The sequence below is a fragment of the Natrix helvetica genome, assembly GCF_964273705.1.
Source record: "Natrix helvetica genome assembly, chromosome: 1".
Taxonomy (NCBI): Eukaryota; Metazoa; Chordata; class Lepidosauria; order Squamata; family Natricidae; genus Natrix; species Natrix helvetica.
In genome coordinates this window covers 362,877,292-362,949,380 of record NC_138548.1, presented here as the reverse complement: position 1 = coordinate 362,949,380, position 72,089 = coordinate 362,877,292, and positions in this window count along the sequence as shown.

The window sequence follows — 72,089 nt, the reverse complement described above, 5'->3', positions numbered from 1 at the left end:
TCTTGTGACTCCTCCCCGTTGCTCCAAGGCATGGCATCGGGAGCCCCCCTCCTCTGGCTCTCAGGCGCCTCCTGGTGGCCGACCAGACTCTCCGATCCCTGCTCAGCGTCGGAACCCTGTCCAGGGTCCCCCACCTCCTCTTGAACCGACTCATAGGGACCCTCACTCTCGGAGTCTGGTGGCAGCAGCAATGGCTCCTGCTGGGCCACAACAGTTAAGCAAATAGGAATAAGAAAAAAACTCTCATACACTTCAAGCAATGAAAAGTAAATAACAGGAAAGTAACAGAAACATTCTGGATGTATCACAAAATTAACACAAAATTCACATAAAGAATAATGGTGAATGTGGTTGTGGCCAATACCCACATTCCCCACAGAAAGACATTTAGCTTTTTAAAAGGAGAAACTTCTAATTTCCAAATTTTTCTGTATAACAATAGTTTTACAACTGGACATTTTGTTTTATACACACGTACAAAGAAATGTATACAGAGAAACAAACAAACAAACAAACAAACAAAAAACACCACCAATTCCTTAACCTTGACAGTGGTTGAGGCACCAGATAGAAAGTGGGAGACCTTGAATTCAAGTCCCACTTTAGCATGGAAGTCAGCTGTGTGACCTTGGACCAATCCCCCTCTCCCAGCCCAAATCCTCTCACATGGTTGCTGTTGTTGTAGGCAAAATAGGAGGAGGAAAGTTTTCATCAGTTCTCCTTCTATCCTGTCATGTAGCATTAACAATAGCAATAGTACCTATATACAGCTTGGAAGCTTTACGGCACTTTCTGAGTGGTTTACAATTGAAGTATACAGATTACAGATCATTTATGAAAATGTTATAGAGCCCAGGACCTAATAATAATAATAATAATAATAATAATAATAATAATAATAATAATAATAATAATAATAATAATAATAATAATAATAATAACAACAACAACAACAACAACAACAACAACAACAACTCCGCCGTTGCCGGTCCCAAGCCCGGATGAGAAAGGAGGAGGGTTGGGGTCAGGTTGGCAACCTGGCCCCATAAAAAAAAAACGCCAACCCATATAACATGGTGAAAGAAACAAATAAAAATTCTATACCGCATCGGTCGTCGTGCGGGTTAACAAGGGCCACGGCGGATGTTGAGGTCCCTGGACATCCGTCGACAAGTGGGCTACAAGTGGACCAGCCAACAAAACAACAAAAATATAGTGCAGATGAAAACCGTGCCATAATGGCCTGTTATTACAACTCAGAGCCTGGGAAAAGAGGTTATTTAAAGCGAATGTATGAATTATGGAAAAAAACAACATCCAGATTCAAATGTTAGTGAACAACGACTTGCAGATCAAAGGCGATTTATTACACGGAATAAAGTGTTTAGTGAAGTTCAACTTGAGGAAATTCAAGCAAATTGCAAAACTAAGAAAACAACATCACAAGCAGAAATAACTGATACTCAAGACACACCTAAAGACATTGTAGTAGAACTCCCAGAAGAAGCTGTCGGGGAGGAAATAACAACACTATCACCAGAACCAGTTATCACTGAACCAACTGATGAACTAACTCAGAAACAAAAAGAATTGAAGGACAAGATCATGGAGCATTTTCTGCTTAATAAGGAACGGCAACGTTTACCATCATTAAAAACTGTGCCTAAGAAAATTGTGGCCCCTATCATGAAAATGGTTAATGCAGTGCTTTCAACAATTGAATCGGGATCCATCTTGGAAACGAACCAGTTAATGTACAGTGTAGCCGCAATAGTCACTAATGAACTAGGCATTAAAATCAAAGCACCTAGTTACACAACAGAAAAAGCATCAAAGCCAAAGTGGAAAATCCGATTGGAACAAAAAGTCAAAAAATTAAGGGCAGATGCTAGCAATTTGAAGAACATGCATGAGCAATGACTTAGAAACAACAAAATTATAGATCAGCTAATCAGAAGGTATAGATTGGATACAAGAAACATCAATGAAGCTGTAGAGATTGTAAAACAGCAGATAACAGCAACAGCTAGGAAAATTGAAAGATATGAGGCACGAATCATCCAATACAAACAAAATCAGCAATTTCGATCAGACCAACGGCGTTTTTATCAAAGTCTTAATGTGAATGATGACACCAAAAGTCAAAAACCAGAAAAGCAGGCCACAGTTGAATTCTGGAAAGAATTGTGGGAAAATGCAAAGGACTACAATAAGGAAGCAAAATGGATACATGACTTTGAGAAAAGCATTGGCAACAAACAAATGCAAGTATTAGAAATAACAACTGAGATGGTCAAAAATCGAGTAAAAAAAGTAAAGAATTGGACATCACCTGGAAAGGACCAATTACATGGTTTCTGGCTCAAATATCTGACCAGTTTACATGCAATATTGGCCAGGCAACTGAATGAGATTTTACAAAATGGCCAAATTGATGAATGGTTGACAACTGGAAAAACATACTTGATTCAGAAAGATGCAACTAAAGGAACAATACCTGAAAACTACAGACCAATAACATGCTTGCCAACAACCTTTAAATTACTCACAGGCATTATTGCAGATAACATTATGGATTATTTGGAAACAAACAACATCTTGCCAGTAGAGCAGAAAGGCAACAAAAGAAGGAGCAGGGGCACAAAAGATCAGCTCCTAATTGATAAAATGATATTAGAAAATTGTAAGAACAGAAAAACGAACTTGAATATGGTCTGGATTGATTACAAAAAGGCATTTGACTCATTGCCACATAGTTGGATCATAAAATGCTTAGAAACAACTGGCATTAGCAAAAATATTACATCCTTTACTGAAAAGGCGATGAAACAATGGAGAACCGAGTTGGCAGTAGGGAATGAGAACTACGGAATGGTTAATATCAAGCGAGGAATTTTCCAGGGTGATTCACTTTCACCTCTTCTCTTCATCATCACGATGATCCCACTATCAGTAATCTTAAAAAAAATGAAATTAGGCTACCAAACAGCCAAAGAAGCCGAAAAAATTTCGCATTTATTATATATGGATGATTTGAAACTCTATGGAAAGTCAGAAATAGAAATCCAATCATTGACAAACACAGTCCGAGTATTCAGCACCGATATTTCAATGAAGTTTGGCATGGAAAAATGTGCCACTGTATCCATAAAAAGGGGCAAAATCACTACGTGTGAGGGAATTGAAATGCCCAATGGCCAACTAATTAAATGCAACGAAAATGAAGCCTACAAATACTTAGGCATTCTGCAGTTGGATAACATCAAGCATGAAGAAGTAAAAACTATTGTCAGGAGAGAGTACACCAACAGAGTTAGGAAAATTTTGAAATCTAAATTGAATGGTGGAAATACAATCAAGGCCATAAACACCTGGGCAATACCAGTTATAAGATACACAGCTGGTATAGTTAACTGGACACAAGCTGATTTGGACATTTTAGATCGAAAAACCAGGAAACTAATGACAATGCACTACAGTTTACATCCACATGGTGATATTGATAGACTATACCTACCCCGGAAATCAGGTGGCAGAGGATTATTACAAGTGAAGCAAATAGTTGAAGAAGAAAAACATGCACTGGCTGATTATTTAAAAGAAAGTCAAGAACATCTATTAATCGAAGTAAAGAACAAAAATCTATTGAAGGCCCAACAGACGAAACAAGAATACAAAAAAGATGTGATAAAATTAAGAATGGAGAGTTGGCAGAACAAAGCATTGCATGGCCAATTTCTGGAAAAAATAAAAGATAAAGTGGACAGTGAAAAAACTTGGTTATGGTTAACAGCAGGTACATTAAAGAAAGAAACAGAGTCACTAATCCTGGCTGCGCAAGAACAAGCTATCCGCACAAATGCCATTAAGACCAAAATCGAAAAATCCTCTGATGATGCCAAATGTAGACTTTGCAAAGAGGCTGATGAAACTGTTGACCACATACTCAGCTGCTGTAAAAAAATCGCGCAGACTGACTATAAAATGTGGCACAATTCAGTGGCACAAATGATCCACTGGAATTTGTGCAAAAATTATAACATTAAAACAGCAACAAACTGGTGGGAACATAAGCCTGAAAAAGTCGTCGAGGGTCAGATGGTCAAGATCTTGTGGGATTTCCGCATACAAACGGATAAAATACTGGCGCATAATACACCAGACATCACACTGGTTGAGAAAAAGAAGGTTACAATCATAGACATCGCAATACCAGGTGATAGCAGGGTTGAGGAGAAGGAACATGAAAAAGTCGCGAAATACCAGGACTTAAAAATTGAAATCCAACGATTATGGCACAAACCAGCAGTGGTAATTCCAGTGGTAATCGGCACACTGGGTGCTATTCCAAAAGCACTGGAATTACATTTAAAACAGTTAAAACTTGACAAAATCACCATCAGTCAAATGCAAAAAGCTGCACTGCTTGGATCTGCACGTATATTACGAAAATACGTTACGACGTCCTAGGCCCCTGGGTGGGGCCCGACTAGTAATCAATGCCAAATCCGGCGAATCAACTGGCCGCAGTGATACAATTGTATAGTAGTAGTAGTAATAATAATAATAATAATTTAATTTGTTAGCCGCTCCCTCTCCACAAGGGACTCGGGGCGGCGTACAATAAAAAACATATATAAATGCATATAAACATACACATACACACATACACATACATATACATACACGGAGGAGGTAACAATTAAATACATCACGATAGTAATAATAAAATTAACCATTAAAAATACCCCATAGTAAGATTACAAATTTAAAAAAGGACAGTCAGGAGGAATAGGATAAACTACGGTTGAGCCAGGCCAGATAATTGAAAAAAGTGGGTCTTGAGCTTTACACGGAAGGAGCGGAGATCGGAAGTAGTCCTGATGTCAAGGGGGAGGTCATTCCAAAGGGCTGGGCCCATCACAGAAAAGGCCCTACTCCTGGGTGTCGCCCCCCGACACTGTTTAGCGGACGGCACCCGGAGAAGTCCCTCTCTGAGTAAACGGATTGGTCGTAGGGATGTATGGGGCAGGATGCGATCCCGCAGGTAACTAGGTCCTGTGCCATACAGCGCTTTGAAGATCGTAATCAAAACCTTGAAACGCACCCGATAGACCACAGGAAGCCAGTGCAGCTCGCGCAGGAGAGGTGTTACATGGGAGTACCTAGTACTCCCCATAATCACCCGCGCGGCCGCATTCTGGACCAACTGCAGCCTCCGAGTGCATCTCAAGGGAAGCCCCATGTAGAGAGCATTGCAGTAGTCTAGGCGAGACGTCACCAGCGCAATTGGCACACCAGGCGGACCTGGTGGAACGCCCCCCTTGCCACGGCTGTTACATGGTCATCCATGGACAGCCGGGCATCCAGGAGGACGCCCAAATTGCGCGCCCGCTCCATGGGGGCCAGTTGCTCCCCCGATGGCCAGAGATGGAAGCAACTGGTTGAACTGGGGGGCCGGCAGCCACAGCCACTCCGTCTTGGAGGGGTTGAGTTTGAGTCGGTTGTCACCCATCCAGACCCGTACGGCTTCCAAGCACCAGGACATCATTTCGACGGCCTCGTTGGGGTGGTTCGGGGTGGAGATGTACAGCTGAGTGTCATCACTCAAGACAGAACCTTGAGATATCCCAGTGCATGCTTCCCTCCATTTAGATGTGGTTCCATTTGTGGAGTTGCTCAGCCAACTTCAAATCCATTTGTGGCTCTGTCTGTCCCACATTGTCCAAGCTTAACAAGAAGTAGGATGCGGCCTACTTTGTCAAATGCCTTACTGAAACTATATCTAAATAAACTCTATCTACAGCATTTCTCTTATCCACTAACTTAGTCACTTCATTACTTTATTTATTTTTAAGACCATGTTATCATATTGTGTTTGCCCCACCCCCTTGGTCTAATATGATCAAGGTCTTGATTATGGTTAAAAAGCAGGGAAAATAGTATTAATAGTACCCATATTGCATAAGAAACAGACGTGTATGTGTGTGTAAAACGTTATATAGGAGATACCAAGGTTTGGTGGCACCAAACTCCATAACTCTGTCAGACTTTCCCCAGCAGTCTCTGGAGACAAGGGAACAGGTTGAAGGACAGCAGAAGTCAATCTCCTAGAGGTTCAACATTTTTTCTCCAGCATCACCTTTCTAATAGCTCCTGAAAGGAAGGCCCACAATCACGACAAAACTGTGATCCTAGGGGTATAACTGATTTTTTCACTAATATGTTTTTCTCCAACTACCCTTCTGCATATGTTGCCCCAGATAAAGTTGTTTCTCCCTGTAATTATCACCATCTTAGTCTTTGAGACTTTTTCTGCTTCTTCTCCAGCAACTGTCTTTGATGTAAGCATCATCTTAAAGCTACATTAAAAAGATCTTGTATCAGAAAAGGGTAAATGCCATAGATCACTCTCTGGGTGCTGCATGTTTTGGAACAGGCAGTGATTATGCTCTTTAATGTATCTTTATCTTCTTTCCTTTTGAGGCTCACTTTATCTCTGTCTGAATCAAGAAATCTGCTTGCATTTCTATGTTGTGAAAGGGTTTTGCATTTAAAAAAAAATATTTGTTCTTGTTTAGAAATGGGACGGGGATAGATTCAGCCCTATGAATGATGGACTTTCTGCTTGCTAATATCACAGTCTCTGGCAAGGTTAGAATGAAATGCCCACTGAATTTGGAGCAGTAGAATGAAAAAAAAAAAAAAGACTATGGCGCTATTACAGGGCAGGAGACCATCTCATTAGTATAGTCACCTCTGCAACCACAATATTACATACAACATACCCTTTTAACATGGCTCCTTATAGTAATTCTGACTTGTAAATCATTCAGTTGCATTGCCATTAGTGCTTCTCCTTCTTTTCTTCTTTTTCACCTACTCCTATATTGCAAGACTTGTCTAATTTGTTGAATCATAATTTTTTCTATGGCTTTTCTCCTTTGCCTTATTTTGTGGAAGAGACTCAAATACCAAAATGGGCAAAAAGAAAAATCTCCCCCCAAAATACAGATTATTTTCCTCTCCCCTGCCAGCCTATTTCCATATATTTATGACTGATCAATGATACTCAATTCCTTTTTTTTTTTTAAGGAATAGAGGATGTTTTGTTTTTAGGATACCTTTTCTGGCTCGCTCATGAAACATTCTGTTCCTTTTATGATAGTTTAACTTTAGGGACTGGAATATTTTTTTGCATATAGTTTTTATTTTATTTTATAGTAATAAACATACATAATTTGTGGACACAGCATTCACTGGGTCAAATCTTTTTTGGACAACATTAACAATAATAATACAAACAGTATGTGAAAATTCTTATCTTCCAACTTTGACAATATTTATCTAATTTCATATTTCTTTTACATTTCACCATTTATTCATTTAAACATAAATAACATTTCTTTGCACCCTATATTTCTTATCCTTTCAATATTATGAAAATCACTCATTATTCCACCATAGCTTCAATGTTCTAAATGTTAGGATTACAAATAACACTAATTATTAACAATATTCAATACATCATGGGAGTACAATATATTTTAACACACTATTAATGTTAATAATATAATTACATTACCTAATCTTAGATTACCATCTGCTAATCTGCATTTATTGGGATTATAGTACTTTCCCATTTTAATAATATATTTTCTCGTTATCCATCATCTCTTAATCTTTCTAGAATTCCATCATTCATTGATTTTTATGGTCAACCTTTTATCTCTCTCTCTTAAGATCTTATATCTTTTTTTAAAAAAAAATGTATCTACTAGTCTTTCCCTCCTGAATATCTTTCATATCTTTTTGTTGTGTTATTTGAACACCCATCACTAAGACTTTCTTTTGTTGTTTTTTTTAGCGAGTTTTTTCTCTTTTCTCTCTGTATTGCTATACATTGGGGGACTTCTTTTGGAAGAGTCTTCCCACAGCCAGCCCACAACCATAGAGCATAGTCCCAGAGTGGCCGCTGTTGGAAGACTTGGTAGCGGATCTTCGAAGTTTGGAAGCTGGTTATGTTCAGAGCATGGCAGCAGCAGCAGGACGGCGGCAGTGCCGTCCTGGCCCAATCCTGCAGGGAGAGTTGGTGAGGCAGGGAGGCATGTGAGCTGGTGAGGCAGGGAGGCACGTGAGCTGGAGGGAGAACAAGTGCTCGCGCAACATCTCATTTCAGCCGGGCAGAGGGCCACGCAGCTTAGCACCTTTGGGATATTACTGGGTTGGTGAGTGGTGCTCTGCCCGGCTGGAAAGGGGTGTTGCTGGGTGGCTGCTCATGAGCGTGGTCACAGCGCAACACAGTCATTTGGCCCTGAGGCTGTGCCCAGCTCTTTGGGCACCCGCTCGCAAGAGAGCAGCCATCCGGCAACCCCAAACCAATAACCCACCTCCCGGATAATAAGGCCCAAGCAACATTTGGGTCAAAAGAAAATAAGACCCTGTCTTATTTTGGGGGAAACATGGTATTAGATTAACTTTATTTAAATACACTGCTGCTTTAGGTTTGCAATACTACTCTTTCACCAGTAGATGGCTCTCTTATTCTCAAATCCAATATTAAGCAGTCTGTTTAAAATAGTTAATTGCCAGTAAGTCCGAGATCTTTAAAAATGCAAATAAACAGATAACAAATAATTTCTCCCTGAAGTCACTTTCAAAATATTTGAGTTTTCCCCCAAATCTTTCTGTACTTTATAGGTTTTTTTGGGCTTTTTCCGCCTCTTCCAGTTTTTCCACTCTTTTCTCTGTGTGATTGGTAAGCAGCTAATTTAAGCTTAGGAGTGTTCTTTTCATATTCATTTTGTTACTGCAAGCCATTAGAGTAAAAGTTGGTAATTATCTCACCCAGTTTCAATGCTCTGTCCATACACCGCTCCTGCACAATCTTGGTTCCTTGTTGTCCCAGCTTTGTGACTGTCAGAAATGGCAGACATGCTTGCTGCCATTCGGGTGAGCTTGCTCTGGACCAAACAAGGAATTTGCAGATTCCTTGTGCAGCACAGCAAAATTTAGTAACCGGGAATTGCCATTTTGGGTCCTGTAAGTCCTATCCAGAAAGCACGGCGACAGAGAGAAACAGCATTCATCCTGGCCGCTTCTCTCCTCCTTCTTTGCCTCAAATATGCACACAGAGCAAACACGCAAACATCTCATGGTGCTGGAGGGACTAGCCCATGTGCCGTCTCCTCGCAGAAGGTCCTGCCACCATGAGATATGTGCATGTTTGCTCTGTGTACGTATGCCTGAGAAGGAGGAGAAGAGTTGGCCAAACTTTTCTGCCTCCCTTCGCAGCAGAGCTGCTCCGAAGGCAGCTCCTGCAGCCTATCCCTTTAAGGTACTTGGATGCTGCCCACCGTCCAGCCCTGTGCAAAAGCAGCCGTCGTGCTGGTGAGTAGCCAAGTAGGTTTTTTTGCTTTCCCCCCTCTCCATCCTAATCCTGTGCAGCACAGACACTCCAATGGAGGTAGAAAATGTGGCATTTCCATTGGCCCTTCTCTCTTTTTTCCCCTAGCAAGCATTCAACAGACAGGCTCGGCAAGCAGTTGTGATCTTTAGATGGGTTTTTCTTTTTATTTTGTCAAAGGAAGGTACATAAGAAATCACCCTGTCTCTGCAGCATTAGTCATGTGACTGAGTGGACGTGGCCAACTCGATGTCACTCACAGCAAGGTGCCGCCCCACCTTGCCATGAGTGATGTCGAGTTGGCCATGCCCAATCAGTCAGATGACCCCACCAAGCCATGCCCACCAAGCCACGCCCAAAGGACCGGTAGTAAAAAAAATTGAATCCCACCACTGCATGTGTCCACTTTTGAAAGGCTGCCTAAATAAAATGTGAACTAACCTGGGTGATGAGGAAAAGGATTTCTACCAACAGTTTTGTATGTACACACACACGCGCACACACATATATAAGTTCATGTATTTATTGTTTGATATTATTTTGGATTTTTATTTACTTAGTCTTACATTCTTGATATTTTATTAACTTTGGCTTTAAATAACATTAACAACCAAATGCAAAAGAAACATAGAAATCAATAATAACTACAATCAATAATGAAATGCTAGGAGCCTAAGAAACCCATTCACTATCAATTCCCTACTTTTATGTTTAGATGTTCCTTAGTGTTTAGATCCGGTCTGAGGAGGATAATGTAGCACTTGGGAAAGAAGATGCAGCCCAGCAGTCCAGCACCAGAGGCCAAGATGGAGAAGACCTGAACAGCCACCATGTATTTTCCTTTGGTGCTCAGGTAGGTGGGCAGGAAGGAGACCCAAACGCTGCAGAAGACCAGCATGCTGAAGGTGATCAGCTTGGCTTCATTGAAGGTTCCAGGCAGGTTCCTGGCTAGGAAAGCTACAGTGAAGCAAATGGCAGCTAAGAAACTCATATAGCCAAGGACAATATAAAACATGGTGACTGAGCCTTCATTGCACTGAAGGATGATCTCTCCTGGCTGGGAGTGCAGGTCAGAATTGGGAAATGGGGGAAAAATTCCCAACCACATGGCACAGATGAAAATTTGGACACCAGAACAAGAAAGGATGATGGAGTTGGCTAAGCTCTTCCCCAACCATTTCCTCAGACTGTTGCCCGGTTTTGTGGCCAGAAAGGCCAGCACCACTGTGATTGTTTTAGCCAACACAGATGATACAGCTACTGAGAAGACAATGCTGAACACTGTTTGTCGGAGAAGACAGGTGGCTTTCCTTGGTCGTCCAATGAAGAAAATGGAGGACAAGAAGCAGAGTATGAGGGAGACCAGCAGGATGAAGGAGAGGTCCCTGTTGTTGGCTTTAACAATGGGAGTTTCTAGGTATTTAATGAATGTGATTAAAATAAGGCCTGTGGTTAGGAACAAGAGTAGAGCAAAGGAAACCAGGATGATACCTAGATGTTCCTCAAAGGACAAGAAGCTTATTCTTTTAGGGATACATTGGACTTTGTCTTCATTTGGATATTGATCATCAGGGCATTTGGTGCATTTTTCAGTATCTGAGAAAACAGAAAACAATATTTCATTTATATCTTTTTTTTTTTACATTTCAAGAAATATCTTCCTTGTATGACAGATGACATTGAAAGGCAGCAAAGCCATAGCAAATGGTTAAATATATAACATTTGGCTGGTTGCCCATCTTAAACCATTGTAGAGCAGATAAAAGTCCAACTAAATACCCCAATATATATATATAACAACACAAACAACAACAAAATAAAAGCCCCAAAAGAATTACCTGGCATATTATCAGGCATCTGTACTTATATGGGTAAAAGAATGGATAAATCTAAGGCATAGAAGATTACTACTACTGGAGGGATATAATCTCCAATTAGGGTGGCATACTTTTTTATGGTATGGAAGGAGTACAGTACCCAGATATTGTCAAAGACACTATGTGAGTATTACTTTATTTTTAGTATAGGAAAAAAATCAAAACACACAATTATATCAAAATACCAGTCTGACTCTCTTCAATGGAAGCATTGATACATCCAAATGTGGTTAATTTGGGGGGAAAATTGTAACCTATAAAGACATTTTAAATGAGAATGGAGAACTTAAAACTAGATAGGAATTACAAAACCAAGGGGTAGATTTAGCTTGGTGGCCACATCTGCAAATACAATTGAGATACGAGAAAGATGCGAAAAGGTGGGGTTTTTATAAAGAACCAACAATATTTGATTATTCGGGACAAATGGTAAGGAAAATATATTATAAGTAAAAGAAACAATGACAGTATTGGCAAAAAAAATTGGCTAAACTCTCTCCCATCATTGAACATACAAATAGCTATCTCTCCTGATGTGGCTCTAGGATTTAAAAAAAAGATTGACTAATTGAATGATTGATTGATGTATCTTTTTGCCTGCAATGTAAAGTGTCTTTGAGTAACCAAAATCAATTGATTCAAAAACATTCCTCAAGTTACAAAGAATTCAGATGTTCATAAGAGACAGATGTAAGGATACTTCCAAATTGGCAAATAGAAATGACATTTCCTCTGGTAGAAGTAACCCATCCCAATCCACAATGACCATCTACCATATTTTTGGGAGTATAGGATGCACCTTTTTCCCTCAAAAAACAGGTTGAAAATCTAGGTGCATCTTATACACTGAAAACAGCCCCAAAACCCTGCCCTTCACCAAAATTGCCATGCAGAGCCTTGTAGAAGGCTTTCAGAGGGCTCCTGGGGACTCGGGAAGGCTGTTTTTTTACTCAATCCCCCCCCCCAGCCCCAGGAGTACTCCATAAGCCTCCTAAAGGCTATGCATGCAATTTTTATACACAAAAAGCAGGCCCGATTTTGCAAAAAATAGGCTGTATTTTGCTCATTTTTGCCCCACCCCCCAGGAGCACTCTGCAAGCTCCCTAAAAGCTATTAGTGCCTCTTTTTTGGAAAACATGGGCCTGTTTTTGTGAAAAAAGGGCCATTTTTGGCAGGTTTGCAGAGAAAAAAAATTTTTTTTTTTAATTGTCTCTTAAAAACCTTGGTGTGTCTTATATTCTGGTGCGTCTTATACTACAAAAATATGGTATCTCATATGCCTGATCCTTCAACACCTTTCTTAAATTCCTCTCATTTTGGAAGAAATTGGGTGCGTTGAAAATTAACAAGAACATAGTCAAGTTTGTGTGTGTGTGTGTGTGTGTGTGTGTGTGTGTGTGTGTGTCTGTCTGTCTGTCTGTCTGTCTGTCTGTCTGTCTGTCGCTCTCTCTCTCACTCTCTCATGTGTTTTAACCTACACATTGATCAAAATGCTTTGGTTGAATCCAGCAGCTTTCTCAATGGTACCGACCTTTCTGAGTGGAGATAGTCCCCTCTGGACAAGCAATGCAGTTGTAGCAGCAAATTGGCTCTCCTTCTTGAGCCTGCTTGACAAATCCAGGATGACAATTTTCTGCACATTTGGACTGAGGCAGAGACTAAGTAGAGAAAACAAAAACAAGGAATGCAAAAAGAACATGTTAGCAATAAGCATCTCTGGAAAATGGTGGGCAACAAGAACATTAGCTAAGTATTCTTTGGGTTTTGCTTAGGTAAATATGAAATCTCTAACAACTTCCAAACAGTTGAATGGATGGTTGAAATCCATACACCTACTGACAAAGACTATATGGTTCCTCATTTTTGCTTCTGGGATATCTCATTGCATTTCTACTAAATACAATTTTGAGGGATGGAATTGAGAACAGATTTAAGCATTAAATGACAGCCAGTGGATTCCTCCTCATAGCTGCATTAACATGCATTCCTCCACACTATATAGTATGATGATATATTCTTATTCAATTTTGGAATAAAAAGTATTCTAAAAGTTTTACCAATCTTTATTCTTTTAGCTTTATTAAAATAGAATAAAATTGTGATGAAGAAAGAAATATCTGGCTAGTAGGTCTGGAAAGGTTTCTTCTGGAGTGCATCAAATATTGCAAAGCTGCTTCCATCTGAAAGTAGTCCAAAACTATCTCTCAGTTAAGATATAAAGGAAAAGTGTCTTACAAATTTGGGCTGACAACCTTAAAGGAAACATTCTTTGTTTATTTGTTCAATTTCCACGGCTGCCATACTGGCAAAACACAATTAAAATTGGCTCCATGGTTTCTAGAATTAAAGGGAAGATGGAGGCGAGTTCGTAAAAATGTGAACTTCCCAAAGAGTAAGTCAGGCATCTTTTGCTGTAGAACATGAGAACACAAGAACATGAGACAAGTTTCTTTCTGTTGAAAAACTGCAGGTAAGAGACCCTAACTGTCATGAAAAGACAGACTCAGATTTGTTATTAGATAGGACCCTCCTTTTTTTCCCCCAGAAAGACTTACGGTAGCTAACAATAAAGATAAACGTGAAGTTTTAGGATTAATTGCACTCACACTTATATACCACTTCATAGTGTTTTACAGATGTCTCTAAGTTGTTTACAAAGTCAGTGTATTGCCTGCAACAATCTGAGCCCTTATTTTACCAACCTCAGAAGGATGGAAGGCTGAGTCAACCATGAGCTATTCAGATTTAAACTTCTGGACTGAGCAGTGAGTTATCCTGCAATACTGCATTCAAACTACTGCACCACCATGGTTCATTAAATGCCTTCTAACAACCCAAAGGACAAATCTAAGTAGTATACCATTTCAAACAGGTGGCTGTCCAATCTTTCCTTAAAATTTTTCAGTAATGAAGCACCTACAAATTCTGAAGGCAAGCTGTTCTATTGGTTAATTGTCCTCACTGTTTGAACGTTTCTCCTTAATTCCAGATTGTTTCTCACCTTGATTAGGTTCCATCCATTGTTTCTTGTCTTGCCTTCTGGTGCTTTGGAAAAAAGTTGACCCCCCTGTTCTTGGTGGCAGCCCCTCAAATATTTGACGACTATTATCATATCTCCCCTCGTCTTTCTCTTAATTAGACTAGCCATGCCCAGTTCCTGTAATTGTTCTTCATATGTTTTAGTCTCCAGTCCCCTAATCATTCTGGTTGCTTTTCTCTGCACTCTTTCTAGAGTTTCAACATCTTTTTTATAGTGTGGTGACCAAACCTTGATGCAGTTTTGCCCAGTCCCTCGGGCCTGGGAAGTGTTACCAGCAAAGGAGAGAGGGTGCAGGACTACCAAACAAGGGGGGAGGAGAGGGTAGGCAGCAGAGTAAAGGAGCAACAGAGCTCTGGCGATGAGCAATTACCTCCCCCCTTAGAATGGAGAGGAGGCAGGGTCAGCAAAGAGTGACCCCCACAACTTGGGAGGAAGGTGCCAAATGGGACCATAATCCTTCCTTCTCTGCCAGCTCTAATAGAATGGGTTAATGCAATAACCACATCCTATGCCCTGAAGACATTTAACGATTAAAAAGAGCACATTGAATTGGCCCCAGAAGCAAACTGGTAGGCAATGCACTCTTACGCCTGGTGCAATGTGATGCCCTGGAAACATCCACGATTGCTCACCCCACTGCATTATGCACCAATGGAAGCTTCCTAGAATTTTTTCCAGGACATCCCCAAGTAGAACACATTATAGTAGTCAAATATGGAGGGAACCAGGGCATGAGCGACCGTAAATAGGGCCCTAGTTCTTATTTTCTCTAGACTTGCCAACCCAATTCCTACAACTGTTCTTCATATCTTTTTGTCTCCAGGCCTTCAAACATCTTAGTTGTACGGATGTTGCCATACACTGCTGGCACATATTTGTGTGATCATCCACCGCCCCAAGTCCCTTTTGGGAGAGGGGGCGGTCTAGAAATACGAAATAAAGTAAAGTAAAGTAAAGTAAATGTTCTTCACTGCATTTTTTCCCAAAGTTCCAACAACTTTTTTGTAATGTGGTAACCAAAACTGGATGCAGTATTCCAGGTGTGGCCTTACTAAGATTTTATAGAGCTGTACTAATATTTCACATAATTTTGATTGTATTGTAGGCCTCTGTTTATGCAACCAAGGGTTGTGTTAGCTTTTACGGATGTTGCCATGCACTGCTGGCACATATTTATTTGATCATCCACAAGGACTCTAGTGAGGTCCCTCTCACAGTTACTTTTTTTGAGCCAGGTTTTCCCTAGTTTGTACTTGTACCTTTGATTTTTCCTGCCCAGGTGTAAAACTTTGCTTTTCTCCACATTAAATTTCATGTTGTTGGCTAGGGCCCATTGTTCAAATCTGTCAAGAAATTGAGCTTGGATCCTGAGCTTGCTTTTGGGGCATTGGCTATTCCTGCTAACTCTCATTATGATTGCATGTGAACTGAAAGTCTTGGATGTCCTTCCTAGGAACAGAAGACCTATTGCATTATCCCAGTCAGGTGAAAAAGAGATATAGATAAATCTGGCCAAATATTGGCGGCTTACAAACATCACAGAATGTTGACATGTCCTTCTAAGGGACAATGTGCTCAACTAGAACAAGCCAAATCCTCATTCTACAGCTCATTTGATCCCATTGGACCAAGAGAATCTCCATTTAGTCTTGATTCAATTTCATTGGATTCGGTCAAATCTTGAACCTAGGCGGCCATTAACATAATTGTTTTCTTTGCTATTTATGGAGAAAATACAAGGAAACAATAATCAACAAAATCCTCAGCACCTGAGGGCTTCTCTCACCAGTTTTATGGAGATACTAAATAGCAGAGAGGACCATGATATGTGTCCTAAAGAATAATAATTCAGCACCTATTTTGGTCATAGCCAAATCAGCTTAAAATGTGTTCCATATTACAACATCTGAAGGATACATTGATCCATAGTATTGAAACCTCCCAAGCAGTCAAAGAAATCTGAGTTTTACTCTTCACATTCAGATCTAAGTGAAGATCATGAACATTGGTGATTAGGTTTAACCCACTTGAAATGGGTCCTAAGGTTCTAGAAAACAGAGGAAAACAATATTTCCCCCACCTTGTTGAGCAACTTTAGTCTTGACAGATGATCTTGGTTGATAATAAGTCTCTGTCTTTCAAAACTCCCCAATCTCCCTTGGGTGTAATTGTTGTTTGGGAGAACTACCAAGTTCTCGATGTTCACATCTGCTACCAGATCTCCATTTTGGTCCAAGTACATTTTCATCTCTGAAAGATTGCAAAACTCATTCTTCTGCAGAAATGGATGAAGCTAGAATGGAAAAATCCAAGAAACTGAAAAGCAGAAAACTTGATTTCTATCTCATGTTTTTCTTCACATTTAAGTATTTCTAATAGTTATCTAATCAGCAAATATTCTTTGTTGGGAGAACAAGTTTTACTACTCTTTTCAAAAGTGAAAAGGATTGGTTGGGCAAAATATAATTGACCAAATTTAGCAATTATACAGAACACTCTAGAGCAAGTCATGAAGAAAGTAAACAAATAAAAATATTATTCTTACATTCTTTGTAAACAGCAGGGTGATTATCAGAAAACATGGATTTGTCAAGAAGTAAGTTTCCAGGCTAATCATCTCCCATGCAACCCAGATGGGAAACACAACCACATGTGTTACTTCTATTTTATTGTAAGTCTACTATACATTAACAGAATATTGCAAGTCAGAAAGTACAAATCTCCCACCAACTGTTTTTACAGTCTGAAAACCTAGGGAGGATCCTTTCTGAATTCCTTTCTTTGTCCATTATGCAACTGCAGGTTCCCACATCTGATTCTTTCTAGGCAGCATCTGTTCCCCTAATACCTAGTCATTCCCACACATCAGTACATTTCCTTAATAAATGGTTGGAATGCCGGTGATATAACTTGATTTCAGATTTCAACAAAGTACTTCAGAATGTAAAGATCATTGTGGTCATGACCTAGTTAAGTAAGAGTTGGGTGTGATATGATTAAGTAGATCAACACAATCTTACAGGTTGTACTCAAAGGATTTTCAATCCTTCTCATAAAACTGAGGAGTTGTGAGTAATAATTAGTCCTTGCTCATTATACATACCTACATACATATACAGTAAGGCAGAATTTTAATGATTTAATGATAATCATAAAATCAATTTGATGATAATATTGTTAATGATTTATTGGAAGAAGGATGAGGGAACCAAACTTGATAATAATATTTGAGAGAATGATCCTAGTATAGTGGTTGACTGCAAACCAAATGTTATTCTAAATTGTGATGCTCACTGAAAGAAGGCAAATGCATTCATAAGAATCCCAGAAAGTGAACATTCTGATTTGGAGAGATATCAGGTCTCATTGTCTATGTAGATTCTCAGTCATCCAGGCCATGGTTGCTTTTCCTTGAAGATGGTTTCGCTTCTCATCCAAGTAGCTTCTTCAGTTCTTGAATAGCTTAAGATCTATACAGGGTTATTTCAGTATGTCATAAATGCAAAAATTAACTCAAGTTACAAAAGAGGAAATTCTGTCTGCATGCCAGGAAAAACATCCTAAAACGAAGAGCAGTTTGACAGCAGTGCCAGTGAACCAGAGAAGTGAAGTCTCCCCTTCACTGATTATCTTCATTCAAAGACCAAGCAGTCATCAGTCAGAAAAGCAGGGGTTAAATTCAGCAGGGTCTGACAGGTTCTGGAGAACCAGTAGCAAACATTTCGAGTAGTTCAGAAAACTGGCAAATATAACTTCTGGCTGGCCCCAGAGTGGGGTGGGAATGGAGATTTTGCAATATCCTTCCCCTGCCAAGCCCATCAAGTCACACCCACAGAACTGGTAGTAAAAAAAAAGAATTTCACCACTGCAGAAAAGCTTTAGCTGGGATTCCAGCAGAGAGGAGGGGTTGTCTAGATGGTCTCGGAGTCTCCTTCATATTTATAATGGTAAGATTAATAATAATAATAATAATAATAATAATAATAATAATAATAATAATAATAATAATAATAATAATAATAATAATAATAATAATAATAACAATAATAATTATTATTATTATTATTATTATTATTATTATTATTATTATTATTATTATTATTATTATTATTATTATTATTATTATTATTATTATTATTATTTCTTAGCCGCACCCTCTCCCGAAGGACTCGGGGGGGCGTACAATTAAAACATAAAAATACAAATATGGACAAACATACATATAATATAGACATATACAAAGACGTATACAAAGACGTATACAAAGAGGAGGTGGACAAATGGATGGAAACAATTAAAATCACAATATTAAAATCCCCTAAATAAATTAAATAAAATTACAAAAATAAAAACCCGTCAGGAGCGATATGTTCAGACTATAGTTAAGCTACTTGAAATTGCACAATGATAATCACAAACACATATGTATGTATACAAATTCATTTAAAATGCATACATTCTTTTATAATTAGTGGTGTTCAAAATCAAAATATGGTTGTCATAGCTCTTACCCTTCAGGAAATTATGACCTGAGTAATAGGATTGGTCAAACCTAGTAGAGGTTAAAAGGGTTCTTTTACTTCTCTTTAGATTACTTCTCCAAGGAAACTAAATTTAATGTATATCCTTGTCAGGGACCCATACCTGCCATGACTGCACAATTGGAGCCCACAAACTCTCTACATCTTTCTTATTTCTCCTTCTGGAGGAATATGCAGCCCTCAAGGCAAGGGCCAGAGTCTTAATGACACTGTCAGCACGGTGGTCAATTCTTATACTTCTTCTTTTCTCTTGGATTTCCAGTGGTACTTTCTGGGTACATCTTCTCCGACCTTTCACAGAAAATACATGTCTTGAAAAAGAGCAGTGAAAAGACTGATCTTCAAACTGGGGTTCCACAAAGATATATTCTTGAAAGGTTTTAGCATACGCTCTTTTCTGAATATAGAAGTTCCAAATACTATGGACATGTTTGTAAAATTTGTGATATTTCATTGGCAATTTCCCAAAGAGTGTGATGATCCAGATTTTCCCTTCAATGGGTTCTGGCAAGCCTTCAAGTATGAAATGGACCTGGCTAATTCCATCCAACATGGTACTATAGTCTGTAAAGAAAACAAAGACATTGACTTGCCTCCACTTAGAGATGGCATGCCTGAAGGGTTCTGTAGGTCTAGACATTGAGAATCTTTGTGATATAACAAATTCCATTCCTGACAAGCAAAGGGGTAAAAGTCCTCATGAAATGTTCCCCAGTCTCTGTGTCTGAAGCAAAGACTCCAACCAAGGTCCATTTGAAATGGAAGAGCAGTTGGACAATTGCTGGGTATTGGATTTCATTTTGGGGGGCCATCCGGTAAAAAAAGGGGAATTTACTTTTATCACTCAGAGCCTCTGTAACAAATCTACAAGTCACCTGAAAAAGCAATGAAGAATACCATGATATATTTTGGGTTAAATAAAGTCTAAAACATTAGATTTTAATGTGTCCAACCTGAATCTCATTAAGATGTTAGAATATTTTATTATTGAAAGCCCTTTGGCCATATATGGACCTAACAAGACCATATAGGAAAATAGAACAAAAGAATATAAATTTAGTAAATAGAATAATAAAGAATGCAAATCACATTTCTGTATCAGGGACACAAATAATTGCAATCAGACCCACATTTTCAGATCTCAACTTAATTGTTTCGTTCCAATAAAGAAGAGTTGCTGTATCAGTGAGATGGGTAGCATTTAATGAATAAATAAATTGACAGAGAAACAAATATTACATGCATTTTTTGAATTCTGACATAACAGGAAATGCATATGATTTCAATACAACAATTCAAATAGATTGTTGATCCAGTGCACAGTCCAAGATAGTATTCTGTCTTTTTCATAGAGAATTGGCATTCAAATAATAAATGTTATGCTGTATATCTTCTATCTCTGGAGTTCCACAAATAAAAGTCTGTGTCATGGTTCCAAATAACACCCCCAACAAATAAAAACTCCAAGGCTAGTGATTCCTCAAAGTTCCATTTTATTAGTGTTGTCAATTGTTACATCTGGGAAAACCCAAAACAAAAATCCGAATCTGAGAGTATCAGGTTTTCCCCATCCAAATGAAAGTCAAAGATCCATCCCCTGCACCCACAAGTCCATCACATGGCCAAATCATTTCACTGTCCCAACTGGAGATAACCCCCAGTCACTCCCATCCAGGTGCAGGCCAAATGCCCTTGACTCCAAGAGAAATGAATGTCGTTATGGCTAGCACTCCACCAACTCCTTGCAATCCCCTCTCCTGTTTTCCAGGGCACTAAATGTGGCAGCACTGAAACTCCAAAGAAAAGATGGCTTCCAGGACTGACAGTTTGTTCATTATTAGGAATCTGGTTAAATCTTTCATATTTAACAATCATATCCACTTTCAAGTCTTGCTCACGCAAATGCCACTCTAAGATGTTTAAGTTTTCTGCATTTAAATAGAAATGGAAACCAGATATACTGGAGTAGTGTGGGCACATAACTAATTGCCAGACGGCAAAGGAATATGCAGATAATACAACATTGCTTGCAGAAAGCAAGGAGGGTCTGCAGGGCTAATTCTGATAGTCAAAGATGAAAGTGAAAAATCTGAACTACACTTTAACATAAAGAAAAGAAAGATAATGATAACTGCAGAGAACACATATGATAGATAGATAGATGGATGGATGGATGGATGGATGGATGGATGGATGGATGGATGGATGGATGGTAGATAGAATAGAATAACAGAGTTGGAAGGGACCTTGGAAGTCTTCTAGTCCAACCCCCTGCTTAGACAGAAAATCCTATTCCATTTCAGACAAGTGGTTGTCCAATCTCTTCTTAAAAGCTTCCACTGTTGGAGTATTTACAGCATATGGAGGCAAGTTGTTCCACTGATTAATTGTTCTAACTGTCAGAAATTTCTCCTTATGGTGAGAAGGTCCTGATGATTTCAACTCATCTAGGGTAGGCAGGTGCTCACTTATCATTTTCTTCCCTATTTTAACTTGTGTTCCTATTCTGTTTTTTGTGGTGCTGTTTTTGATAGGTTGGACTGTTTTTTCCCTTTGTGTAAGGACAGATTTAAAAAATGATGATAGGTAATAGATAGATAGATAGATAGATAGATAGATAGATAGATAGATAGATAGATAGATAGATAGATAGATAGATAATAGATATGATGATAGGAGATAGAGAAATACTGTATATATATATATATAGAGAGAGAGAGAGATGGAATGCATTATTTAAGTGTGTAAACAACCTGCCAATAGAGACTCCACCACTCAGCATATTTCTGAATAGTTCAGCTGATAAGATATCTTTTCCAGGGGCTTAATTTGTCTTTATACATTTTATGATGAATCTGGGCAGATTAAATAGTTAATGAATTGGCTAATATGCTTGCAATCTTTGAATAATTAATTAATCAATGCTGGTGGTCACTATGAATAATAATAATAATAATAAGTTTGAATTTATTAGCCGCTCCCTTTCCAAGTAGGACTCGGGGCGGCGTACAATGGGGCATATAAAACACAGAAAATATATAAAACACATAGGCGTACATACAGAACATACATACAGATACACAAACACGGACTCGGAGGAGGTAAACAATTTACATCGTATAGACAGTTAAAAGACCCGCATTAAAATACCCCAATTGTAAAAACCCGATATAAAATTAAGATTTAACGTTTAAAATACAATTTAAAAACAGTTAGGAGGAATAAGAATAATTACGATTGAGCCAGGCCAGATAATTGAAAGAGGTGGGTCTTCAGCTGTACACGGAAGGAGCGGAGATCGGAAGTAATCCTGATGTCACGGGGGAGGTCATTCCACAGGGCTGGGCCCACCACAGAGAAGGCTCTGCTCCTGGGTGTCGCCCCCCGGCACTGTTTGGCGGACGGCACCCGGAGAAGTCCCTCTCTGTGTGAGCGAATTGGTCGTAGGGATGTGTGGGGCAGGATGCGATCCTGCATATAACTAGGCCCTGTGCCATGAAGCGCTTTAAAGATCATAATCAAAACCTTGAAACGCACTCGGTAGACCACAGGAAGCCCACACATAGGCTTCCATAAGGCATTTGTGTTTTATCAGCTGCAGGTAAAATGGCCATGATGAGAAGCTGCCCTTGAATTCCAGACAAACATATGGTTGGATCTGTCATCCAGCCACCCTACTCATTTCACCAGGTAGAGAAACACACACACACTAACCTGTGCAACTTTGTAGGTGCCTAATAATGTTGACATCTGTGTGGAGATTTCCCTGTAAGCCCCATCAATAATAGCCAGAAGATTGTCTTTCTTTCCACAGTTGTAGTTGGGAACATTGGCTTTTCCAGTAGAGAGAATGTCCAGCACAGCATCAGAAGTGCGTAGAGTGTTCAAATAGTTGTCATGGACGTTGTATCCCAGTGTGAGATTTTGCAGGATCTGGGTATTCTTGTTGGCCACTTGAATGGGGAGAATGAAGGGTAGTATTCCTGGCATATTAGTATGTCTAATCCTGTACAGATATTTTCATGTTATTATCAACAGCAATAACAAAGTATATTTTTGAATTTATTTATCTTTGTCTCAATAAGCCTGTTGAGTCTTAAGCAAATACTGATCCAAAACCAGAGACAAATAAGAGTCACCCATCATTTTATTTTGGTTGGTATTGAGAAGGTGGGATGGATATAATTATCTACTGAAGTTAATAATCACAAATATATCATTGTTTGCACTAGTGCTTATACTCACTTGTCCAATAACCAGGATTCAAAACAATTCAATCATTAAAGCAGAACCACCATAAAAGCCAGAGCATGGATCAATAAGTTAGTCAGCAAATAAATTCTAAAAAGAAATCATCCTTTAAGGAGATGGCAGAGACAACTACAATCCTTAAATAAAATAAACAGCAGTGTTTAAGTAATGAACTCAGGACTGGAAGAGAAGGAGAGGATCCTCTGGACTCCTGTGTCTCTCATGTACTTTCAGGTTTTCATCTGCCCCATCCCTGCATTTGAGTTTAATACAAGACAAAGCAAGAGAGGATAAATCTAAAGATTCCAAAAACTTACAACTATCCTAAAATTCAGGAACCAGAGGAATAAGAAGAAAAGAAGAAGAGTGTTGGAAATGCAGATGGAGGGAATGCAGCTCCATCACACTGAATGACTTACCAGGAAGAAATATAACGAGCCCCATTGAATTGTAACAGATCAAGTGAAGGTTTTGTTGCAGTTTCAATCACACTAATAATATGGTCTCCAGGCCCATAATAGTTCCATGGATTTCCTCTTTCCTGCTGCTTCAAAGTTGGGGGGCATTTGGTTCTTAGCCTCCCAGAATATCTCTGGATTAGCAGAAACATCAGAAGCATAAGCAGGAGGCCCATTTCTTCTTGGGATGAATCAGCCACTTCCCTGTTTCTAAACAACAAGAAGAGTTGGGGAAAATATCAAAGCATTCTCAAAAGGTGGCAGTGTCAGTGATACCCACTGAGCTTCACCTGGAAAGGGGAGAGAGGTACATTCAAGAGCACAACCTATGTCTTTCCTAAATTTTGTGCAAAATATTCAGCATGAGGTCCCTTTATCCCTTTCTGATGCAAGATCCCATGTTGCTTCTGGCTGATGTTTACATCAAAGGCAATCACTGGAGAAGGTGCAGAAGTGGTCTCAAAGACAAGGATAATGATAATCACAGTGAGAAGCTATTTTTCCTCTTGGGATCCTGAAATCCTTTCAGAAGTCCATGTGTAGAGGGGCAGCTGGAGAATAGCATTAGTGAAAAGTTATAACTTCACACCTGTTCTGTAATTGTTCTGGTTTTTGCTATTGGAACGTGTTAAGAAATTAATGTTGAAAATTGAGAGTTCAACCCCAACATGAAAGACGACTGATGTCCTTCTGGATAGTATCTTCTCTTCTATGCTTTTGAAGAGAGGCCATTGGGCAAGGTCACCCCACATTTTTTCATGTTTTGTACTATTATATACTCATTATATACATTCCACTTTGTCTGTCTGAAACCTTGGTCATTGCTTGAAAAAAGGTCACTTGGCTGAGATGTTACATCAGACATGTCCATGTGACTTTCCCTCCTGAGAATCCCATCACTCTTTGTGGATCATGGAGGAGCTGATTGAAAGAAGATGTGTGGAGCATTGTTAGTGCTCAACAAAGGACAAACACAGGCCATCCCAAGTTACAGCTGTTATTAAGGCCTACCTTGTAGTGGTATAGAAGGCAATGCATCAGTACTTCTCCACCCTTTTTGTGTACTCACATTTTTGTGTACCCAAAGGCCTTGTTTCAGTTTACACAATCCCTCTTGGATAGAGAGGTTCAGAAATTTTCTTGCAGGGGTGTTTTGTCAGCATCTGTCAGACAAAGTCATTTAGATTTACTCATGCCTTGAGACCAATCATGTTTCAAGTCTAGAGAAGATGCTACTGGGTGGTAGGAAGGAGTCTTTCTCTGCTCTCTGGGAACAGTTTCAACCTGCTTAGCTTCAGGAAATGGACAGGATTCATAGGACCATGAGTTCTTTGGATCCATCCCATTCCTGGATTGTTAAAGTGGCTTGAAGTGTGTTTGTGTGAGTGGGACCTTGTGGTGGTTAATGTTCCTTGAGTGAAAGGATTGTTCTTTTTCCTCTTAAACATATTTGGTTTCACCCCCCTCATCAAGGAAAACTTTGTGGACCTCACCATACTGATCAATTTTCATTCAGATCTAAACTCCCTTTTTGGAGAAGTTGGTTGGAAAACTAATTGTGCACCATTTCAGAAGAACCTTGGAAGAAGATTGTTTGGATCCCTTTTTGTCAGGATTCAGGCACAGGTATGGGGTAGAAATGACATTGATCAATATTTTTCACTTATAAGTCAACTCTCCTCCATGCACATATGTATATGTCTCTGTTCTTTTTGTATATATGTTTGTCTTATGTGTATTTTTATTCGTTTTGATTGTACGCCGCCCCGAGTCCTTCGGGAGAGGGTTGCGGCTAATCAAATAAAATTATTATTATTATTATTATTATTATTATTATTATTATTATTATTATTATTATTATTATTATTATTATTATTATTATTATTATTATTAATGATCTCTGATGAGAGGGCGATGGACATTGTGTATCAATCCTTGCCCTGCTTCATCTTCTGTAGCCTTCAGTACCATTGACCTTCTCGATCAACTCAGAGGATTGTAAGAGGGTTGCACAGAATATTTCTAGTTTGTCACCTTTCTCTGGGGTTGATACCAGGGAGTGGTAATTCGGAAGAATAGGTCCTGTCTTTGACAACCACTATTTTGTGTACTTCCTCTTCTCCTATTCAACATCTACATGAAGCCACTGAATGATCTCATCCCTCCCATTGGGATTACATATTTTCAGTACATTACTGATGCTCAATTTTGTTTTTTCTGCCCTTGGCAAATATAGTGATGCTGTGTTTTTCTTTTTCCAGTGCTTGTAAGCTATCAGAATGTACATAAGGAACAACAGACTTTAGTGGATTGAGTGGCTTTGGGCTTTGGTGCTAGATGGGATTGCTTTGCCTCTGACAGGCCTGGTGAGCAATCTGGAGGATTAATGAGCAGGTAGCAGTTATGGCTAAAAGGTTCATATTGTGTGTGAGTTGAACCAGTTCCTAGGGGAACGGGATGTATTTACGGTCGCTCATGCCCTGGTTCCCTCCATATTTGACTACTATAATGTGTTCTACTTGGGGATGTCCTGGAAAAAATTCTAGGAAGCTTCCATTGGTGCATAATGCAGTGGGGTGAGCAATCGTGGATGTTTCCAGAGCATCACATTACACCAGATGTAAGAATGCATTGCCTCTGTGTTCAGGGATCAGGGGGGAAGTAATTGCTCATCGCCAGAGCTCTATTGATCCTTTACTCTGCTGCTGGCCCTCTCCTCCCCCCTCACTTGATAGTCCTGCACCCTCTCTCCTTTGCTGGTAACACTTCCCAGGCCTGAGGGACTCAGGACTACCTCTGGTCATCTCTTCATCAGCCCTAGCTCTGTCTCATCCTCCTCTTTGGACCCAGGCTACAACAGGGCCATAACACGGGCAAAACTGCATCCAGGTTTGGTCACCACACTATAAAAAAGATGTTGAAAATCTAGAAAGAGTGCAGAGAAAAGCAACCAGAATGATTAGGGGACTGGAGACTAAATCATATGAAGAACGACTACAGGAACTGGGCATGGCTAGTCTAATGAAGAGAAAGACCAGGGGAGACATGATAATAGTCTTCAAATATTTGAGGGGCTGCCACCAAGAACAGGGGGGTCAAGCTATTTACCAAAATACCTGAAGGCTAGACAGGAAATAATGGATGGAAACTGACTAAGGAGAGATTCAACCTAGAAATAAAAAGGAACTTTCTGACAGTGAGAGCTGTTTCAGACAAATGGCTATCCAACATCTTCTTAAAGACTTCCAGTGTTGGGGCATTCACAACTTCTGGAGGCAAGCTGTTCCACTGATTAATTGTTCTAACTGTCAGGAAGTTTCTCCTCAGTTCTAAGTTGCTTCTTTCCTTGATTAGTTTCCACTAATCCTAATCTATTTGAATTGTTGTATTGAAATCATATGCATTTCCTGTTATGTCAGAATTCAAAAAATGCATGTAATATTTGTTTCTCTGTCAATTTATTTATTCATTAAATGCTACCCATCTCACTGATGCAGCAACTCTTCTTTATTGGAACAAAACATTTAAGTTGAGATCTGAAAATGTGGGTCTGATTGCAATTAATTGTATCCCTGATACAGAAATATGATTTGTATTCTTTATTATTCTATTTACTAAATTTATATTCTTTTGTTCTATTTTCATATATGGTCTTTTTTTTTAAAACAACGTTTTATTGGTTTTTTAAAAAATTTTACAAGGAAAAAGATAGTGGATAAGTACAAATTTTGACGGTTGCAATGTGTGGTAGGTGTCCCCTCCCTCCATACTCAAAGTATACATTTGCAAAAAGTTTCATTACTAAAAAGTTACATATAGTCAGCATATAAATTCAATTAGTAAATTCGGTCAGTTTATATCAAGCAAGTTTTCTTATTCATTTTTGTGATCTGGTTTTTCTCGGTGTCGCCCCATCTCCCCCCGCTGGCAGGGCTCCGGCCCCTCCTGTGTCCTGTGTGTCTGGTGTAAGGTCATCTGGTTTTTCTAGGAGTGCTTTATTTTTGTCCATAAAGGCCTGTGCCTCTGTGGGTGTATTAATTCTAACTCTTGTGTCCTCCCAGAATACTAGCATACCTTCAGGCATCTGCCATCTGAACCACACCCCCTTCTGGTATAGTTTCTTCACTAACTGCGAGTAACTTTTTCTTTTTTCCCTTACTTTCTTGGGGATCTGTTTCGGAATGGTTATATGTCTGTCCTGGTATTTCAATTCTTGCCCCCTTTGTGCACTCAGAATCTCATCTCTTGTACTTTTTCTAAGAAATTTGATGTGTACTTCCCTGGGTACATTATGTGTTCTAGCATAGGCTGAGTTCACTCCATAGACCAGGTCTATTTCCCACCCCATCTGTTGTTTCTTTCTGTGGATATATTCAGCCAAAATACTTGTCATAATGTCCCTTATATCTTCATCATCTGCTTCCACCACATTTTGAAATCTAAGATAAAAGGACATTCTCTCAAATTCTATTTTCATCTGCTGGGTATCAAGTTCTTTGTTCCCTTTCTGCATCCCCTCCATCCCCTCCCTCATCTCAGCCGTCCCACCCTCCAAAAGATCCAGTCTCTGTGAGTTTTTATTAATTTGGACTTGATTCTCTTTAATTTCTTCCTTCATCTCTTTTAGTTGTTTTTTTATTTCCTCTTGTCCCTGTAGAATTTGTTGAAACATTTGTTCAAATTCAGTCTCTGTAGATTTAGGTTGCATCAAGGCTGTTAACATTGATTGTGTACTAGGACTGGACGTTGCAGATGTCGGGGCAGAGGCAGCAAAGCAAGGTTTTCCAGGAAGTGGTTTTTTAGGAGACATTGTTTGTGGAATGAGAAGATCAGTCAGTACAGAGAATAATCAGTCAGAAAGGTGAAGCAGCCAGGAGAGTCCAAGAGGCAGAGGGTCCAAGCAGAAGAGGATTATTCTAATCACCCTGGCAGTAGAGTAAAGTTTTTCACTCCAGGGAATTCAAAAGGTAGGAATCCACAAGAGATTTGTCTGAGTAGCACGGAGACAAAGACCGGAAGCCTGAAGTTTTAAAAGAGGAGTCAGGTTTCAGAACTCATAAAGACAGCGGAAGTGTGCCATCTTGCCCTGCCAGCTTCGGATTTGGAGGCATCACAAAGTTTTCAAAGTTCCCAAAAAGCTTTCTAGATCATCCTTCCATTATAGCTTTAAGTTCAAAAGTTTGCCATTACTAGGAGTGTGGCATCCTTGGTTGGCTCTCCCCCCCTCCTCCTTCCCTTGGGGCTGAGAGCGAAATTATTTCAAGCCGCCTGTCCGAGGGGGGGGAAATCCCCCTCCCTCTAATCGCGCTTCTCCAGCCAGCCGAAAGTAGAGTTTAAACTGCTGGCAATTTTTCTAAATTGATGGAGGGGATGAGAGGGAGTTGTCACCTCACCACACCGCAGCCGCTTCCTTCAGATCATCTTTTTCTTCCATCAGCCTCGCAGCGAAGACGCCGGAGCATCCCCCATCATGCTCCCCGGTGCCTAGAGCGAGGCAGGGGTCCCCACCCCCCGGGCGCCGCCGATCCAGGGGAACCCCGCGATGCCGCTCCTCTGGCAGGAGCCTCTACGGGGCGTCCTGTGCCCCCCTAGGAGTGGGGAGCCCACCAGGAAAGCGCGGGGCGAGCAAAGCTTGGCCGTCGCCGTCAGCTGCCAGAACCGGAAGTCCTATTTTCATATATTGTCTTGTTAGGTCCATATATGGCCAAAGGGCTTTCAATAATAAAATATTCTAACATCTTAATGAGATCCAGGTTGGACACATTAAAATCTAATGTTTTAGACTTTATTTAACCTAAAATATATCATGGTATTCTTCATTGCTTTTTCAGGTGACTTGTAGATTTGTTACAGAGGCTCTGAGTGATAAAAGTAAATTCCCCTTTTTTTACCGGATGGCCCCCAAAGATCAAATCCAATACCCAGCAATTGTCCAACTGCTCTTCCATTTCAAATGGACCTTGGTTGGAGTCTTTGCTTCAGACACAGAGACTGGGGAACATTTCATGAGGACTTTTACCCCTTTGCTTGTCAGGAATGGAATTTGTGTTGTTATATCACAAAGATTCTCAATGTCTAGACCTACAGAACCCTTCAGGGATGCCATCTCTAAGTGGAGGCAAGTCAATGTCTGTTTTCTTTACAGACTATAGTACCATGTTGGATGGAATTAGCCAGGTCCATTTCATACTTGAAGGCTTGCCAGAACCCATTGAAGGGAAAATCTGGATCATCACACTCTTTGGGAAATTGCCAATGAAATATCACAAATTTTACAAACATGTCCATAGTATTTGGAACTTCTATATTCAGAAAAGAGCGTATGCTAAAACCTTTCAAGAATATATCTTTGTGGAACCCCAGTTTGAAGATCAGTCTTTTCACTGCTCTTTTTCAAGACATGTATTTTCTGTGAAAGGTCGGAGAAGATGTACCCAGAAAGTACCACTGGAAATCCAAGAGAAAAGAAGAAGTATAAGAATTGACCACCATGCTGACAGTGTCATTAAGACTCTGGCCCTTGCCTTGAGGGCTGCATATTCCTCCAGAAGGAGAAATAAGAAAGATGTAGAGAGTTTGTGGGCTCCAATTGTGCAGTCATGGCAGGTATGGGTCCCTGACAAGGATATACATTAAATTTAGTTTCCTTGGAGAAGTAATCTAAAGAGAAGTAAAAGAACCCTTTTAACCTCTACTAGGTTTGACCAATCCTATTACTCAGGTCATAATTTCCTGAAGGGTAAAAGCTATGACAACCATATTTTGATATTGAACACCATAAAAGAATGTATGCATTTTAAATGAATTTTATACATACATATGGGTTTGTGATTATCATTGTGCAATTTTACCATTATAAATATGAAGGAGACTCCGAGACCATCTAGACAACCCCTCCTCTCTGCTGGAATCCCAGCTAAAGCTTTTCTGCAGTGGTGAAATTCTTTTTTTTTACTACCAGTTCTGTGGGTGTGACTTGATGGGCTTGGCAGGGGAAGGATATTGCAAAATCTCCATTCCCACTCCACTCTGGGGCCAGCCAGAAGTTATATTTGCCGGTTTTCCGAACTACTCGAAATGTTTGCTACTGGTTCTCCAGAACCTGTCAGACCCTGCTGAATTTAACCCCTGCTTTTCTGACTGATGACTGCTTGGTCTTTGAATGAAGATAATCAGTGAAGGGGAGACTTCACTTCTCTGGTTCACTGGCACTGCTGTCAAACTGCTCTTCCTTTTAGGATGTTTTTCCTGGCATGCAGACAGAATTTCCTCTTTTGTAACTTGAGTTAATTTTTGCATTTATGACATACTGAAATAACCCTGTATAGATCTTAAGCTATTCAAGAACTGAAGAAGCTACTTGGATGAGAAGCGAAACCATCTTCAAGGAAAAGCAACCATGGCCTGGATGACTGAGAATCTACATAGACAATGAGACCTGATATCTCTCCAAATCAGAATGTTCACTTTCTGGGATTCTTATGAATGCATTTGCCTTCTTTCAGTGAGCATCACAATTTAGAATAACATTTGGTTTGCAGTCAACCACTATACTAGGATCATTCTCTCAAATATTATTATCAAGTCTGGTTCCCTCATCCTTCTTCCAATAAATCATTAACAATATTATCATCAAATTGATTATATGATTATCATTAAATCATTAAAATTCTGCCTTACTGTATATGTATGTAGGCATGTATAATGAGCAAGGACTAATTATTATTCACAACTCCCCAGTTTTATGAGAAGGATTGAAAATCCTTTGAGTACAACCTATAAGATTGTGTTGATCTACTTAATCATACCACACCCAACTCTCACTTAACTAGGTCATAACCACAATGATCTTTACATTCTGAAGTACTTTGTTGAAATCTGAAATCAAGTTATATCACCGGCATTCCAACCATTTATTAAGGAAATGTACTGATGTGTGGGAATGACTAGGTATTAGGGGAACAGATGCTGCCTAGAAAGAATCAGATGTGGGAATCTGCAGTTGCATAATGGACAAAGAAAGGAATTCAGAAAGGATCCTCCCTAGGTTTTCAGACTGTAAAAACAGTTGGTGGGAGATTTGTACTTTCAGACTTGCAATATTCTGTTAATGTATAGTAGACTTACAATAAAAAAGAAGTAACACATGTGGTTGTGTTTCCCATCTGGGTTACATGGGAGATGATTAGCCTGGAAACTTACTTCTTGACAAATCCATGTTTTCTGATAATCACCCTGCTGTTTACAAATAATGTAAGAATAATCTTTTTATTGGTTTACTTTCTTCATGACTTGCTCTAGAGCAGTAATGGCGAACCTATGGCACGTGTGCCACAGGTGGCACACGGAGCCATTTGTCAGGGCACGCGAGGCGCTGCCCTGTCATTTGGCCACCGTGCATGCGCGCGCTGGCCAGCAAAGTTCACCTTTTTAAAAGCCATTTTTCGCCGTCACCAGGCTCCAGAGGCTTTATAGGAGCCTGGGGATGGCGAAAAAAGAATGTAAAAATGGGGGGTCGCGTGTTGTGCGCACATACGCACTGAGGGGGTCGCGCATTGCATTATGGGTGCAGCACGCCCGCACATGACCCCCCTGCGCTCCCCCCACTTGTGGCAAACGAGCCAAAAAAGGTTCGCCATCACTGCTCTAGAGTGTTCTGTATAATTGCTAAATTTGGTCAATTATATTTTGCCCAACCAATCCTTTTCACTTTTGAAAAGAGTAGTAAAACTTGTTCTCCCAACAAAGAATATTTGCTGATTAGATAACTATTAGAAATACTTAAATGTGAAGAAAAACATGAGATAGAAATCAAGTTTTCTGCTTTTCAGTTTCTTGGATTTTTCCATTCTAGCTTCATCCATTTCTGCAGAAGAATGAGTTTTGCAATCTTTCAGAGATGAAAATGTACTTGGACCAAAATGGAGATCTGGTAGCAGATGTGAACATCGAGAACTTGGTAGTTCTCCCAAACAACAATTACACCCAAGGGAGATTGGGGAGTTTTGAAAGACAGAGACTTATTATCAACCAAGATCATCTGTCAAGACTAAAGTTGCTCAACAAGGTGGGGGAAATATTGTTTTCCTCTGTTTTCTAGAACCTTAGGACCCATTTCAAGTGGGCTAAACCTAATCACCAATGTTCATGATCTTCACTTAGATCTGAATGTGAAGAGTAAAACTCAGATTTCTTTGACTGCTTGGGAGGTTTCAATACTATGGATCAATGTATCCTTCAGATGTTGTAATATGGAACACATTTTAAGCTGATTTGGCTATGACCAAAATAGGTGCTGAATTATTATTCTTTAGGACACATATCATGGTCCTCTCTGCTATTTAGCATCTCCATAAAACTGGTGAGAGAAGCCCTCAGGTGCTGAGGATTTTGTTGATTATTGTTTCCTTGTATTTTCTCCATAAATAGCAAAGAAAACAATTATGTTAATGGCCGCCTAGGTTCAAGATTTGACCGAATCCAATGAAATTGAATCAAGACTAAATGGAGATTCTCTTGGTCCAATGGGATCAAATGAGCTGTAGAATGAGGATTTGGCTTGTTCTAGTTGAGCACATTGTCCCTTAGAAGGACATGTCAACATTCTGTGATGTTTGTAAGCCGCCAATATTTGGCCAGATTTATCTATATCTCTTTTTCACCTGACTGGGATAATGCAATAGGTCTTCTGTTCCTAGGAAGGACATCCAAGACTTTCAGTTCACATGCAATCATAATGAGAGTTAGCAGGAATAGCCAATGCCCCAAAAGCAAGCTCAGGATCCAAGCTCAATTTCTTGACAGATTTGAACAATGGGCCCTAGCCAACAACATGAAATTTAATGTGGAGAAAAGCAAAGTTTTACACCTGGGCAGGAAAAATCAAAGGTACAAGTCCAAACTAGGGAAAACCTGGCTCAAAAAAAGTAACTGTGAGAGGGACCTCACTAGAGTCCTTGTGGATGATCACATAAAAATGAGCCAGCAGTGTATGGCAACATCCGTAAAAGCTAACACAACCCTTGGTTGCATAAACAGAGGCCTACAATACAATCAAAATGATGTGAAATATTAGTACAGCTCTATAAAATCTTAGTAAGACCACACCTGGAATACTGCATCCAGTTTTGGTTACCACATTACAAAAAAGTTGTTGGAACTTTGGGAAAAAATGCAGTGAAGAACAACTAAGATGTTTGAAGGCCTGGAGACAAAAAGATATGAAGAACAGTTGTAGGAATTGGGTTGGCAAGTCTAGAGAAAATAAGAACTAGGGCCCTATTTACGGTCGCTCATGCCCTGGTTCCCTCCATATTTGACTACTATAATGTGTTCTACTTGGGGATGTCCTGGAAAAAATTCTAGGAAGCTTCCATTGGTGCATAAGGCAGTGGGGTGAGCAATCGTGGATGTTTCCAGGGCATCACATTGCACCAGGCATAAGAGTGCATTGCCTACCAGTTTGCTTCTGGGGCTAATTCAATGTGCTCTTTTTAATCGTTAAATGTCTTCAGGGCATAGGATGTGGTTATTGCATTAACCCATTCTATTAGAGCTGGCAGAGAAGGAAGGATTATGGTCCCATTTGGCACCTTCCTCCCAAGTTGTGGTGGTCACTCTTTGCTGACCCTGCCTCCTCTCCATTCTAAGGGGGGAGGTAATTGCTCATCGCCAGAGCTCTGTTGCTCCTTTACTCTGCTGCCTACCCTCTCCTCCCCCCTTGTTTGGTAGTCCTGCACCCTCTCTCCTTTGCTGGTAACACTTCCCAGGCCCGAGGGACTCAGGACTACCTCTGGTCATCTCTTCATCAGCCCTAGCTCTGTCTCATCCTCCTCTTTGGACCCAGGCTCCAACAGGACCATAACATGGGCAAAACTGCATCAAGGTTTGGTCACCACACTATAAAAAAGATGTTGAAACTCTAGAAAGAGTGCAGAGAAAAGCAACCAGAATGGTTAGGGGACTGGAGACTAAAACATATAAAGAACGATTACAGGAACTGGGCATGGCTAGTCTAATGAAGAGAAGGACCAGGGGAGATATGATAATAGTCGTCAAATATTTGAGGGGCTGCCACCAAGAACAAGGGGGTCAACTTTTTTCCAAAGCACCAGAAGGCAAGACAAGAAACAATGGATGGAACCTAATCAAGGTGAGAAACAATCTGGAATTAAGGAGAAACGTTGTAACAGTGAGGACAATTAACCAATAGAACAGCTTGCCTTCAGAATTTGTAGGTGCTTCATTACTGAAAAATTTTAAGGAAAGATTGGACAGCCACCTGTTTGAAATGGTATAGGGTCTCCTCCTTGAGCAAGAAGTTGACTAGAAGACATGCAAGGTCCTTTCCAGCTCAATTCTTATTATTGTTATAGTTCTGATGTGAGCTGTTGCTCTGACACAGAAATATGGAGCACTGAAACAAAACTTTGATCCAAAGAATTCCTGATATCAGAAGTAACGAGGAACAATTTCAAAGGAAATGCTACTTAGATTTGTCCTTTGGGTTGTTAGAAGGCATTTAATGAACCATGGTGGTGCAGTAGTTTGAATGCAGTATTGCAGGATAACTCACTGCTCAGTCCAGGAGTTTAAATCTGAATGGCTCATGGTTGACTCAGCCTTCCATCCTTCTGAGGTTGGTAAAATAAGGGCTCAGATTGTTGCAGGCAATATACTGACTTTGTAAAGAACTTAGAGACGTCTGTAAAACACTATGAAGTGGTATATAAGTGTGAGTGCAATTAATCCTAAAACTTCATGTTTATCTTTATTGTTAGCTACCGTAAGTCTTTCTGGGGGAAAAAAAGGAGGGTCCTATCTAATAACAAATCTGAGCCTGTCTTTTCATGACAGTTAGGGTCTCTTACCTGCAGTTTTTCAACAGAAAGAAACTTGTCTCATGTTCTTGTGTTCTCATGTTCTACAGCAAAAGATGCCTGACTTACTCTTTGGGAAGTTCACATTTTCACGAACTCGCCTCCATCTTCCCTTTAATTCTAGAAACCATGGAGCCAATTTTAATTGTGTTTTGCCAGTATGGCAGTCGTGTAAATTGAACAAATAAACAAAGAATGTTTCCTTTAAGGTTGTCAGCCCAAATTTGTAAGACACTTTGTTAGTGGTACTAGTGCGATTAAGCACTAGCAATGAACCCCAGGTCGAGGTTATAACAGAGCAACCCTGTAAAGTATACGCAGCGTGCGATATATAAAGCAACCACACTGAATAATGGATAGTAAAGTAACAAAAATAAACTTTACTTTCTGAAGAATATAGCAAAATCCATAAACACAGCCAAAAAGTCATACACAGAGGAAAAAAAACAGTCCAATACTACCAAGATAACTTGGATACAAGTAGCAAATAACTTACACACAGTAAGTAGTAGCAACAGTATTAACAGTTAGACAGCAGTTATCATACATCAATCAAGAGAGAGAGAGAGAGACAACATCAGCTGCAATTTATATGCTGTAATCTACTAATTAGCAGATCTCCTCTCTTAAAGATACATAACATGCCTTGTGCAATATATTGTCTACCCAACTTGTTGGTTACACCCTAACATTCTCCCCTTTGGGTAGATCAATATATCCACTCACAATGTAAGATGATAACCTTCACATGCTGAGGTATGTTTCACTGAACTTTGTGCCTTAGTGAAGTTGTCTGCTAAATTGTCTTCAGTTGAACAATATTCCAACTTTATCAGGCCATCCTTAATGCTTTGTCGAACATTAAGATACCTCAAATCAGTATACTTCGATCTCATCTTAATAGCTAAACTAGTCGCCATTTTTATTGCTGCCTGATTATCTTCATAAACAGTAAAAGGTTCATTGATACTTAATCCCATATCTATAAGCAACTGCTTATAATATATCAGCTCAGTACATGTCAACGACAAACATGAAAACTCAGCTTCCATTGTGGATAAGCTTATGTGTTTCTGTCGTATCGACCTCAATCCAATCAGTACACCACCTAGCATAAAGGCTATGCCGGAAGTTGACTTCCTATTATCTATAGCAGCTGCAAAATTCGCATCAGCATAAACAGTCAAAACTAAATCCCTATTCGGTTCTAAATACAATGCATAGTGGATAGTTTTCTTCAAATAACGCAGCACACGCTTTGCTGCTTGCCAATGCCTCTCTGAAGGACTATCATTGAATCTAGCCAGTTGGTTCACACTAAATGATATATCTGGTCTAGACCAATTACTTAGGTACATTAGGCTACCTATCAAAGATTGATAGATTCCCTTATCAAAACCAGTACCCTCAGTTACCTCAGGTTTAAACTCCAATGCCATTGGTGTCTTTGCAGTCTTACATAGCTCCATGCTATATTTCTTAAGCAAATGATTAATTTTACCAGCCTGTGACAGCTTAAAACCTTTACTGGTTCTAACCACGTCTAAGCCCAGATAATGCTTAATTTCACCCAAATTCCGGATTTTAAATTTACTCTCTAATTGTGAAACAATGTCAATAGCTTCCTGTTCAGACCTAGTAATAATAGCTATATCGTCCGTGAACAAAAGCAACAACGAGATCAAACCATTTTTCACCCGTCTAAACAAACAAGGATCAGCCAAACCTGGAATAAATCCCATAGCTTTTAATTCATTTACTATGCATCTGTTCCACTCAAAACCGGACTGTTTTAAACCATAAAGGCTTTTTTTAAGTCTCCAACAACCAGTCTGGCCATTAGAATCCACACCTGGTGGCATCTTCATATAAATGGTATGCTGCAATGGAGCATGCAGATACGCTGTTTCAACATCAATATGGGTAACATTACACTGATACTTAGCAGCCCACACCAATGATGCCCTCAACGTAGAGGCTTTCAAGCTTGGAGCAAAAACCTCATCGTAATCCCTCTCAGTTTGGGAAAACCCTTGAGCAACTAAACGAGCCTTATAAATAGCATTGCCAGCAGCATCGTTTTTAATTTTAAACACCCATCTACAGCCAATTGCACTCTCCCCTGAAGGGAGCCTAGGTTCTTCATAAACTTTCAATTCCTGTAAGGATTTCAACTCCTTCTCCATAGCTGTCTTCCACAATTTCTTTTCCTTTTCAGGATACAGCCTTAACTCTGCAAAACTAGAAGGTTCTATGCTAACTTGCAATACTACACTGGCTTGGTATCTGTCGGGTGGATGCCTGTCCCTAGTAGACCTCCTAGGCAATACAGGACTTGCAGGATCATCCTGTTCCACCTCACGAGTAGACTCTACATCTACATCTTCCTCCCTTTTCAGAGTAATAGATGGACCATCCTGATTCTCTAACTGCTCATTTGGTGTATCATGATTAACCAAACGATCAACATCTATATCATCACAAACCTTGTGAAACTCTTGTTCTAGCTTCTCCCAACCAACATGTTCTGAAAATTTAGCACTAGCACTGTGCATAATTCTCCGAGTTCCAGGTTCCCAGAACCTAAACGATCTATGATTGGAATTGTACCCAACAAAAACCATCTTCCTAGCTCTGCTTTGATCCTTCCGTCTAGTCTGTGAGGGAATATGCACCTAAGCAGGGACACCAAATGTGTGTAAATAACTCAAATCAGGCTTCCTACCATGCCAAAGAGTATAAGGAATCTTACCAGTAGTTGAGTTAACTACTATGTTCAGAATATGGTTTGCACACATTATAGCCTCACCCCAAAGCTTTTCTGACAAACCAGAATCAACTAGCATAGTTCTGGTCATTGCCTGCAATGATTGACCACGTCTTTCAATAAATGAATTATGTTCTGGCCTGTAGGGGGCAGAACGCCTATGTTCTATACCAGCATTCTCCAACATTGATGTAAACCTATGATTAGTGAATTCAGACCCATTATCAGTGACTAGGCAAAGTACTTTTTTATCCATCTTACGTTCAACAAACTTTAACCATTTAGTAAAATGTTGGAAAGTTTCTGCCTTTGATTTCATTACATAACAGAAACCATACCTAGAATAATGGTCCATAATGCTGAGTATATAGCAGGCACCTCCTAAGCTAGGTTTCTTAGGGCCAATTAGGTCTGCAAACACTACATCCAGTGGTTTAGATGTCTTGAATCCTTGAAACCGGTTTGCAGGAGTAACCTTACTTTTAGCCTGGTTACAGGCATTACAGTTAAGATATTTTGAACAAGGTTTCAAATTGATTCCATTAGATAGAATAACAGTTTGACGTACCATTTTATAATTTACATGGCCTAAACGTCTATGAAGTAGATGTATACAGTTATCATGGGGCTGTTTATTCTTATAATCAGGTTCAGAACTCGCAATATTTAAAGAGTTCTCATGTAGAATAAATAAATTATTCTCCAAATTGGCAATAACACTATTACCTTCCTTTTCAATAATGCATCTATCATTCTTAAATGTTACTGTAAACCCACATTTCACAAGGTCTTTTACAGATAATAGGTTAAATTTCATTTTAGGTACATATAACATTTCCAATTTTTCATTAATACATGGACAATAAGCTGTACCTTCACCTGAAGCCTTGATTTTCCAACCATTTGCTAAGGAAATATGCTGTTTGCTAGCCTTCATAGTAACAAACCTTTCTTTAACCTTAGTTATAGAATGGGATGCGCCACTGTCAACCACCCAGAAACTATGGTTTACAGCCTTATCAACCTTAGCTACAGTTACAGTAACATTGTTGCTTTTTCTTTTACTATTAGCAACACTCCTTTTCTTGCTATTTTTACAGTTCTTAGCAATATGCCCCTTACCACCACAAGAATAACATTTCTTAACAAAATTTACAGTTGAAAACTGTGTTTCTTCTTGTGATTGATTGTCTCTGAACTGAACTCTATCCTCTCTTCGTCTGGACTCTTCAAGCAATCTCCCGGTAACCTCAGATAATGTCAGTTCATCACGTGAAAGAACTTCCAATGAGGAAACAAAAGAGTCATAGCTTTCATCAAGCGATGATAGAATAATATACACCTGTTGAAGCTCAGAAAAAATTAACTCTTTTTCTTGCAAATCCTGCAAAGTTTTCTTCATGAAGTCTAAATGAGCCAACATATCACCACCTTTTTGCAAACGGGCTCTAAACAGTTTCCGTGTGAGATGAATATGAGCACCCACACTGTCCCGAACATAAATTCTCCGCAATGTGTTCCAACACCTAGCAGCAGACTCTTCGCCACGAATATGGACCAGTTGCTGGTCATTCAGTGTTAGTCCAATAATGCAGAGAGCTCTCTCATTGTCCCTGTTAAACTGCGCAATCTTCTTCGCATCCTCATCATCAGCAGGATCCCAACCTGTAACATCCGGTGGGTTCTGAACCACAGACCACAGTCCTTCTCTACGCAGAAGTAGGGAACACTTCAAGGACCAGGAAACATAGTTGGTTCCATCAAACCGGGTAATCATGGAGAGTGCAGCAGACTGTTCATGTGCCATATTCACAAAAATAAACTATCCAAAAAGTGGTGCATAAAAATAAAAAAAAATATGGTTAAGGCAGGGCAACTGGGCCCATAACCAATGTTAGTGGTACTAGTGCGATTAAGCACTAGCAATGAACCCCAGGTCGAGGTTATAACAGAGCAACCCTGTAAAGTATACGCAGCGTGCGATATATAAAGCAACCACACTGAATAATGGATAGTAAAGTAACAAAAATAAACTTTACTTTCTGAAGAATATAGCAAAATCCATAAACACAGCCAAAAAGTCATACACAGAGAAAAAAAAACAGTCCAATACTACCAAGATAACTTGGATACAAGTAGCAAATAACTTACACACAGTAAGTAGTAGCAACAGTATTAACAGTTAGACAGCAGTTATCATACATCAATCAAGAGAGAGAGAGAGAGAGACAACATCAGCTGCAATTTATATGCTGTAATCTACTAATTAGCAGATCTCTTCTCTTAAAGATACATAACATGCCTTGTGCAATATATTGTCTACCCAACTTGTTGGTTACACCCTAACACACTTTTCCTTTATATCTTAACTGGGAGATAGTTTTGGACTACTTTCAGATGGAAGCAGCTTTGCAATATTTGATGCACTCCAGAAGAAACCTTTCCAGACCTACTAGCCAGATATTTCTTTCTTCATCACAATTTTATTCTATTTTAATAAAGCTAAAAGAATAAAGATTGGTAAAACTTTTAGAATACTTTTTATTCCAAAATTGAATAAGAATATATCATCATACTATATAGTGTGGAGGAATGCATGTTAATGCAGCTATGAGGAGGAATCCACTGGCTGTCATTTAATGCTTAAATCTGTTCTCAATTCCATCCCTCAAAATTGTATTTAGTAGAAATGCAATGAGATATCCCAGAAGCAAAAATGAGGAACCATATAGTCTCTGTCAGTAGGTGTATGGATTTCAACCATCCATTCAACTGTTTGGAAGTTGTTAGAGATTTCATATTTACCTAAGCAAAACCCAAAGAATACTTAGCTAATGTTCTTGTTGCCCACCATTTTCCAGAGATGCTTATTGCTAACATGTTCTTTTTGCATTCCTTGTTTTTGTTTTCTCTACTTAGTCTCTGCCTCAGTCCAAATGTGCAGAAAATTGTCATCCTGGATTTGTCAAGCAGGCTCAAGAAGGAGAGCCAATTTGCTGCTACAACTGCATTGCTTGTCCAGAGGGGACTATCTCCACTCAGAAAGGTCCGTACCATTGAGAAAGCTGCTGGATTCAACCAAAGCATTTTGATCAATGTGTAGGTTAAAACACATGAGAGAGTGAGAGAGAGAGCGACAGACAGACAGACAGACAGACAGACAGACACACACACACACACACACACATAAACTTGACTATGTTCTTGTTAATTTTCAACGCACCCAATTTCTTCCAAAATGAGAGGAATTTAAGAAAGGTGTTGAAGGATCAGGCATATGAGATACCATATTTGTGGAGTATAAGACGCACCAGAGTATAAGACACACCAAGGTTTTTAAGAGACAATTAAAAAAATAATAATAATTTTTTTCTCTGCAAACCTGCCAAAAATGGCCCTTTTTTCACAAAAACAGGCCCATTTTTTCCAAAAAAGAGGCACTAATAGCTTTTAGGGAGCTTGCAGAGTGCTCCTGGGGGGTGGGGCAAAAATGAGCAAAAAACAGCCTATTTTTTGCAAAATCGGGCCTGCTTTTTGTGTATAAAAATTGCATGCATAGCCTTTAGGAGGCTTATGGAGTACTCCTGGGGCTGGGGGGGGGATTGAGTAAAAAACAGCCTTCCCGAGTCCCCAGGAGCCCTCTGAAAGCCTTCTACAAGGCTCTGCATGGCAATTTTGGTGAAGGGCAGGGTTTTGGGGCTGTTTTCAGTGTATAAGATGCACCTAGATTTTCAACCTCTTTTTTGAGGGAAAAAGGTGCATCTTATACTCCCAAAAATATGGTAGATGGTCATTGTGGATTGGGATGGGTTACTTCTGCCAGAGGAAATGTCATTTCTATTTGCCAATTTGGAAGTATCCTTACATCTGTCTCTTATGAACATCTGAATTCTTTGTAACTTGAGGAATGTTTTTGAATCAATTGATTTTGGTTACTCAAAGACACTTTACATTGCAGGCAAAAAGATACATCAATCAATCATTCAATTAGTCAATCTTTTTTTAAAATCCTAGAGCCACATCAGGAGAAATAGCTATTTGTATGTTCAATGATGGGAGAGAGTTTAGCCAAATTTTTTTGCCAATACTGTCATTGTTTCTTTTACATATAATATATTTCCTTACCATTTGTCCCTAATAACCAAATATTGTTGGTTCCTTATAAAAACCCCACCTTTTCGCATCTTTCTCGTATCTCAATTGTATTTGCAGATGTGGCCACCAAGCTAAGTCTACCCCTTGGTTTTGTAATTCCTATCTAGTTTTAAGTTCTCCATTCTCATTTAAAATGTCTTTATAGGTTACAATTTCCCCCCCAAATTAACCACATTTGGATGTATCAATGCTTCCATTGAAGAGAGTCAGACTGGTATTTTTATATAATTGTGTGTTTTGATTTTTTTCCTATACTAAAAATAAAGTAATACTCACATAGTGTCTTTGACAATATCTGGGTACTGTACTCCTTCCATACCATAAAAAAGTATGCCACCCTAATTGGAGATTATATCCCTCCAGTAGTAGTAATCTTCTATGCCTTAGATTTATCCATTCTTTTACCCATATAAGTACAGATGCCTGATAATATGCCAGGTAATTCTTTTGGGGCTTTTATTTTGTTGTTGTTTGTGTTGTTATATATATATTGGGGTATTTAGTTGGACTTTTATCTGCTCTACATTGGTTTAAGATGGGCAACCAGCCAAATGTTATATATTTAACCATTTGCTATGGCTTTGCTGCCTTTCAATGTCATCTGTCATACAAGGAAGATATTTCTTGAAATGTAAAAAAAAAAGATATAAATGAAATATTGTTTTCTGTTTTCTCAGATACTGAAAAATGCACCAAATGCCCTGATGATCAATATCCAAATGAAGACAAAGTCCAATGTATCCCTAAAAGAATAAGCTTCTTGTCCTTTGAGGAACATCTAGGTATCATCCTGGTTTCCTTTGCTCTACTCTTGTTCCTAACCACAGGCCTTATTTTAATCACATTCATTAAATACCTAGAAACTCCCATTGTTAAAGCCAACAACAGGGACCTCTCCTTCATCCTGCTGGTCTCCCTCATACTCTGCTTCTTGTCCTCCATTTTCTTCATGGGACGACCAAGGAAAGCCACCTGTCTTCTCCGACAAGCAGTGTTCAGCATTGTCTTCTCAGTAGCTGTATCATCTGTGTTGGCTAAAACAATCACAGTGGTGCTGGCCTTTCTGGCCACAAAACCGGGCAACAGTCTGAGGAAATGGTTGGGGAAGAGCTTAGCCAACTCCATCATCCTTTCTTGTTCTGGTGTCCAAATTTTCATCTGTGCCATGTGGTTGGGAATTTTTCCCCCATTTCCCAATTCTGACCTGCACTCCCAGCCAGGAGAGATCATCCTTCAGTGCAATGAAGGCTCAGTCACCATGTTTTATATTGTCCTTGGCTATATGAGTTTCTTAGCTGCCATTTGCTTCACTGTAGCTTTCCTAGCCAGGAACCTGCCTGGAACCTTCAATGAAGCCAAGCTGATCACCTTCAGCATGCTGGTCTTCTGCAGCGTTTGGGTCTCCTTCCTGCCCACCTACCTGAGCACCAAAGGAAAATACATGGTGGCTGTTCAGGTCTTCTCCATCTTGGCCTCTGGTGCTGGACTGCTGGGCTGCATCTTCTTTCCCAAGTGCTACATTATCCTCCTCAGACCGGATCTAAACACTAAGGAACATCTAAACATAAAAGTAGGGAATTGATAGTGAATGGGTTTCTTAGGCTCCTAGCATTTCATTATTGATTGTAGTTATTATTGATTTCTATGTTTCTTTTGCATTTGGTTGTTAATGTTATTTAAAGCCAAAGTTAATAAAATATCAAGAATGTAAGACTAAGCAAATAAAAATCCAAAATAATATCAAACAATAAATACATGAACTTATATATGTGTGCGCGCGCGTGTGTGTACATACAAAACTGTTGGTAGAAATCCTTTTCCTCATCACCCAGGTTAGTTCATATTTTATTTAGGCAGCCTTTCAAGAGTGGACACATGCAGTGGTGGGATTCAATTTTTTTTGGTGGGGTCATCTGACTGATTGGGCATGGCCAACTCGACATCACTCATGGCAAGGTGGGGTGGCACCTTGCTGTGAGTGACATCGAGTTGGCCATGTCCACTCAGTCACATGACTAATGCTGCAGAGACAGGGTGATTTCTTATGTACCTTCCTCTGACAAAATAAAAAGAAAAACCCATCTAAAGATCACAACTGCTTGCCGAGCCTGTCTGTTGAATGCTGGCTAGGGGAAAAAAGAGAGAAGGGCCAATGGAAATGCCACATTTTCTACCTCCATTGGAGTGTCTGTGCTGCACAGGATTAGGATGGAGAGGGGGGAAAGCAAAAAAACCTACTTGGCTACTCACCAGCACGATGGCTGCTTTTGCACAGGGCTGGACGGTGGGCAGCATCCAAGTACCTTAAAGGGATAGGCTGCAGGAGCTGCCTTCGGAGCAGCTCTGCTGCGAAGGGAGGCAGAAAAGTTTGGCCAACTCTTCTCCTCCTTCTCAGGCATACGTACACAGAGCAAACATGCACATATCTCATGGTGGCAGGACCTTCTGCGAGGAGACGGCACATGGGCTAGTCCCTCCAGCACCATGAGATGTTTGCGTGTTTGCTCTGTGTGCATATTTGAGGCAAAGAAGGAGGAGAGAAGCGGCCAGGATGAATGCTGTTTCTCTCTGTCGCCGTGCTTTCTGGATAGGACTTACAGGACCCAAAATGGCAATTCCCGGTTACTAAATTTTGCTGTGCTGCACAAGGAATCTGCAAATTCCTTGTTTGGTCCAGAGCAAGCTCACCCGAATGGCAGCAAGCATGACTGCCATTTCTGACAGTCACAAAGCTGGGACAACAAGGAACCAAGATTGTGCAGGAGCGGTGTATGGACAGAGCATTGAAACTGGGTGAGATAATTACCAACTTTTACTCTAATGGCTTGCAGTAACAAAATGAATATGAAAAGAACACTCCTAAGCTTAAATTAGCTGCTTACCAATCACACAGAGAAAAGAGTGGAAAAACTGGAAGAGGCGGAAAAAGCCCAAAAAAACCTATAAAGTACAGAAAGATTTGGGGGAAAACTCAAATATTTTGAAAGTGACTTCAGGGAGAAATTATTTGTTATCTGTTTATTTGCATTTTTAAAGATCTCGGACTTACTGGCAATTAACTATTTTAAACAGACTGCTTAATATTGGATTTGAGAATAAGAGAGCCATCTACTGGTGAAAGAGAAGTATTGCAAACGTAAAGCAGCAGTGTATTTAAATAAAGTTAATCTAATACCGTGTTTCCCCCAAAATATGATAAGGTCTTATTTTCTTTTGACCCAAATTTTGCTTGGGCCTTATTATCCGGGGGGTGGGTTATTGGTTTGGGGTTGCCGGATGGCTGCTCTCTTGCGAGTGGGTGCCCGAAGAGCCGGGCACAGCCTCAGGGGCAAACGACTGTGTGGCGCTGTGCACACGCTCATGAGCAGCCACCCAGCAACACCCCTTTCCAGCCGGGCAGAGCACCACTCACCAACCCAGTAATATCCCAAAGGTGCTAAGCCGCGTGGCCCTCTGCCCGGCTGAAACGAGATGTTGCGCGAGCACTTGTTCTCCCTCCAGCTCACGTGCCTCCCTGCCTCACCAGCTCACATGCCTCCCTGCCTCACCAACTCTCCCTGCAGGGTTGGGCCAGGGCGGCACTGCCGCCGTCCTGCTGCCGCTGCCATGCTCTTAACATAACCAGCTTCCAAACTTCGAAGATCCGCTACCAAGTCTTCCAACAGCGGCCACTCTGGGACTATGCTCTATGGTTGTGGGCTGGCTGTGGGAAGACTCTTCCAACAGCCATCACACAACCATAAAGCATAGTCCCAGAGCAGCAGCTGCTGGAAGACTTGGCAGCGGATCTCCGGAGTTTGGAAGCCAGTTATGCTTGGAGTATGGCGGCGGCGGCGAGGCAGCGGTGGCAACTGCGTGGTGGTGGCAGTGGGGCGGCAGCGGCAGCGGGGCAATGGTGGAAGCGGGGTGGTGGCGGAAGCAGGGTGGCGGCAGAAGCGAGGCAGCCGCAGTGGTGCCCTGGCCCAGCCCTGGAGGGAGAGTTGGACATGGTGAGGCAGGGAGGCATGTGAGCTGGAGGCAGAACAAGTGCTCGTGCAACCTCTCTTTTTAGCCAGGCTTAGCGTCTTTGGGATATTACTGAGTCAGTGAGTGGCGCTCTGCCCGGCTGGAAAGGGGCATTGCTGGGCAGCTGCTTGTGAGAGCAGCTGCCCGTCAACCCCCTGCTCCAGCTGGCCACAGCGCCCCCAAACAAGCTAGCGTTATCCCAAAGGTGTCAAGCAATGTGAGCACCTTTGCCCCCTCCCCCCGGCTCTTGCTGCTTTGCACCTTCGCAATATCGCTAGGTTGGTGAGTGGTGCTCTGCCTGACTGGAGGGGGGGTTGTCCAGGGGGCTTATTATTGGGGGAGGGCATATATTTTTGCCCACAGGAAAAATATGGCATGGTCTTATTATCAGGACATGTTGTAATTTTGGGGAAACACGGTGTATACAAAGATTAAACATAGAATAGAAACAACATCTGGAGAATGGCCTGACCTTAACTGTGAGAAGATGAATGGGAAAATCTGATAACAGTTAATGATCTTTCTTTTTTCTTTTAAAGAGTTATAAACGAAATTAATTTGCAAACAGCGAACTTTACTAAAATTGACTATTGGACTAAGGATTGGAAAGATCGGAAGAATTTAGTGGATTAATGTTGACTAATTTGGATTTGGACAATTTAAAAGAAGGAAAGGGGCAGAAGAAAAGAGAGAAGAAGGAAAATAAGATTTTAAAATTTGGATAATTAAGAGATACATATTTGGAGAATGATAAGATGAAAATTTTTAAACACTGAAATATTGGCACAGTAGAAATATACTTTTTATAATTGGTATTAAATTACTATAAAATGGATCCACAAAAGACATTAGAAATATTGTTGATGTTAAAAATTTTGCGTGAATTTATAAGAGAGAGTCAAAAGACAAAGAGATTGTCAAAAGATACAGAAGTGAATGTAGATTGGGGGGGGGGAAACATAATATGCAAGAAATAGATGAGAAATTAGAAAAAGCAGGGGAAGAGGAAAATAGAAATAAGAAGCAAGAAGTCCCCCAATGTATAGCAATACAGAGAGAAAAGAGAAAAAACTCGCTAAAAAAACAACAAAAGAAAGTCTTAGTGATGGGTGTTCAAATAACACAACAAAAAGATATAAAAGATACTCAGGAGGGAAAGACTAGTAGATACATTTTTTTTAAAAAAAAAGATATAAGATCTTAAGAGAGAGAGATAAAAGGTTGACCATAAAAATCAATGAATGATGGAATTCTAGAAAGATTAAGAGATGATGGATAACGAGAAAATATATTATTAAAATGGGAAAGTACTATAATCCCAATAAATGCAGATTAGCAGATGGTAATCTAAGATTAGGTAATGTAATTATATTATTAACATTAATAGTGTGTTAAAATATATTGTACTCCCATGATGGATTGAATATTGTTAATAATTAGTGTTATTTGTAATCCTAACATTTAGAACATTGAAGCTATGGTGGAATAATGAGTGATTTTCATAATATTGAAAGGATAAGAAATATAGGGTGCAAAGAAATGTTATTTATGTTTAAATGAATAAATGGGGAAATGTAAAAGAAATATGAAATTAGATAAATATTGTCAAAGTTGGAAGATAAGAATTTTCACATACTGTTTGTATTATTATTGTTAATGTTGTCCAAAAAAGATTTGACCCAGTGAATGCTGTGTCCACAAATTATGTATGTTTATTACTATAAAATAAAATAAAAACTATATGCAAAAAAATATTCCAGTCCCTAAAGTTAAACTATCATAAAAGGAACAGAATGTTTCATGAGCGAGCCAGAAAAGGTATCCTAAAAACAAAACATCCTCTATTCCTTAAAAAAAAAAGGAATTGAGTATCATTGATCAGTCATAAATATATGGAAATAGGCTGGCAGGGGAGAGGAAAATAATCTGTACTTTGGGGGGAGATTTTTCTTTTTGCCCATTTTTGGATTTGAGTCTCTTCCACAAAATAAGGCAAAGGAGAAAAGCCATAGAAAAAATTATGATTCAACAAATTAGACAAGTCTTGCAATATAGGAGTAGGTGAAAAAGAAGAAAAGAAGGAGAAGCACTAATGGCAATGCAACTGAATGATTTACAAGTCAGAATTACTATAAGGAGCCATGTTAAAAGGGTATGTTGTATGTAATATTGTGGTTGCAGAGGTGACTATACTAATGAGATGGTCTCCTGCCCTGTAATAGCGCCATAGTCTTTTTTTTTTTTCATTCTACTGCTCCAAATTCAGTGGGCATTTCATTCTAACCTTGCCAGAGACTGTGATATTAGCAAGCAGAAAGTCCATCATTCATAGGGCTGAATCTATCCCCGTCCCATTTCTAAACAAGAACAAATATTTTTTTAAAAATGCAGATTTTTTGATTCAGACAGAGATAAAGTGAGCCTCAAATGGAAAGAATATAAAGATACATTAAAGAGCATAATCACTGCCTGTTCCAAAACATGCGGCACCCAGAGAGTGATCTATGGCATTTACCCTTTTCTGATACAAGATCTTTTTAATGTAGCTTTAAGATGATGCTTACATCAAAGACAGTTGCTGGAGAAGAAGCAGAAAAAGTCTCAAAGACTAAGATGGTGATAATTACAGGGAGAAACAACTTTATCTGTGGCAACATGTGCAGAAGGGTAGTTGGAGAAAAACATATTAGTGAAAAAATCAGTTATACCCCTAGGATCACAGTTTTGTCGTGATTGTGGGCCTTCCTTTCAGGAGCTATTAGGAAGGTGATGTTGGAGAAAAAATGTTGAACCTCTAGGAGATTGACTTCTGCTGTCCTTCAACCTGTTCCCTTGTCTCCAGAGACTGCTGGGGAAAGTCTGACAGAGTTATGGAGTTTGGTGCCACCAAACCTTGGTATCTCCTATATAACGTTTTACACACACACACATGTCTGTTTCTTATGCAATATGGGTACTATTAATACTATTTTCCCTGCTTTTTAACCATAATCAAGACCTTGATCATATTAGACCAAGGGGGTGGGGCAAACACAATATGATAACATGGTGTTAAAAATGTCAGGGGAAAAAAACGCCTGATATCTGAGATCAATGGACCGTGGCTGATTCCCTTCCGCATATCTTTTGAGATATTGAGAAAAATAAAAGTCTTTAAAAGTATTCTAATTAATAAACAAACTTTAATAATAAAATAAAAAAGTGAATGAAACAGAAGTAACTAATGGTTACATTTTGATAATGAAAGCTCCGTCTGCCAAGTTGGCAGCCGAACAAAGAAGAAAGGAATTTTGGAATGTGTAACGCATGCGCAATAAATCACTTTCAGATAAGAACTTTTTGTTTTATGACCTGCGCAATAAAGCTTTCTTAGTTTAACTCTTGAATGTCAGTTCATGCCTAGCAAACTTTTTAACATCGTGACACCCCTTCTTTTGCTAGTCTGGGCTGACGTCATCAAATCATCAATTAAGGCACATCTTCTTTCGCAGATACTCGTGTTGATTTGCGGTGAGTGGTTTGTTAAGCATGTCTGCGATCTGATCATGTGTAGAAACATATTGCAATTTTACAAAACCTTGCTTAACTAATTGCTTTGTGTTTTGATAACGAATGTCAATGTGTCTGGACCTAGAACCTGTGAAATGTGACTCAGAAATATAAACAACAGATACATTATCTTCCATCACGGTGATTGGTCAAATCGGACGTGTCCAGATATCTGTGATCAAAGCATCAAACCACGTTAGAGAATTACAAGCATCTGAAACACAAGCATATTCAGCTTCAGTAGATGAACATGAAACAAAACTCTGTTTTCTCACTTGCCAGTAAACAGGACAACCATTTAGGAACATTATGTAACCAGAAGTGCTTTTGCGTGACTTCTTGTCGCTCGCCCAGTCGGAATCAGAAAAACAAATCAGCTTTGGTTGATCAGTGTGTGTTGGTTCTAGCAATAACTTCATGTGCTTAGTGTGTTTTAGGTATTTCAACAACTTCTTAATGCATGACCAATGAAATTGTGTTGCCTTACCTACGTGTCGTGATAAAAGATTAACACTAAGTGCGATGTCAGGTCTGGTCCAACTACTAATGTATAATAGTGAACCAATGACTGAACGATAAAGTGTTTGATCCTCGAACTCAGGACTTGGTTCATGTGTTAAGTTGTGAAAATCTGTTTGCATGGGTGTCTTTGTTGTGCTAGCATCTTTCATGTTGCAATGATGTAGAATGTGGTCAATTTTCTCCTCTTGTGAAAGACTAAACCCCTTCTGTGTTTTTTCAATTTGAACACCTAAATAAGTGCTAATGTGTCCTAAAGATTTCAGTGTGAAGTATCTCTGCAAACTTTTAGCAAAAATCTCACTCATTTTCTTATTTGGACCAATATAAACAATATCATCAACATAAACAAGAATTATCTCATATGCATTGTTAGATCTTTTTGTGAACACGCATTCATCAGTTTCGGACTTAATAAAGCCCATTGAATTTAGTTTGTCAGTAAGACATAAATACCACATTAAACCTGACTGTTTCAGACCATAAAGACTTTTGTTCAGGAACCAGGTATCCCCTTCTTGCTTTCGGAATCCTGGAGGGCTTCTCACGTAGATCTCTTCATCTAGGTCTGCATGTAGATAAGCTGTGTCCACATCAAATTGGAAAACTTCTAAACCAAGAATAGTTGCAGTGGTTAAAGCAATTTTTACACTTTCAGTTCTGACTGTTGGTGAGTAAGTGTTTGTGTAGTCCTCAGGATAACGTTGAGCGAAACCCTGAGCTACAAGTCTGGCTTTGTACAAAGACTCACCATTCGATTTCTTCTTGATTCTGTAGACCCATCGGGTGCCAATGACTTTCTTGTTTGCTGGAGGTTTTGCAGGTGTGAATACATTAAGTTTCTTTAAACTGTCCATTTCATCCTGCATTGCATCATACCATTTGTCTTGTTCTGAATCAGGAAGCTGTTTGATTTGTGTGAATGTCTCTGGAGGAAGAGTAACGTTGCAGATCAAAGGTAATGGTGATTTTGTCAGTTGCCATGAATAACGTTGTGGAGGGATTCCTTTTGTGGCCCTCTTGGAGCGTCTAGGAGCAACAGACCAGTCTTCTTCTTCTTCATCATCATCCTCGTCCTCACGTTCGTCGCTAGCATCAGCATCCGCGGCTTGCGAAGACGGAAGATCAGTTTGTGAAGAACTGGTAGAAGGAATATCTGCCTGCGAATTGCCATCAGGCTGCGTGGCATCTGGAACACCATCTCTAGGAAAATAAACTTCAGGATCATTGGAATGAATCCTGGACCAGTCAATGTCTTCCTCAAAATTAGCAGATTGTGAAATGACAATCACATGTTTAGTATCAATGAATTTGTACCATTTTGAATTATCATCAATACCCATAAATCTTAGTCTCTTTGCTACTATACCTCCCTTTCTTCTTTGACTTAAGGAAGTGTTCACCATAGCATATGAACCAAAAATATGGAGGTTCTTGAGATCGGGCTTGTAGCCATACAGCATGTAGAAAGGGGTTTGATTGATTACACTGCTCCAAGTACGGTTGACAATGTAATTTGCATATTTGATTGCTTCACCCCAGTATGCGTTACTGAGATTGGCATCTTCTAGAAGACAACGCATCATGGTTTGTAGAACCCCTTGTCTTCTTTCTACGACTCCGTTATGAGCCGGTGTATATGGAGCAGATGTCTGATGAAGAATTCCATTCTTACGCATCCAGTCCTGGAAACGCTGAGACATGAATTCTGCACCACGGTCACTCTGGATTCTGGCGATGCGAACTTGGTATTGTGTAGAAACAAACGCTGCAAAGTCTTTAAAGATCTGAAAGGTCTCAGATTTCTCTCTCATAGGATATACAAATCCATATCTAGAATGATTATCTACAATTGTTAAAAAATACTTTCTGCCACCAAGTGTTGGTGGGAAAGGACCCACTATGTCAGTGTGTACCAAATCAAAAATGCGTGTTGACAGGCGTGTAGCGTGTTTGGGAATTGCAGCCGCCTTGGATTTAGCCTTTTTGCAAACGGCACAATCCAAAAACACCTTACACCCCTTTAGATCCAAACCTTTTGCGAACTCCGGCATCTTTCTAAGAACACGGAAACTGGCATGCCCCAATCTTCTGTGCCACTTGTGAATACACCTGGAATGTAAAGGTTTACCAGTTAGTGAATTCTCAACATTAACAGTTTCATGAGGATCCTCAGGCTTGCTTTGAGCAACCTGTTTCTGTTTTCTCTGTTTGTTGTCTTTAGGAGCCCTTGGCACAGTAACGTTTTCTCTCTCTGGGACAACTCTCTCTGGGTCTGCGTTGTGCCTTTTTGGAGTTTGCATACTTGCCTGTGCTTGCCCTTTAGGCTTTGGCTTTAAGTAATAAACACCACCAATCAGCATGGTTTCAGCAACAATATCTCCATCTTTAACTAAGTAACTTGCTTTTTCGAGGTGGTGAACCTGGAACTTTAACTCTCTAGACAAGTGACTTTGACTAAGCAAATTACTGGTTGCTGAAGGTATGTAATAAACATCAGGGATGTGTGTATCGAGCTCTTCAATGTAAACAGTTCCTTTTCCCATAACCTTCCAAGTGTGGTTGGTGAAGGAATACAGTTCTCGATACTCGGGCTCTGGTTCGCCCATCTCTGTGAAAAGTTCCCTTCTGTGGGTAACGTGCACAGCTGCTCCACTATCTAAAGTCCACAAAAGACGTCTGTCGAACTTTGGATCAGGTTGTGGAACGTTGGTTATGGCCAGTGTCACAAGTGGAGCTTGTGAATCACGCCTTGGACCACGACGGCCTTGTCTTCCGCCTCTACCTCTGCCTCTGGAATCTGTTCCTCTGGGCTGGTACGTGGCGGGAGCTGGAACTCGTTGGGGTCAATCCCGGGTGTCATGTCCCACACGGTTGCAGGTGTAGCATTTTGGCATCCTTGGAGCGTAGCCTCTTCCTCGGAAGGGACGTCTGGCTGGAGCCTTCGATGCTGGAGGCCGTTGCAGATGTGGTGTAGCTAACCTGATAGCTTCGTCTTCCACTAAAAGTCTGCAAACGTGGTTAACTGTGCGTTGAGCAATAGGCACGTAGTTAATCTTTGCAACAGCATCTTTCCATTCATAATTCAATGAGTTAATGATGATGCTAATCATTTGGATATCATCGATTACATGGCCATTTTGTCTCAATTCACTTCTCATTCTTTTCAGTTTGGTCAAATGTCCACCAATTCGTTCACCAGGTTTCAACTTCGAACCATGGAACTCAGACATGAGCAAACATGAAGATTCAATTGAAACGGGCCTGTAGCAATCTTCCAAAATAGCCCAAATTTCTTGGGCAGTTGCATCAGGTGGAAAGATACCCTGGATCTCAATTTCCATTGACATGAGCAAAGTCGTGATTGCTCTGTTTTCGAGGTCTCTCATTGCAGGTGTCCATGGTTGAGGAGGAGGATTAAAAACCATGGAATGTGTGCCTTCTCTTCGAAGCAAGAGCGCAATTTCGCTGACCCAGGCTTTATAATTCTCTCCTGACTCCTTTAATTTGGACTCACCAGTCAAGGGGGTGACTGTGAATACCTGCTGAGGAATGTGCATTGGAACAATTTGTTGATCTGGTTGCAAAGCTGGTTGTTGAACCAGGGGATGCTGGGGTTGCATCATTGGCCTTTGCATGGCAACATCAAATTGGCTTCCTCGAATTCGCCTTTGGCTTTGCCTTTTTCCATCTAGGGAGGATTCCACACTGCCAGGGGGTGTTGAAGACTTAACCTTTGGGGGCAAAGTTTTGGCTTCTAAAGGGCTCATAGCCAGATCTCTAAAAATCTGGTCCAACTGCTTCATCTTTTGCTCTAATGATTTTTCTCCGCCAGCAGATGGCAGTGCAGCCTCACTTTTTGGCTGCAGTCGTCTATACGTATGCGGAAGTTCAGTTGACTCAAAGGGACCACGTGACCTCGGTGACGTGTACATGTCTCTTTGTTCTAATTGACCAATGAACTCTGTGGGGTGTGTCTTAGGCTGTTGTTTTGAAGACAAGATGGCGTCCTCAAACATTTTGGGAGTGGGGGAGCTCCTCCTACTTCGCTTTATTTCGTTAAAGCACTCTCTCACGTCCCTAGCATATTTTTCAAAACGTTCTATTTGATCAAGATAGCTTTGCATTTCTTGCTCATCATCTGGGGAGATTTCATAGACTTTGCTTTCTGCGTGGGAGGATTTTTTCTCTGCCGGCAGTTGCCATTCATCAATTGTTTGATAATCTGCGAGGGTCTGGGAATGGAGTGGCTCTGGCAGAGTGGGAAGTTTTGGCTTGGCCCCCAAAAATTCATAATCTCCTGGAGATATTTTAGAAGGAGGAACCACTGACCTCGTTTCGTGGATGTCGCGTCCTGTAGCTCCTTCCCCCACATCTGGCTCGGCACTTTGTTGCTCCTGGAATATGTTTGAAGGTTCTTGCTTCTCTGTGTCCGAGGGAGCCTCCTTGTCAGAGGAAGCTGATCCATCTGTGCTCGCCCCATCTTTCTTTTTCTTTTTTTTCTTTTTCTCCGACATTGCTCATTAGGCTTAGTCGGTTATCTTAAGATAGCGTGAAGAGAAAATACAGCCATAAATTGTAGCCATCTCAGCTTGTATCATCGAACCAACCTCTGCATACCAAGTTGTCAGGGGGAAAAAACGCCTGATATCTGAGATCAATGGACCGTGGCTGATTCCCTTCCGCATATCTTTTGAGATATTGAGAAAAATAAAAGTCTTTAAAAGTATTCTAATTAATAAACAAACTTTAATAATAAAATAAAAAAGTAAATGAAACAGAAATAACTAATGGTTACATTTTGATAATGAATGCTCCGTCTGCCAAGTTGGCAGCCGAACAAAGAAGAAAGGAATTTTGGAATGTGTAACGCATGCGCAATAAATCACTTTCAGATAAGAACTTTTTGTTTTATGACCTGCGCAATAAAGCTTTCTTAGTTTAACTCTTGAATGTCAGTTCATGCCTAGCAAACTTTTTAACATCGTGACAAAAAATAAATAAAGTAATGAAGTGACTAAGTTAGTGGATAAGAGAAATGCTGTAGATAGAGTTTATTTAGATATAGTTTCAGTAAGGCATTTGACAAAGTAGGCCGCATCCTACTTCTTGTTAAGCTTGGACAATATGGGACAGACAGAGCCACAGATGGATTTGAAGTTGGCTGAGCAACTCCACAAATGGAACCACATCTAAATGGAGGGAAGCATGCACTGGGATATCTCAAGGTTCTGTCTTGAGTGATGACACTCAGCTGTACATCTCCACCCCGAACAACCCAAACGAGGCCGTCGAAATGATGTCCTGGTGCTTGGAAGCCGTACGGGTCTGGATGGGTGACAACCGACTCAAACTCAACCCCTCCAAGACGGAGTGGCTGTGGCTGCCGGCCTCCCGGTTCAACCAGTTGCTTCCATCTCTGGCCATCGGGGGAGCAACTGGCCCCCATGGAGCGGGCACGCAATTTGGGCATCCTCCTGGATGCCCGGCTGTCCATGGATGACCATGTAACAGCCGTGGCAAGGGGGGTGTTCCACCAGGTCCGCCTAGTGCGCCAATTGCGCCCCTTATTGAACCGGGATGCCTTACGCACAGTCACCCATGCGCTGGTGACGTCTCGCCTAGACTACTGCAATGCTCTCTACATGGGGCTTCCCTTGAGATGCACTCGGAGGCTGCAGTTGGTCCAGAATGCGGCCGTGCGGGTGATTATGGGGAGTACTAGGTACTCCCATGTAACACCTCTCCTGCGCGAGCTGCACTGGCTTCCTGTGGTCTATCGGGTGCGTTTCAAGGTTTTGATTACGATCTTCAAAGCGCTCCATGGCACAGGACCTAGTTACCCGCGGGATCGCATCCTGCCCCATACATCCCTACGACCAATCCGTTCACTCAGAGAGGGACTTCTCCGGGTGCCGTCCGCTAAACAGTGTCGGGGGGCGACACCCAGGAGTAGGGCCTTCTCTGTGATGGGCCCAGCCCTTTGGAATGACCTCCCCCTTGACATCAGGACTACTTCCGATCTCCGCTCCTTCCGTGTAAAGCTCAAGACCCACCTTTTTCAATTATCTGGCCTGGGTCAACCGTAGTTTATCCTATTCCTCCTGACTGTCCTTTTTTAAATTTGTAATCTTACTATGGGGTATTTTTAATGGTTAATTTTATTATTACTATCGTGATGTATTTAATTGTTACCTCCTCCGTGTATGTATATGTATGTGTATGTGTGTATGTGTATGTTTATATGCATTTATATATGTTTTTTATTGTACGCCGCCCCGAGTCCCTTGTGGAGAGGGAGCGGCTAACAAATTAAATTATTATTATTATTATTATTATTATTATTATTATTATTATTATTATTATTATTATTATTATTATTATTATTATTATTATTATTATTATTATTATTATTATTATTATTATTATTATTATTATTATTATTATTATTATTACTATTATTATTAGGTCCCGGGCTCTATAACATTTTCATAAATGATCTGTAATCTGTATACTTAAATTGTAAACCACTCAGAAAGTGCCGTAAAGCTTCCAAGCTGTATATAGGTACTATGGCTATTGTTAATGCTACATGACAGGATAGAAGGAGAACTGATGAAAACTTTCCTCCTCCTATTTTGCCTACAACAACAGCAACCATGTGAGAGGATTTGGGCTGGGAGAGGGGGATTGGTCCAAGGTCACACAGCTGACTTCCATGCTAAAGTGGGACTTGAATTCAAGGTCTCCCACTTTCTATCTGGTGCCTCAACCACTGTCAAGGTTAAGGAATTGGTGGTGTTTTTTGTTTGTTTGTTTGTTTGTTTGTTTGTTTGTTTGTCTGTATACATTTCTTTGTACGTGTGTATAAAACAAAATGTCCAGTTGTAAAACTGTTATACAGAAAAATTTGGAAATTAGAAGTTTCTCATTTTAAAAAGCTAATGTCTTTCTGCGGGGAATGTGGGTATTGGCCACAACTACATTCACCATTATTCTTTATGTGAATTTTGTGTTAATTTTGTGATACATCCGGAATGTTTCTGTTACTTTCCTGTTATTTACTTTTCATTGCTTGAAGTGTATGAGAGTTTTTTCTTATTCCTATTTGCTTAACTGTTGTGGCCCAGCAGGAGCCGTTGCTGCTGCCACCAGACTCCGAGACTGAGTGTCCATATGAGTCAGCTCAAGAGGAGGTGGGGGACCCTGGACAGGGTTCCGACACTGAGCAGGGATCGGAGAGTCAGGTCGGCCACCAGGTGGCGCCTGAGGCATGGAGCAGCAGTGAGAGCCAGAGGAGGGGGGCTCCCGATGCCATGCCTTGGAGCAGCGGGGAGGAGTCACGAGACAGTGAGTCAGAACTGACCATGGAGTTCCTGGACGCTCGTTATCACCGCGCCCATAGACGCAAGGAGCGTGGGCGTAATTATCGGTGATAAGAGCTCTCAGCTGCTGATCAGGAGGCTTCTCTCCAGGTTATAAAAGGGTTGACTGTGCATACGCCCTTTGCAGCAGTCAACAGAAGACTTATGCCAGAAGTTCTAGTCTGGAATTCTAGCAAGCTGGATAGCTGCTTTCGTGTTTTGTTTTTGTGAGTCTTGTCTGGGTGATTTCCTGCCAAGGAACCTTCTGTTTGTTTGTGCAATAAATCTCGTTACCTTGTACTGTTCCGGAGCATGTTCTGTGTGGGCAGAGGAGGAAGGGGGGGTCAGAACACTTACCTATTACCTATTACCATTACCTATTTAAAATCCCCCTCCTTCATATTGAACGCTTCGCTGGGTGAGGGCCTTTTACCAACCGCCTTAAAAGAGGCGGTGGTGAGGCCCCTGCTCAAGAAGCCTTCTCTGGACCCAATGGAGCTAGCAAATTACCGTCCTGTCTCCAACCTTCCTTTCTTAGCGAAGGTTGTTGAGAGTATGGTGGCTCAGCAGTTTCCGCGCCACCTGGATGAAGCTGATTATCTAGACCCGCGCCAGTCCGGCTTCCGACCCGGTCACAGCACGGAGACAGCCTTGGTCGCGTTGGTGGATGATCTCTGGAGGGCAAAGGATGGGGGTTGTTCCTCCATCCTTGTCCTATTAGACCTCTCGGCGGCCTTCGATACCATCGACCATGGTATCCTATTGCGCCGTCTGGAGGGGTTGGGGGTCGGGGGCACCGTATTACGATGGTTCCGCTCCTACCTCTCTGGCCGGATGCAATGTGTGTTGGCAGGAGAGGAGAGGTCGACCGCGAGGCCCCTTATCTGTGGGGTCCCACAGGGGTCGATCCTCTCGCCTCTCCTGTTCAACATATATATGAAGCCGCTGGGCGAGATCATCCGTGGTTTTGGGGTGGGATACCATCTGTACGCTGATGACACTCAGCTGTACATTTCCACCCCAAACCACCCCAACGAGGCTGTTGAAGTGATGTCCCGGTGTCTGGAAGCCGTACGGGTCTGGATGGATGACAACAGGCTCAGGCTCAACCCCTCCAAGACAGAGTGGCTGTGGCTTCCGGCTTTCCGGTTCAACCAGCATATGCCATCGCTGGCCATCGGGGATGATCAATTAGCCCCGGTGGAAAGGTCACGCAATTTGGGCGTCCTCCTTGATGCCCGGCTGTCTATGGAAGATCATGTAGCAGCCGTGGCGAGGGGGGCGTTCCACCAGGTTCGCCTGGTGCGCCAATTGCGGCCCCTTTTGGACTGGGAGGCCTTGCGCACAGTCACTCACGCGCTGGTGACGTCTCGCCTGGACTACTGTAATGCTCTCTACATGGGGCTCCCCTTGAGGTGCACCCGGAGACTGCAGTTGGTCCAGAATGCAGCCGCGCGGGTAATTATGGGGAGATCGAGGTTCTCTCATATAACACCTATCCTGCGCGAGCTGCACTGGCTTCCTGTGGCCTACCGGGTGCGCTTCAAGGTGCTGGTTACCACCTTCAAAGCGCTCCATGGCACAGGGCCTAGTTACCTGCGGGATCGCGTCCTGCCCCATACATCCCTGCGACCCGTCCACTCACACAGAGAGGGACTACTCCGGGTGCCGTCCTCCAGAGAGTGCCAGAGGGCAGCGCCCAGGAGTAGGGCCTTCTCTGTAGTGGGCCCCACCCTTTGGAATGACCTCCCCCCAGACATCAGGACAACAACCGACCTTCGCTCCTTCCGAAGCTGAAAACCTACCTGTTTCGACTAGCTGACCTGGCATAATACTACAACCTCTCCAGCCCAGGGCATTTTTAATTGGTAATTTTAGTTTTTAAGGGTTAATTTCACTGGGGTTTTAACTTTTTTAGGTATTGTAACTTATTTATTTATTCTTACCTCCTCTGTACGCTATATAATACTTTTGTACGTCGCCCCGAGTCCCTGTGGGTAGAGGGGGCGACTAATAAGTTCAAGTAATAAATAAATAAATAAATATTCTGTAAGATTTGCTATTCCTGTGTCCATCTCTTGTCTGTTTGATTCATTAATTGAAGATCACAAGGAGGAGGAGATGGGAAAAGGGAGATGCAATGCAATGCTTCCACAGAAAACCACTGGGAGATGACTCCACACACACCTTTTCCAGGTTTTCTACAATGCTTTCATACACACATCATATTCCATCTTTTTCCTTTGAACCAAGATTTCTCTGAATATCTCTACATGAGCAGAGTGCATAACCTTGCAAGAGTGAGAGTGTCAGTTTTCAATGGCACCTTTGTTTTAGCCTACATTGCAAAACTTGTTTTCTGATGGAAACAGCATAGATCTAGAAGAGGACTCATTGTATTACAGTTGTCTCTGTTTATAGAATTGATGGGAGAGGTGCCATGAAATACTGATGAGACAAAAAGTACAGAGAGAAAGAAGTTTGAAGTATTTTTAAGGAAAAAGGCAAATCTCCATTAGTGGCAATGGATAGAAGTGATTCAGAAAGGGTAGTCAGATGGGAAGAGGAACCATTTTGCCTCTCTGAGCCCTGGTTAAGAAGGGAATCCAAGAAAATTTTTATTCTTTATGAGGACGAGGAAAACTGAGAACCTTTTGTATGCTAAGCAGATACAGCCATGATACAGCCAAGAAAGAAAATATGGACAGCTACACACATTTCTTTTAAATCTGAGAATAAACATGATGATTTCAGCTTTGCTTCTTTTTCTCAATAGAATCCCCTTTAGATTTCCATTTTAAGATTATAAGAATAGCTCTTCTGGATCAGGGCAGGGCCCAATCTCCAGTGATTAAAGTGTGATTGGAGCTGCCATCTTTCTATAAATCTTGGTGTGTGTGTGTGGAGTGCTGGCTTTGTTTCCACAGCATCCATAAGCAAAAGATGGAGATATATTAATTACCTCAACTTCTGCCTAAGTGTTTATGTCCATTCTCATCTCCATCACTGATATCACATCAATGGAACACTCAATCATCATATTCTTTAAGAATTATTTTCCAGGAAATTTATGAGTCTGTATTTTAGCACCTCTCTTGTTTAACTGGCATATAATATTTTAGCTGACCAGTTGGAGATTATATATATATATATATATATATATATATATATATATATGTATATGTATATGTATATGTATATGTATATGTATATGTATATGTATATGTATATGTATATGTATATGTATATGTATATGTATATGTATATGTATATGTATATGTATATGTATATGTATATGTATATGTATATGTATATGTATATGTATATGTATATGTATATGTATATGTATATGTATATGTATATGTATATGTATATGTATATGTATATGTATATGTATATGTATGTATGTATATATGTATGTATATATATGTATATATATGTATATATATGTATATATATGTATATATGTATATATGTATATATATATATGTGTGTGTGTGTGTGTGTGTGTGTGTGTGTTCAGGCTGGGCTTTGGGCTTAAAGTGTGGTCGGAGCTGCCATCTTTCTATAAATCTTGGTGTGTTTGTGTGGAGTGCTGGCTTTGTTTCAGTAAGTGGAATGATTGGTTGTGTGGTTGTATCATGATTGGTAGATTGGTGCTGATTGGTGCTGGCTGTGTGTCTGTTGTTGTTTCGCGTTGTAACGGCTTGGGTGGTGGGTGGGGCTCGTTTGTTGACTAGGGCTGGTTTCCAGATGTCTGATAGGAGGGAGGTATCATCATGTTTATTCATGTTGTGGGGGTGTTTCTCTATTTCAATAGCTTCCATAATTATTCTCTTGTTGAAGTGTTCTGTTTTGGAGATTAACCTGGTTCCTTCAAAATTAATTTCATGTCCTGTAGCTTTAAGGTTCTGGAAAAGGGAGGAAACCCAGCCTGAAGATGGCGAGTAAGACCTCGCTGAAATGTTGCCAAGGCAATCTCAATCTTACATGGGAAAAGACCCGAATACACCAGCATGCATACCTACACCCAACAAAGCTAATTACAGGTGGGAGGTGGGTGGATGGGCCTATCATGCGCACAATGGCCAAATTGATTAACAGTATATAAAGGCAGGTATCTCTTTAATGGTTTTTACACTCTGACGATGATAACAGTGGCTAACAAAAGCTAAGTGAGCAATATATTTGAAAGTTATAGAGAGCACAATGTCAGTTTCTTTTATAATTACACCTGGAACTCGTATTTTTAGGATAATTCTATATATAGAATAAGTTGAGAGTTGAAATTCATCTGTGTTACATTTATACATCTCCTCTGGTTGCAAGCTGCTTCTTTGTATTCAGATCTGGCCTCAAAATGATAATATAGCACTTGGGGATGAAGATGCAGCCCAATAGACCAGCATTGGAGGACAAGATGGAGAAGGCCTGAACAGCCACCATATATTTTCCTTTGGTGCTTAAATAGGAGGGGATAAATGTCACCCAAACACTGCAAAAGACCAGCATGCTGAAGGTGATCAATTTGGCTTCATTGAAGGCTGCAGGGAGATTCCTTGCCAGGAAAGCCACTGTGAAGCAGAAGGCAGCCAGGAAGCCCAGGTAGCTGAGAGTGATGTAGAACATGACAACAGAGCCTTCGTTGCATTGCAGGATTATCATTCCAGGCTGGGAGTGGGAGTCAGAATCAGGGAATGGGGGTGAAACTGCCAGCCAGATGAAGCAGATGATAATTTGGACAGCAGAGCATGAAAGGATAAGGGAGTTGGCGAAGCTCTTCCCCAACCATCTCTTCACTCGGTTTCCTGGTTTTGTGGCCAAGAAAGCCAGCACTACGGTGATTGTTTTTGCCAAGAGAGAAGAAATGGCAACTGAGAAGAGGATGCTGAAAACCATTTGTCGGAGTAAGCAAGTGGCTTTCCTTGGTTGACCAATGAAGAGAAAAGGAGACAAGAAGCAGAGCAGAAGGGAGACCAGGATGATGTAAGAGAGGTCCCGATTGTTGGCTTTGACAATGGGTGTTTCTTTGTATATGATGAATATGATTAAAACAAGGCCTGCAATTAGGAACAAGATTAGTACAAAAGAGACCAGGATGATGCCTAGATGTTCTTCATACGACAGGAAGGATATAACTTTGAGGAAACATTGGACTTGGTTCTTAGTTGGATATTTATCATCTGGACACTTGGTACATTTTTCCGTATCTGAGAAAACCAAAAACCAGTAATTATTTAATAGTCTGTCTTTTTGCCTTTCAAGGGATACATTTTGAGACAACAGCTGATACCAGGAGCATTTTCCAAGATGAATTTCTTCATATTTCCACAGAAAGAAAATAAATGGAATATCATTTTCTGAACCATATAGAGCTAAGACCAGATTGGGGAAAGTCAAAAACCCAACAAATTCCCTGTATAATGTGCAGAGTCTCCATAGGAACTACATTAATAGAGGTAAATAATCAGTTAATATTTCTAAACAAACTAACTTGGACCTTCCAAATAGCATTCTTAACATACTAGATTCAGAAGATGTGTATTTTATGAAATCTAAATGGCTGTCACAGAAAGCTAGTCCTGCAAATAATCTGGAATAGGTACTGGGAATAGTGATAATTTCTGTGTAATGAGGGGCACCCATAACTGTCCACATCATCTTATTGTGGACCAGTGACACCTTCTCAAGGGACGACCAATGTTGAGTGAATTGCAACAATCCTTCCAGACCTACGGCAATTCCTCAGGTTTCAAAAGACCTCAAATGTTCCTAGAAATGTAAATATAGAAGGATAGCCTAATGCTGAGAAAGATTGAGGGCAAAAGAAGAATGGGATGACAGAGAATGAGGTGGCTGGATGGAGTCACTGAAGCAGTACGTGTTAGCTTAAATGGACTCCAGAGGATGATAGAGGGCAGGAAGGCCTGGAGCAACTTTGTCCATGAGGTCGTGATGGGTCGGACACGATTTTGCAGCTAATAACAAAAAAATCCAAAATAAAAAGTAGAAGAATTTTTTTCATCCTGCAGTAGTAATGCTTGCCTAATCTGCTACAACTTCCTATCTGTTTCCAGCTTCTCCTTCAAATCTTTTTTTTTTCCTATTCTTACCTTTAGAAAAGAAATTGTGTAGTTTGAAAATAAACAAGAAAGCAGCTAATATCAATGTGTCTTTCAACATATAGTTTCAGGAAAATACTCCAGATGGATCCACCTCCAGAAGAATTTCCAATTCCTTCAGTGTCACCCACCTTCCTGAGTAGAGATGGTCCCCTCCGGACAAGGAACACAATCATAGCAGCAAACTGGCTCTCCTTCTCGAGTCCGCTTGACAAATCCAGGGCGACAATTTTCCACACATCTGGATTGCGGCACAGACTAAGAAGAAAAAGAAGGAATGACAAAGAAAATATGTGAGAGCTCACTATCCATGGAAATTGCAGATAGACACGAAAATTAGCCAAGTAATTTCTGGGTTTCTCTGACTCATTCCAAATAGTTGTAGGAAATATAACTAATGGCAGGTTTATGGTTATAAATAACTATTAAAAGTTACTCCCTTTTTCTTTTGGCATCTAAGATTACAATAAAGGAATTTTTTACTTGATAACATCTGGAGGGAAGGAATTGAGAAAAATTTAAGCATTAAGTGAAAACTTCCTCATCGATGAATTCCTTCATTCTTCATATAGCCAAGACTTTTTCAATTAATTTGAGAATAAACATTATTGTACATTATTGTAAGAGATTTATTAAACTCTGATTCTTCTTGATCTATTAAAATAGAATAAACTATGATGAAGAAAGACTAAGCAAATCCAAAAAGCTTTTTTCCCCCTGAACTACATAAAACATTGCAAAACTGCTCTCCTTCAAAAGTACTGTGTTTCCCCATAAATAAGACAGGGTCTTATTTTCTTTTGACCCCAGAAATAAGCTTTTGGCCTTATTTTTGAGAAGGTCTTATTGTTTTTGAGGTGCAGGAAGCGCCGAGCAAGGTCACCTCATGGCTGCTGCTGTGTTGCAAAATTTTCAGGGAGGGCTTATTTTAGTGCATGCACCAGTGGTGGATTCCGGATCCCATTGCAACCAGTATCAGTTGCAACGGGGCCCGGCATCCTCCACATGAATGCACGCATTCCACATGCAAATACGTGGGGCGCACATGTGTCTTACTGTCCAGCAATGCCTCTGTGAGCCTCCACAGTGCTCAAGCTGCTCAGCAGAGCATTGCACAGGTGCTGTATGCGTCATGTGCATGCGCAGAAGTGCTGAAGACTTTAAGGACAGGTAAGGAGTATGGGCGGGTGGGTGAGCCCTCTGGAGCACCGTACCAGAATGGTACCCAGTGCTCCGTGCAGGCTCCAGTATACCTGTACCGGGGCATACCACCTGCAGCCCACCACCCGCATCCACTCAAAAGCGAGATTCCAACTCATCTCCTCTCCTCTCCTCTCCTCTCCTCTCCTCTCCTCTTCTCTTCCCTTTCCTTCCCTTCCCTTCCCTTCTGTCCCATCCCATCCCATCCTATCCCATCCCATCCTATATAGCCAAAGGCCAAATCCAAGTAGCATTTTCTTTCAAATTCTCTTTCTCTTTTTGATCAAAGACCTATTTTAGTTCAGTTACTTCAGTTTTCTGGGTCATGGGATATCAGAACAGTCATTGTGATTTCCTGTGAACCTTGGACCTCTAGAAGCAGAAGGACTACTTCTGTATCCCAGTGGGGTGAAAGAGAGGTAGTGATAACACTGACGAGATCTGGTTTGTTTAAGAACATCACTGATTATGATCCTGTCTATTCAGGAAGCATTTTTCCCAATCAGGACAAGATGAAGCTTATTTTCCAATGGGACCAAGAGGACCTCCTTCCAATTATGATTCACTTTAATTTGATTCAATCCTGAAATCAGAATTGCCTTCTTCTTTGCTATTTGATGCAAAGAAACCTGAAGCTTTTACCAACACATTCTACATCACTTGTATTTTTCCACCAGATTGATTGAGATACTTAATTGTAGATTGTGTACAAAATGGAATAGCACTGAACCCTCCCAAGCAGTCTAAAAAAACCTATAAGGTTTCTATGTCTCACGTTCAATTCTCAGTAAAGGTCAACCACCTTGATGACTAGGCTTAGGTCACTTGAAATGGGTCTTCAGGCCTTGGGAAACTGAGAAAAGAAAGACATCAAAATTTCAACTACCTTGTTGAAAAACTTAAGCCGTATAACATCACTTTCGGACATAAGAAGTCTCTGCCTTGTAAATATCCCCCGAAGATCTTCAACGGGGTCCTCCTTGGTTTGAATCTGGACGCTCAGAATGCCTAGATCTGCTGCTATATTTCCATTTTGGTCCATGTACAACTCAGAGTGGGAGAGATTGCAAAAGTCATTCTTCTCCAGAAAGGGATGGAGCTAGAATTGAAACATCCAGAAATTTTAGAAACAGAAACCTTTATTTCTTATTCCACATGGTCTTTTCACATTTGAATCTTTTCGTTGTCTAAATGTGCTTAATTAGCAGAACAGGTGTTACCGTTATCCTCATAAGTAAACAGAACATTCCCCACAAAATCTGTCAATCCTATGCTGACAAATATATATGTTGAGAAAATATTGACAAAATTTATCAATTGTAGGGAACATTCCAGAGGAGATGACAAACAAATTGAAGAGCAGAAAAAGTATACTTATAAACTTCTTGATTACCAGAAAGCATGGATTTGTCAAGAATGAAGTTCTAGGCTAATCTTCTTCCTATTACACCGGACAGGAAACATGACCAGATGAGCTAATTCAACTCAATTCTATATATCTGAAAGTAGAAATCTCCCACTAACTTTATTTTCAATCTCAAAATTTAGGGAGGATCAGAGGTGGTATTTTGCTGGTTTGGACTGGTTCACCTGAACTGGTAGTGGAAATTGTGGGTGGGCACAGTGGGCCCACCCACCCACCCCAGCTCTATGCCATCCCATTTAAGCACGTATTCAAGCCAAAGCACATGCGCAGAAGGCTGAGTATGCGCTCACATTTGCGACCCGGTAGGGAAGGTAAGTGAATACCACCCCTGGGGAGGATAGTTTCTAAATTTCTTTGTCTTCTATTATGCAGCTTCAAGTTTCTCTGCTCTTTTTTGATCCTTCCCTAGTAGATAGCATCTCCTCTCCCTGTCCCAAAAGTCATTCTCACATCTCATTACACTTCCTAAATAGGCTGTGGGAATGCCTGTAGTACTTCCTGATTTCCGTAAAGTACTGACAATTTTATTCTGCGATTAGAAACCTGAAAGTGGGGGGTGGATTGTATCATAATTAAGAGTACAAAACTGTCTTAAAATGGTACTCAAATAATTTTATTACTTAATTTTTTGCACAAAAATGAGTAGTTTTGAATAAGAATGTCTCCTTGGTCATCAATTTTTGTATGAATACAGTAGAGTTGATACAACTCTGTAAATCAAATTTATAACATATTTATACAACAACAAAGATAATTTGATCTAAATCTATACACAGTATATATTTGACTTTTAGCAACTAGGACTTGACAAACTATAGTATCTTATATAAAGTATTTGATATAGCATTTGAAAAAGGATGAGATAGATTTTTCTTCCCACAAATATATACAGAATATATTCAAAAATGCACATATCCTTTTCAAATCAGCACTGTTTAATTTCAAATTTTATTTGTCAGTATATAAGCTCTTTGGAAAATTATTCCCTGATCAATTCAATTGGCCAAAACCGTTGGCCTTTTATGTCATAAGTGTGTTGAGATAGTTCCCCTTCTTTGGATTCGTTCTCAAAAGGAACTAATTTTGATGGTTCCTTCTCAAGACCCACACCTGCCATGGCTGCAGCTTTAGAGCCTTGGACATCTCTTCACCCTCTTTCCTTGTCCTCCTGGATCTGGAGGAATATGCAGCATTCAAGGCATGAGCCACAGTCTTAATGAAATTGTAAAGATCATATTCAACTGTGAGCCGGATCCTGTTCTCTTTATTTTGTGTCTCCAGTGGTGCTTTCTGGCTGCATCTCCTCCGACCTTTGACAGAAAAGACATGCTTGGAGAAAGAACAGTGAAAAGACTGATCTGCAAACCAGGGATCTACATAGAAATAGGGTTCAAAGGCATCATCCAAGGGCTTTTCTCTTCCCAAGAAAACGAAGTTCCAAATACTATGGACATATTTGAAAAATTTGTCCTTTTTTATTGAATACAATCCCAAAGTTGTGGTGATCCAGACTTTCCCTTCAATAGGTCCCGGCAAACTTTCAAGAATTAAATGGAAAGGACGAATTCTTTCTGAAAGTGGAATATATTCTATGAAGTGGATAAAGACATTGACTTGTTTCCATTTAGAGAAAGCATCCTTGAGGATTGCTGTATGTCCAGCTTTTGAGAGTTGCTGTGATATAACAACACAAATTCCATTCCTGACAAGCATAGGAGTGAAAGTCCTCATGAAATTCTCTCCCTTCTCTGTGTCTGAAGCAAAGAGGCCAATCAAGGTCCATCTGAAATGGAGGAGCAATTGGACAATTGCTGGGTAGTGGATCCCTCCTGTGGGGAGTATCCGATGGAAAAAAGGAAATTGATTCTTATCACTTAGAGCATCTAAGCCAATGTTATTACTGATCTGAAAAGGAATGAGGAATGCTGTGTTGTATTTGGGGTCAGTTCAAATCCAAAACATAAGATTTTAATAAATCCAACTATGGTTCTGATGAATAGATTAAAATAGATGGCTGATTAGACATTGTTTAAAACATTAAACACATACTATTAACAAGACAGTATATAATACTGTCATACTAGGAACAAATTAAGTCAAAAATATAATAAAAATGGAAATCATCTTTCTGACTCACTCTACATTTTAACACAATTGAATTTGCATGTATAGATGTCAACTGAAAAATTGTGTTCCAATAAAAGGCCATATTATATGTAATTTTTGAGGATTGCTATATCTTTCCTTGCTTATATAGCCCAAATATATCCCTTTGTGAATCAAACTTTTCACCTTATTCTCCGGTTGTATAAGAGATTGGGATATTACAGCTCATAATATAATTTGTCAGCTCTACAATCCAAGAGATTTTTTTTTTAAAAAATCCCACCTTTAATACAATTTTGGAACTCTCCCAATTTTCCATAGCTTTAATTTTGTATCAGTGAGTATATGTCTTGATTTTAGACGAAGAATAAATCATGTAAATCTCTAATTAAGCCTTTGGGGGAGCAGCAGACATCCTTTCATCCAACCTCCCCCCCCCATAAACTTTTCAGATACTCCAATTAGATTTATTCTAATAGTGTTATTTGTCTGAAGCCACAAACATCAGTTAGATATAAGAATAGGAGGATAATCTTGGCCTCATATACTTCAATAATTGGGGCTAAGGACAATGGATAGCCATGAGATTTTAATTTAAGCAGTAGATTCACTCATGTCCTTGCTCTAAGTGAGACTCTTTAATGATGAGGGATCCAAGTTTCAGTCACAGAGAAAACTATCCCTAGATAAGGAAATGTGTTACTTTCTCTATTGGCTCACCATCAAATAAGCTATCTATAGCTATGATGTTATTTTCCAAAGACCGTAGCTTTAGAATTTGATTTATTAATTATTCGACAATTATTATAACAGTAGGAATTGTTGTTTCCCCTGACTGACATATTTTGATGGCTCAAGACAAAGTCTGTAGTGAGTTATAGGGTCAGAAGGTATCTTGGAGGCACTCCAGTCCAACCTCTGCTCAAGCAGGATGACTTATACCATTCTTGATAAATGGATCTCCAATCTCTTCTTTAAAAATCTTCAGTATTGGAGGGCCCGCAACTCTGCATTTCTTTTTTCTTACTTAAGAGTAAAACCTTATTTTTCTCACCACCGGATTTCATTTTGTTAGATAGGGTGTTCTAGTCTCTCAAGATCATTCTGGATCTCGATCCTATCTTCTGGGGTGTTGGTTATTCCCACCAGCTTGGTGTCATTTGCACATTTGATGGTTCCCCTTCTATTCCCTCATCTAGATCATTTCTGAAGATGTAGAAGTGTACTGGGACCAAGACAGAATCTTGACATACTCCAATGCATGCTTCCCTCTATGTATATGTAGTTCCATTGAGGACTAGACACTGAGTATGGTTGGCTAGCTGAAATTCTGCCCAAGAAATTATTTATTTATCTATCCACCTCAACTCTACTCAAAAGTCCTTAGCATTTATTTCAGGCTGGATATACTATAGCAAGTATTATTTATATATTATTTACATGCCTAAATTAACCTTCCAATATCCACCATTTGGGATATTTGCTGAATAGTTTATCATATAAATGTCCTCTCCAGAGTCTCTACTGTTCTTCAAGGCTTTTATGATAAATTTGATTATGAATATATTAGGGTAAATAGTAGTTGACATGTTGGCTTACTATGCGTGTATTATTTTTAATAAAGTGGTTAATTAAACTAATGGTTACTATGAGTCTATAAGACCTATATGTATTATCAATGGTAGGTAAGTTAATCTATTGGGACTCATTTCATGAATATAGAATTTGTTCAGAGGTGAAAATATCATTATTTTGGCTAAGATCATGTACAAAATGTGAGCTTTCTACCACTGCGGAACCTTCCTATTGTACAAAAGATGCTTTGATTAAATACAGAGCTCTGCTCACATTCACAAGTTTGCAGTAGAAGGCCCCAAAGCTATTAGCATGATGACATGAGTATATATTTCTGCTTTGATCCTTGCTCCCTCTCACTGTTAACTCAATTCCCAGCCATGAAAGTAACAATCACCATAATGAAAAGAAGCTCTTGAATTCTATAGAAAAGTATAGTTGCATCTATTGCTCAAACACTACCACCGTGCTCACTTTACCAGATAGGGGAACACAAACCTGTGAAACTTTGTAGGTGCCTACTAATGTTGACATCTGAATGGAGATATCCCTGTCAGCTCCATCAGCAAGTGCCAATAGGTTGTCCTTCCTTCCACAGCTGTAGTTGGGAACATTGGCTTCTCCAGTCGAGAGCATGTCCAGCAAGGCTTCTGAAGTTCCAAGTTCACTCAAATAGTTGTCATGGATATTGTAACCGAGTGTGAGATTGTGCAGGAGCTGTTGAATGTTGTTGAGCACTTGAAAAATGAAAATAAAGCGTAGTATTGTTGCCCTATTATAAGGTAAGCTAGCATAAAAAATATTTCATGTTAATTTCAGCACCATCAACATCAATAACAGAATACTTTTTAAAGTTGAATTTTCTTTTTCTCCACAAACCTACTGAGTCTCAATCAGAGGCAAATGTTAATCACCCATCACATTTAATATTTGTGTTCATTGAGAATATAAGATGCAAATAGTCCCTCCATCAGAATAAAAAAAAATACAAATACACTATAATATGTAGCCATGTTAATTTTGATCAGCCCAGTAATTTGGTCCCAAAATAATTCATTCAGTAAAGAAGAACTGGCATAAAAAAGATATTTCATAAGTGATCCAAAAAAGCCATTGATCAAACTAGTCACTCTCCATTCCTATAAGAGCATACATCAAACATTAATGAGCAGCAATAAAAAATATGGAAATAAGTGGGGCAGGGGAAATGACAACAATCACCATTGTAAATAAAAGTCAATATTCAAGTCATGAATCAGGATTGGATGAAGAGAGGAAAGAAATGTGGAAGTCTCTCACATATTTTTTTCCTGCCCCATTTTTGGATTTGAGTCTGTTCCACAAAATAAAACAAAAGAGAAGCCATGGAAATTAAAATGATTCAAGATTTATCAGATCATGGAAGAACAATAAGAAGTACAAATGGAGAGAATACAACTCCTCCACACTGAATAACTTACGTGTGAAACTGACTAGCAGGAGTCATGTTAAAGCTGAATATTGTAGGTGATATTGTTGATGCCCTAATGATTATACTAATGTGATGGTCCCCTGACCTATAATAACTCCATGGTTTTTGTCCATCATAGTGCTTGAAATTCAGTGGACACTTTGATCGAAGGTTCCCAGAGACTGTCTGTGACACTAGCAACATCAGAATCAGAAGCAGCAAGTCCATAATTCATGAGATTAAATCAATCCCCTTCCCATTACTAAAGAAGAATGAGAAGAATTCAAAGCACTCTCACAAGATATAAATTCTAGTAGCCTTCCAGATTGAGGCAGAGACAAACTGAACTTCATCTAGAAATTGGAGGAAGGTTCATTCAAGAACAGAGTCCCTGCCTGT